General features: G+C 39.8%; 1 protein-coding gene across 2 annotated transcripts; it reads right to left on the reverse strand.

The window, feature by feature from the left end:
• Positions 1 to 1,627: 1,627 nt before the first annotated feature.
• ZFC3H1 (zinc finger C3H1-type containing) lies at positions 1,628 to 49,018 on the reverse strand. 2 transcript variants are annotated; one of them, XM_020804680.3, is made up of 35 exons: positions 48,274 to 49,018; positions 43,648 to 44,067; positions 42,802 to 42,857; positions 42,320 to 42,518; positions 41,957 to 42,183; positions 40,239 to 40,362; positions 38,957 to 39,054; positions 37,123 to 37,317; positions 36,414 to 36,578; positions 35,793 to 35,930; positions 30,925 to 31,043; positions 30,456 to 30,602; positions 29,346 to 29,520; positions 29,042 to 29,173; positions 27,431 to 27,979; positions 27,025 to 27,134; positions 25,102 to 25,233; positions 24,287 to 24,408; positions 23,906 to 24,007; positions 23,666 to 23,785; positions 22,794 to 22,977; positions 21,936 to 22,122; positions 20,787 to 20,978; positions 19,780 to 20,017; positions 16,965 to 17,070; positions 16,507 to 16,705; positions 15,317 to 15,411; positions 13,391 to 13,501; positions 8,743 to 8,847; positions 8,438 to 8,603; positions 7,737 to 7,837; positions 4,832 to 4,933; positions 4,188 to 4,227; positions 2,708 to 2,770; positions 1,628 to 2,579 (listed from the first exon to the last, which is right to left on the reverse strand). In XM_020804680.3, exons 1-35 carry the CDS (start codon positions 48,878 to 48,880, stop codon positions 2,445 to 2,447), a joined length of 5,961 nt encoding a protein of 1,986 aa, XP_020660339.3. In that variant the 5' UTR covers positions 48,881 to 49,018; the 3' UTR covers positions 1,628 to 2,444. The 2 variants fall into 2 exon arrangements, with proteins under 2 accessions (XP_020660339.3, XP_020660331.3); XM_020804672.3 differs by having other exon boundaries at positions 1,628 to 2,582.
• Positions 49,019 to 62,852: the final 13,834 nt, after the last annotated feature.

Here is a 62,852-nt window from a genome sequence, read left to right on the forward strand (position 1 = left end):
ACGTTAGGTTATGAAATTCATTGGCATCTGGCCAGCTGCTCTACTCACAAGCAGCCTCGCACCATCTGGATTGTTCTCCTTTGATGGCTGCCCAGTCCAGGAAGGTATCTGGACTTTCCTTTCTCATCTCCTCCAGCACCTGATCACTCGCCAGCTGCACAGGGAGAATCTCATTCCACCTCCTTGTCTGAGTGAGATTCTGCTGGAGACAGTAGGGGGAAGGGAAGCCCATGCTCCCTCCTGGACTGGGCAGTTGGCGAAGGACGACCTGGGTGCTACGCAGAGGCTTCAGAGTAGGGCAGCCAGCCAGGAGGTGGGGAGAGGGAATGTGTGGCACCTGTGATGCAACACTGACAAATTTCATCACCCCAGATTGAAGCAAGTCATGCCCATCTCTAGACAGGACATTTTGGAGATCACCAATTCATACGTCACAACATAAATTGGAAGCAACCTAACAGCACATAACAGATCAACACTTGGACAAATCCCACTGAATCAACAGGTCTGTGTTTCAAAGCACGTACAGTATCACCCATGAAGGAAATATTAATGGGGAAAAGATCTCAGCTTCAAAAATTCTGCAAGATTCGCTGCAATGCTAGACACACGCTTAAATCCCAGTGACACACTTAAATCGCAGTGACACTGATTAACTGTGTTTTGAGAATACATGGAGAACTGTACTGTGCATTTATACTTTTTGAACTGAGAAATAAATGCAGATGTCTGTAGCTGGTACACACCATGTTCGTAAGTGGTGTTTCCTAGTTATCACTGAAAATCTAGTTGGGCACAACATGAAGATCCCCTGAATCCATTTCTCTTCTTCCATGTTATTTGCTGGTCTCTTCCTGTGAATACGGATTTTTAACCACACATTGAGTACATGTGACCTTAAGCAAGTTACTTAGTCCCACTTTTCTATCTTTGTGTGGGAATAAAAATTCCCTAAACAAACAGAAAAGCTAAAATTGGAATGTACTTGAAGAACTGCTTAATTTGTGATTAAACTGATGATGATGGATAGCTCACTGGCAGGGGAGATACCATTTCCCCAACAGATAACTAAGGCTTAAGATTCATTTTGCCTCTCCTGTCATCCCATTGTTGGGTTCCAGGATATAACTGTTACAATTTAGATCTAAAAGCCCTTCTCCAATTCTATTTTTAAAGTTAAAGCTCCCACCAATGCAAAAACAAAACAAAACCCCTGGGATAGTACCCAGTAGCCTGGAGTAATAGATGAATATATGTGTGCTTTTTAAATATTAATATTGTCTCACTGAAAACAAGGAGTGCTATGAAACAGCCTTGTGGTGCAGTAGTTAAACTGCAGTACTGCAGTGAAGACTCTATGACCCAAGTTTGATTGTGGGTTCAGATAGCTGGCTCAAGGTTGACTCAGCTTTCCAGTCTTCCAAGATTGGTAAATTGAATACCCAGCTGGGGGGGGGGGAGGGTGTAGCCTGCTTAATCAAAATGTGAACTGCTCAGAGTGTGCTTTAAGTACTATGGGGTGATAATAAATAAGCAGCACTCTCTGCTTTTTGTTTTTTATATAAAAAAGCAGAGGACAAAACCAAAACCAAATTCAAACCATATTAAAGACAATGAAGACAGCAAATCTTTGAGGAATTGTATTTAAAATATCTTTATATAAACAATTGCAATACTACAGAGTAGTATTTTAATACAAATCAGTTCAATATTATTAACTGTTAAACTTTTATTATAAATTAAAATTTCTTTACAAAAAATTGCACATAATAAATTGACCACTCTTTAGGTTCTGATGCACTGACATTTGCAAGAGTAACTTTAATCTTCAAGTCTCTGCCACAAGTCCAGAATGCAGAAAGGGCATGAAAGCACCTCAGAGCCTTCAAGTGCAAAAAGCATACTTGTGGCCATGGCAGTTACTTTTTTTAAGAGCAGCTGCTTTTGTTTTATATCCTGCAATAAAAACAAATTTCCAAAACAAAAACAAAACGATGTGGGAGGGTGGGAGGGAGGCGGACTGCTTGTTTTTAATGTAAACACAGACCCCCTCTTAATCCCAAACACAGATCTCTCAGGCATCAGTGCAAGCGTCATGTGAAATCAGGAATAGCCCAAAAGAAAAAGAAAAAAAACGAAACATGGAAAATAAACATAAAAAGAATTAACACATTTTAAGTCTTGTCATTGGGATGAACTATACTTACGTACATGATGTTATGAGAGTCTGGCAGGGCCCAGAAGCAGGCCATACAGGGAATTCATTTATCCAAGGAGGCGACCATGTTAATTGTTTCCAGGTTCAAGGAAAGCAGATCAGAGAGACCTGACAGGCTCAGCACTGCTCATCTGCTTTGTGCAGGCCTAAAGCCAGAGATCAGCCTGGAGAATCATTCAAATGATTTTGGCATTTAATAGGATTTAGCACTGACTGCACCCAGTGTTCAATGATTCGTGCTTTCTGTTCTGTAAGTGCTTAAATTTAAAAGCTCATCTAGGCTGACTCCAACCTCTTGGCACTTGGAAACTAGTTTTCTCAGGTTATCAGTTTTACCTCCTCCTGAGGCTTCAAACAGGAGCTGCTGTAAGAGATGGGGAAGCAGACATAAGATTTAGCCAGAGCCTGAATATCACCACATCAATGGACATGGGATATACAGAAAATTGAAATGAAACCTTAAACTGAAACATAAGGAGAAAACATTACATCTTTCCACAGGGTTGCACAAAGAGGTAACTTCTGAAAGGCTCTCTGATATAAGTGATGGACCTGTAAAGGAGAGACAAGAACCAATTCAACATGAAATTTTACAGCATTAACACACACTTTCTCCATTGTATCCACCTCGAATATTGATTAAGTGTAGGCAAGCTGTAGTATGCAACAATTACGGAACTACTCTGTTTAAGAAACTTTCATTCTTCAGAAAGTGTGCATCTTTTAAAATTAACATTAACAGAGAAATCTGATGTCTTGAATACTCAAACATGTATTACTGGCCCTAATTTATCCATGTATGACACTGATTATATTATTGTATTACATCATTAACCCCATATATACACATTTTAGCAATCCATAAAATGTCATGCTAATCAACTTTTTCAAGCATTTCTGAAGGTTTTCTCCATAAAATTTCAACCTGTTTTTTTAAAAATAAAAATTATCATCTGTGCATTTATATTGCATTCCTTTTCCAATTTGTGTGGAAATAGCAACCTGAATTAAAACAGACCTATTTCCAAACATACATGGATAGATAGAATTCCATTGTAAATGATATATGCCTCAAGAAAGAGTAAGGGAAAATAAATTTTCAAACAGGCTTTGTGTTAGCTTAGGACAGAAAGGTTCTGAAGCTTCACTGGGGCAACATTTATCTGGTACCACAGCTAAATACAATTGCCCATCAATCCCATGAAAGAACTGTGCACCTAAGAAGAAAGAGCTACAGCCAACGGAGCCATTCGTAAATGGTTCCCTGCAAAAGGCAGGGAGAAAAGGCTGGAAATTCAAATTTCCCACCTTTCTCCCTGCCTTTTTAGCTTCGGAGGTCTCAAAGGGCTTTCTCTGATGTCAGGAGAAAAGACCTTTGAGACCTCCAAAGCCAAAAAGGCAAGGACAAAGGGTGGGAAATTCGAATGTCCACCCCTTTCTCTGCCTTTTTGCCTTCAGAGCTCTCAAAGGGCTTTCCGCCCGACATCGGGTAGAAAGCCCTTTGAGAGCTCCAAAGGTACCGATCGCGGCGGCAGGGACCCCCAGGGAGGTCTCCCATGGTAGCAGGCAAGCCCTGGGAGAGCTCCCTGGGGGACCCTGCCTTTTGAAATGGTGGAACAGATTAATTCCATTCCCATGCATTTCAATGGGAAATGGCACTTCGACTTACAAACTTTTCAATGTACAAACGTTGTTCCAAAACGGATTAACTTTGTAAGTCGAGGTACCACTGTATTCTCAACAGTGTTTCCTTTTAAAGAAAACAAAAATATCACATGGACCACAGATAGGTCAACATGTGACTATCCAGATGTTGCTGTACTGCAACTCCTACGATCCCTTACTACTGACTAGGCTGGCTAGAACACAGGGAGTTGCACTGCAAGAATATCTGCAAGCTTCCCAACTTTATATAACTTATGAACATGGCAAATTAAAAATCTTGCCAATTAGCCATTTCCTTACCTACCTCTCTCTGTCCCTTTAGAAAGCACTCGGCAGCAATGGCTCTGAAGAGAAGAAATAAAAATGACTTATTTTTACAGAACAATTCAGTATATTTACGGGAAGAACACTGAGTATGAGATGGAACTATAAAAGTCCTGGAAAGTAACAGACTAACTCCCAATGATGGTACTCTATAGTGAAGAGACAAAGAAAAAAATCCATTTCATAAACAATCTTACATGAGCAAGACATTTCAGTTGTTCCCTTTATGTACAAATACTGCAGACAATGATCAGTTCATCATCACTGGATATTGCTATTCTGATATATAAAGGGGGAGGGTAAAAAGGAGGAGGAAACAGAAGTCAATTCAAATAACAAAACACTCCAATGTAGCAACAAGAAAATTCATCACAACATTTTCCTTACTTATACACACAAGGCATACTTACTTCTGAAATATTTGGAATGGTGAAGCAACAGTCCTCATTTTACGACATTAGAGCCAGGTATATTTCTAAATCAAAGTTGAAAGACTGCAATAATTGAAAACCTGTCTAGCATAAAACCAATTTAAAGGCTATTTTAGATTTATTTTTATAAAGCAGACCTTATTCTTTTTAAAAATTATCATCTATGATAACAGGTGTATGACTGTTGAATTACATTTTCCAGATGGCCAGGCATGTTGGGATATTATGTGTAAACATCTTGGCTTGCAGTTTCAGAATCTGAACATTGCTCTCTTCCCAATATTGTTGAAGCAGCCTACAATGCAAATTAAGACAGAGAAACTTGCTGTTAACTCTTGAAAAAAAGTGTTATTGACTACAAAACAATTCTAAAAGTTCCAGCAGGAAAACAAAAGGGGTTTGCATATATGTATTGGGATAAATAACAATCGTGCCATCAAGTCACTGGTGACCCTTTCCAGGTTTTTCTTGAAAAACAGTATTCAAAAGTTGTTTCCTGTTCTCTTCTTCTGTCTGCGACTCCCCAGCATGTCCAAGGCTACACAGGCTGGCTCTTCTCCCAGGAGGCACAGTGGGGGATTAAACGCCCAATCTCTGGCTCCACAGATAGCTCACAGTTATGCACCTGGCTGTGGACTACTTGTGATTTCTGCATTTCATTTTTTCCCATTTGTCTGAAGAAGTGGACGTGATCCACAAAAGCTCACATTAAAATATAACAGTCTTTAAGGTGCCATAAGTTTTTGTCCTTTTTTTGTCTCTTTGGGTTTTGCCTGATATGTTTGCACAGACTAACACAGCTACCTCTTCTAAAACTGTAACCACTCAATTATACATGACATTTCTCTATATACGCAGCATTCTCATAAACACATTATGACAGAACACTTCCTGAATACATATTACAAAAGATTTCTTTTTTCCATTGGAAAAGTTGCCATGAAAACCCAATCAAAAGAAATGTACCTATCAAAAGCATTTACCCAATGGATGTAATAAAGTTATGGTATGCTTTTCGAAATCAATAAGGCAAAACTAAGTCAATCAAGTGACACAGGACCCTGCTTTTTAACCTTATGACTTAAAATTGTCATTAATTCTTTCAAGACTAACTAAATTGTCAATATTCCAAAATCCAATTACTTATTTAGTGCTGAATTCACTCCCCATTATAAAAATAGATAAATAGCTGCAGATACATCAGAGGACTTCATCGCTAGCAAATAACAGCAACACTAATATTTCTCATGAAGAGACTAGAATGCTGCTGACTTGCACTTTGGGATAGCAGGTAATTATCCTACTGAACAAGCTCCTTTACGCTAAACTGTGCCTACTGCTAACACAATGAATCTGCAGAAGTCTGAGTAAAAGCACCTAGCTTGTGTACTCCTCCTTCTCCCTCAGAGCAGGGAAGATGACTTTAATTAGTTTAATGACCAGACTCTGAACTGAAAGTTTGAAATTGGCTTGTTTTTGCAACTGACTGACATTCATTCCGGTTTAAATAAAATGCTTTAAAAGTGAAAAAGATGTCTGAGGACATCTTCTAAGCCAGGGGTGGGCAATTAATTTCTATAGGGGGCCCCATGAAAAATCTGAACTGTGTTCGGGGGCCAAACCAACTTTACCTAAAATTAAAATGAAACAGTGATGTTATGATTGTTTTTATTTTAAACTTGTTAATCTTCACAAATACTAAAAAGGTTTTTTGCAGTATGCTAAAGATAAGCAACTGATCAACTTTAGACAAAAAGCTATAAATAGTTTTGATGTTCAAAACTGTTCGCGGGCCAGAAAGGAGTGGCTCGCAGGCCGTATGTGGCCATTGGCCCGCACTTTGCCCAGGTCTGTTCTAAGCCATGCAGGAAGAAGAAAGAACAATGATGCCATTTTGCTTGGTTTAGTGTTGTATTTTCTTATAACTGCTGCTGAGTAAAAAAATTCTGGTCAGGCAAATGGAACAGCAACAGAGATAAACGTTTGCCTTTATGACAACAAGCCATCGAAGCCTGTACATGCTACCCTAGAGAAAGTCCTACTGCATCCAACAGAACTCCTAAGATTACATGCCCAGGCTCAGATAAAGAAGGAACAAAAAACATCTAAGGGGAGGTCCACAGAGCTACAATATATATTTTATTATGATATGTGTTATCTTTTGAAGGCAAAACACACCCTTTTTATTTGCATCCCATTAAATTTCCTCTACAATGGCTCTGTAAATACTGATAAGAATTCTATTTCTATGCATTCCAGCAAACTGAAAAAAAAAATACTAATTACCGTATTTTTTGCTCCATAAGACGCACTGTTTCCCCCAAAAAAGTGGGGGGGGGGGAAGTCCGTGCTTCTTATGGAGAGAAGCTGGCGATTTCGCCCCCACTGGCCCCGTGGGGGGAGCCTCGCAAGGGTCCGAGGGAGCCTTCCAGGACCCTTGTGATGCTCCCCCCACCCCCATGGGGCCAGCGGGGGCGAAACTGGCAGCTTCTAGGACCTTTTCTGAGCCTTTCAAGCCTCAGAAAAGGTCCTAGAAGCTGGCGACTTTGCCCCCCTGCTGGCCCCGTGGGGGGTGGGGGGGAGCCTCGCAAGGGTCCTGGAACAGACCCTCGGACCCTTTGGAGGCTCACCCTGCCCCTCCTGCTGGACCAGAGGGGGCAAAATCGCCACCTTCTGGGACTCTTTTGAGACTTGGGAAGCTTCAGAAGAGTCCCTGAAGGTGGCGATTTCTGGCCCCCGAGGGGGCAGGGTGAGCCTCCAAAGGGTCCTAGGGTGTGTTCCATGAGACGGACCTCTCCATAAGGCTTACCAAATTTTTAGGAGAAGAAAACAGATTTTTATTTTCCTGTTTTCTTCTCCTAAAAATCTGGTGCATCTTATGGAGAGGTGTGTCTTATGGAGCAAAAAATACGGTACACATCTGCTCACTTTGCTTTGAACTATTTACTTCAACATTATATTTTTTAAAATCTCTTATCTACCATTTAGAGAATGCCAAGAAAAAAACACAAAGTGAAACAATGAATGAAAAATGCAAGTAAAAAAAGGGGGGGGCAGAGAGAAACACTCTGATATGCTTCCAACTAGTATTCTCTTACCTGAATGCAAGTCCAGGATTAGAGGGCATGGTAGAGCAAAATCGTTCCAAGGCTTTGGAATGCAGAGACTTCGGAATACAACTCAAGTAAAAGGAAATTACCTGTGAAGTATCAATTTTTCAAGCAGTTAGGTAATTCCAATTAATTGCATATTGCAGTAATAGCTCAGACAGCAATATATATTATTTCAAATGCAGTCATATAGCAAAGAGCACTGCAAAGAGACTCACTCATCTGGACAGCTCTTCCAATGACATTTTTGAAATCTCATGCACCACTTAAACAGAGTATCAGGTATTGTTAGTATGAAAACTAATATGTCTGTTTTTAGTTTCATTCTCTTACAAAATACTTTGTGAATACTGCAAAAGATTAGAGACAAATCTGACTGAATTCTGTATTTTCCAAAATGGGGAAATATCCACTGCATGCTTTATTTGTCCCATCAGTCCAAAGTACAACATGAATGACAGCTACTACAGCCTAATCTATTTGGGTCTGTACCTTTCTATCCAATCTATCTTAAGATTCTGAACACAAGGACCTTATGGCTTCAGTCTTTTATTATACTCCTCTCCCCAAAACTGTTCCTCATAGTATCTTACCTGAAGAGATATGAAGATCTTGATGCTTGTCCCTAACTTTGTATATAATTTGTTGGTGCAAATACATGTCTATCCTAGTTGCAAATTTGAAAATACCTTGTTATGGAATTCATAGTTGGTCCAGTAATCAGCAGTGCTGAATGGAATAGGGTATCGGGTGGGGACCGTAACAAGACATCTGTTGACAAGATCTGTAAAAAGCTTGAATTCTTGAACTTGATTGTTGGATCTGGCAACTTTGCCATTCATGAAAACAAGGTATCTGTAAAACAGAAGTGTAAGCTAGATGTTAACAATTCTGAATGCATTACCATCATTGTATTAAAAACATTTTTACCCCACCTTTCTCCTTAAAAAGGACATTTACTCTAGTGAAACAATATATTGTCATTTAAACTTACTCCATCCAAATTTGCTGAACTATTTCCTCTTGCATAACTGCTCCCAGAGCGGCTTCATAAGCATCTGTTGCTTCTCCAGAACTTCCATGAAGAGACTGGTATAAACTACAAGAAGCAAGCCACAGTATTAAATTTGTAAAAACTAGTTTCAAAGAAAAGAGCACCAAGGAAGATTCACATTACGTAAATAAAAAATTGCCAGGAGTACAAAATGTACCATGCATAATAGCAAACCCTGCTTTAGCACTATGTGCCAAAGCTGCAATGAGTCTAACTCAAGTCTTGCCTTCATGTACTTCCTTCCTTTGCAGAATTTAGTTGCACCTCCCTCTATATGTGGCTTCTCTTAGGCAAGAACCAAAAATAATGAATTTAGATAACTCTGATTAGTTTTTAATCAACCCTAAACTTTCATTTATTAACGATCTAGGGGTTGGTTTAGGCTAGATAATCAGATAGGATTAAAGAAAAGTGAAACACTAACAAGTTCCAAACTAACAGAAGGGGAGGCACAATGATCCTTAGGCTAGCTGAGGCTACACAGAAGTTAAGAAATGTAGCTATACAGTGGGGTCTCGACTTAAGAACGACCCGACTTGCGAACAATTCGAGTTACAAACCTGCCCTATAGGGAAGGTAAGGACTCGACATGCGAACTTCCCTCGAGTTACAAACAGGGAAAAAAGTCCCCCCTCCCCTTAGAGGCTTCTGGAGGGGGGGAAAGGGTCAGAAACTTAAAAATAAATACTGTACTGTTAAATAAAGTCACTTACCAGGCCTTGGTAGCCCCCAAACCACAGGAAAAAGAGCAGGAAAGAGCTAAAAGCCGACACCCAGAAAGAGCCTGGCAGCCATTTTGTGGTTTTCCCCGCTCCTCTCCCTGCCTAACAGCTGATCGGCTGGCTCTGGGCAGGCTTCCGGAGGCTTGCTCAGCACCTAAAAAGCCTGCCTGAGTGCCTTTGTGCTGAAAAAATCAGCACAACATGCTTTAAAACATTGTTTAAAATTGGCTTCGTTTTAAAAAAAAAGAGTTCTAAAGTGCTGCCTTTAGTGTTCCCTGCCTTCCCTGAACCTAAGGGGAAAAAAGAAAGAAAATATCCCCCTCTAGTGGCAGAAGGCAGAATAGCAGCTTCCCATTAGTTTCTATGGACAGAAAAGAGCAGATACGGATTAAATGGTTTTCAATGCATTCCTATGGGAAATGCAGATTCGACTTAAGAACTTTTCGACTTGAGAACCACCTTCCAATACGGATTAAGTTCTTAAGTCGAGACCCCACTGTACTAACTCTAAATGCATTTTTGCAGTGACTAAGTGCAGCTTGTGGAAAAAATTCTGCACTCAACAATGTAGATGCTCTAGTGTAGCCAATATGGAGATGCCCAAGGTGGCAGACTATTCATTACATTGTACGGCAATTTTCCTACCACTGGCTGTATCTGAAATTTTTTAGGATTAGGCATCCTTCAGTCTCAAGAGACTAGTGGTGCCTCACACAACGATGAATTCACACAACGATGCCTTTTTCTGTTAAATTTGCCGCCTCACACAACGATGTTTCCTATGGGGAATTTTCACACAGCGATGCCTCTTTTTCGCTCCTGTAAAAGTGTCTTACAATGTTTGGAACCAGTTTAAGACACTTTTACAGGAGCGAAAAGGGGCATCGGAAAGAGCTCTTTGATCTCCGTTTCCCTTTTAAAGCTCTTTCCGATGTCTCTTTTCACTCATTTAAAAGTGCCTTAAACTGTTTGAAGCCTGTTTTAAATGCTTGCAATGGTTAGCTCACCTCCTGAACCCTATGCAAACCTATTTTGGTGTTGTTCTGACACTTCTTTAATTTGTGGTGATTTTTTGTTTTTCCCCTCATTGAACTCCATGCATTTCAATGAGGGGAAAAACAAAAAATCACCACAAATTAAAGAAGTGTCAGAACAACACCAAAATAGGTTTGCATAGGTTTCAGGAGGTGGGCTAACCATTGCAAGCTTTTAAAACAGGTTCCAAACATTGTAAGACACTTTTACAGGAGCGAAAAAGGACTTCGCAAAGCCATTGAAATGCATTGAGTCGGCTTCAATGCATTTCAATTGGGGAACCGGGTTTCACTCAACGATGTTTCCTATGGGGATTTTCGCTCAAGGACGGCAATCCGTTCCAATTGGAACGGATTAACCGGTTTTCAATGCATTCCTATGGGAAATGGTGTTTCACAGAACGATGTTTCACACAACGTTGTTTTTTTGGAACCAATTAACATTGTTGTGCAAGGCACCACTGTATGGTAACATGCTCTGTATGGAGGACTTGGAACAGCATCTAGTGTGGCTGAGAAGGCTAATTTGAGAGTGACAATTCCTTCCACATTAAAGACAAATACAATCTGTCCCCTGTCCAGCTCTCTGGTTTTGCTGCTTTTGTGACTTCCTCTTTGCCTCGGCCTGCTGGGCAAGGGTCTCTTCAAATTGGGAGAGGCCATGATGCACTGCCTGCCTCTACGCAGAACGCTCAGATGTCAGGGTTTCCCATCTGTTGAGATCCATTCCTAAGGCCTTCAGACCCTGCTTGCAGATATCCTTGTATCGCAGCTGTGGTCTCCCTCTGGGGCGATTTCCCTGCATTAATTCTCCATACAGGAGATCTTTTGGAATCCGACCATCAGCCATTCTCACAACATGCCCAAGCCAGTGTAGACATCGCTGTTTCACTAATGTATACATGCTAAACATTCCAGCTCAATCTAGGACTACTCTATTTGGAACTTTCTCCTGCCAGGTGATACGAAGAATGCGTTGGAGACAACGCATATGAAAAATGTTCACTTCCTCTCCTGCCATGCACAAAGAGTCCAGGACTCGCTGCAGTACAGGAGTGTGTTCTGGACACAGGCTCTATAGACCTGGATCTTGGTGTATGCCATCAGCTTCTTATTGAGCCATACTCTCTTTGTGAGTCTTGAGAACATGGTAGCTGCTTTGCCCGTATGTTTATCCAGCTCCACATCTAGGGAGAGAGTGTCGTTGAGCCAAGGTACACAAATTCATGAACAATCGCCAATTCTTGCGTGGAAATGGAGGGATGTGAGCCCACGCCCTGGCCCATGACTTGTGTTTTCTTCGGGCTGATTGTTAGTTTAAAATTTAGGCAGGCCTTGGTAAAACAATTCATGAGTTGTTGGAGGTCTTCAGCAGAGTGGGCAACAATGGCTGCATCATCGGCAAAGAGGAAGTCCCACATGTATTTCAGCTGGACTTTGGTCTTCGCTCTCAATCTAGAGAGATTAAAGAGCTTTCCATCTGATCTAGTCCAGAGATAGACACCTTCTGTTGCAGTTCCAAAGGTGTGCTTCAGCATGACAACAAAAAAAAAGATCCCAAACAGGGTTGGCGCGAGGACACAGCTCTCTTTCACTCCGTTTTGGATGTCAAAGGGATTTGATGTTGAGCCATCAAACACTACAGTGCCCTTCATTCCCTCATGAAAGGACCTGATAATAAGGAGTCGAGGTGGACATTCCAATCTTGGGAAGTATTTTTAAAAGGCCATCCCTGCTAACCAAATCAAAGGCCTTTATGAGGTCTATGAAGGCCACAAAGAGTGGCTGTTGTTGTTCTCTGCATTTCTCCTACAACTGTCTAAGGGAAAAATACCATGTCAGTGGTGGATCTATTAGCTCAAAATCCACACTGTGATTCTGGATAGACTCTGTCTGCAAGAACCTGGAGTCTCTTGGCAAGCAGCTTCCCTACATGGGCAAGCAGCTTCCCTACAACACTGAGAAGAGAAATGCCACAGTAGTTATGGCAGTTGCCCGTTTCCTTTATTCTTATACAATGATGTTTGCATCCTTCATGTCCTGTGGTACTCCACCTTCCCTCCAGCAAAGACAAAAGGCTTCATACAGTTCGGTGATGATGATCTCTTTACAGCACTTCAGCACCTCAACAGGGATGTTATCCTTTCCAGGTGCCTTGCCAGAGACAAGGTAATCCAAGGCTGCTTTTATTTCTGCTAAAGTTGGTTCGCTGCTCAACTCTTCCAAGACAGGCAGGCACTCAGTGCTATTTAATGCCTCTTCAGTTACTACATTCTCTCTAGAATATAGCTCAGAGTAGTGCTGCACCCAGCGTTCCATCTGCTGTGCTCAGTCCTGGATGATCACAACTGTTGCAGTCTTCAAAGGAGTAGATTTCTTCTGTATTGGACCTAAAGACTGCTTGACACCATCATACATTCCCTTAATGTTACCTGTATCTGCTGCTATCTGTATCTGGGAGCAGAGCTAAAGTCAGTAATTGTTGGAACATCTACTGGCAGCCTGTTGGACTTGTTTTAACAAACTTCCAACCTAAGGAGCTGAAAACCTAAACAGCAGAGGGAACTGTGGGCTACATATGTGACAAGAGGACAGATGTTGGGTACCAGATGTGTCTGTTCACAACATAACTCTGCAGAACAAAATCCTAAGGACACAGCTAAGTAGCAGAAACTAGGAACTTCTAAGAATGTTGTCAGTGTAATAATTCCTACAGTCCTAAAATTTACTTTACTCAAAGCAAAGGTTAAATACCCCTTCTGAAATCAATCTAAGACTCGAAATGGAATACTATGTAGTATTAAAAAATTTTCAACTTCTGGAAAAACTCACCAGTATATTTGCCACAAGTAAGGAATCTGCTGGTTTAAAAGCTCTTCTGTAAAAGTTGCCTTATACGAAGGTGGTGTGAATTCAATTGGCATGGGAAAATTCAAAAAGTATCTAGAACAAAGAGTCTTTTTTCAGTGTGAAAATATTCACTACACAAAAACAGTATCAATCTTTTTCAGGCAACAAAAATAAACAATCTGAGCAAAAATTAGTGTGCCTATTGCACCACTCTTAAGAAAATCCTAAAGAAAACTTGCACAGCAGAGGTACTCTGTATAATCCAATTTTTTTTTTCTCAATCGATCCCTCCAGTGGACCTTTGAATCACATACGACTACTTGTATGGTAGCAAGTTGCCCCAGAACACCGCCCAAAAAGATAGTTGTTGTTAGAGTTTATTTTGCATGCCCTGGGTGTCACAAAGAAGCATTTAGTGCCTACAGCATCACTTTAGCAATTCTACATGCCTCCACCTTACAGCCATGTCAACATTATGAAATATATTTACAATTATGAAGGTAAGTATTATGAGAGAAGCAGCTTAAGAAATAATGTTCTCATACTAGGAATACAGACAATAACATTGTTCTGCCAGCAGCTGTGAAGAAGCAGAGCAGTAGTGGCTCCAGATGGTAGACTACAACTCCCATAAGCCCCAGTTGGCATGTACAGGAATGAAGAGGGCATAGACCAATATATTGAGAGCTACATAACAAAACCTTACATATCTGTGCAATTAGCCTGCAAAAACTGAATCAGAGCAGTGAATTTAAGAACTGTGCATGGAAGAGGACTGGGTACTTTGGCTGACAGAATGAGCTTTGTAAAACAGTAGCCCCTTCATGGATTGCTGCCTTGTCATAACAAAGGGGCTTGAGTAATTCAGAGAAGGATTGGGCTATGCCGTGCAGGGACACCCAAGACGGACAGGTCATAGTGGAGAGTTCTGACTAAACACGATCGACCTGGAGAAGGAACTGGCAAGCCACTCCAGTATCTTTGCCAAGAAAACTCCATGGACAGAAACAAAAAGCCTAAAACATATGACGCTGGAAGATGAGACCCTCAGGTCGGAAGATATCCAACATGTAACTGAGGAAGAGCGGAGGACAAGTACAAGTAGCTCCAGAGCTAATGACGTGCAGACATGGTCTAGAGGGGCGGGGTATAAATTTAATAAATAAATAAATAAACATGGAAGTGAGAGTTGGACTATAAAGAAGGCTGACCGCAAAAAAATTGATGCTTTTGAATTGTGGTACTGGAGGAGACTCTTGAGAATCCCCCGGACTGCAAGGAGAACAAACCTATCCATTCTGAAGGAAATCAACCCTGAGTGCTCACTGGAAGGACAGATCCTGAAGCTGAGGCTCCAATACTTTGGCCATCTCATGAGAAAACTCCTTGGAAAAGACCCTGATTTTGGGAAAGTGTGAAGGCAAGAGGAGAAGAGGAAGACAGAGGACGAGATGGTTGAACAGTGTCATCGAAGCTACCAACATGAATTCAACCAAACTCCGGGAAGCAGTGGAAGACTGGAGGGCCTAGCGTGTTCTGGTCCGTGTGGTCACAAAGAGTCACCACATGACTTAAGAACAATAATGAGCTTTGTACTAGCAGAATGAAATGACTGAATAAAACTCAATCCACTTTGGCTTACTTTTAGCTAGTTGTGTTACACCCATATACAAACCACCTTCACTAAGTATTTCAGAACTGTGAACTGCCTTTCACTGTAGTCAATTCTGAAGGCATAACCATCTTTATGAACAAATTCACAAACATCTAAGAAATCTGCAAAATAATATGTCACATAAAGATCTGGAGAAGCATTTCTACAGTAGAACCCTTAAATTAACACAAGCAGAATTCTGTCTTAATTATGTCATGGCATCAAGGAATGCAAAGGTTATGTGGCAGACTTACCGTAACAGATCCACAGGACTGCTTCCTTGAGGTACAGACTCAAAAAATGCTGCAACAAAGGCTTGCAACAGTGGAGGAATACTATCTGATCTATTCTGTTATAAAAGAATAAATGTGGCATTAGACCTTATTAAAATAAAATGAGTACGACCCAAGATTATGTGAAATACATTTCAATGTCTCCTTGAAACCAAGACAATTCAACAGGTTTTTATACAGTGACACAGAAAAAGGAAACTTCAGTCAGCTATTGTACAACAAATGAAACATGAACGGCAGTGCTTTTAGTATTTACCATGCAACTCTCACTTCTCTACAATGTTCTAGATTAGACTCATTATTTCACCTTTCACATGCTACTTAAGAAAGGCTACGAAATGTATGAATTACATGGACTGCTGTTGTTTCTTTGTAATGTTTGTGATTTTGTGAACCACAGTGTTCAGATCCACATTTCAGATCTGTAGCCTCACAAACAGTATTGCATTTGGAAAGAACACACAATCAACTCCTAATCCAAGTTCTTATCTTGTAACTTTGAATGAGTTTGTTACAGTGGTGTCCCACATGACAATGATAATCCATTCCGTAAAAATCGCTGTAAAGCGAAATCATCGTCATGCGAAAATAAAAAACCCATTGGAATGCACTGAACACCAGTTAATGCGTTCCAATGGAGGAAATACCTGCTTGTTTTGCGAAGATCCTCCATAGGGGAAGCCATTTTTGATCGCTGTCTTCCGGAAATAGGTCCAGAAAACAGTGGGGAGCTATTTTGAGAACCGCCAATCAGCTGTTTCTAATCGTCGTCCAGCGAAAAAAACGGTTCCCAAAGCAGAGAACTAGTAATCGTTAAGCGGAATACCCCATAGGAATTATCGTTTTGGGATCGCAAAAAACTCATCGTTAAGTGATTTCGTCGTGAAGCGGGGTCATCATCAAGTGGGGCACCACTGTATTTGGTATTGAACAAAATCTTGAAAACCGAGGAAAATCTGGTTTCCGATGTTCAAAACTTCGAACCCCCAAAATGCCTAGCTAGCATGGCTAGTAATACAGGATTCTGGAGAGTGCTAGTTGTCTAAGACCTTGGAGACCCAAAAGAAATGTTAGTCTTCAACACCTGCAATATCAAATATCCCTGACTTAATGTGTTACAAAATACTTGAAGCAAATTGCTGATGTTTTACCTGCATCATGAAGAATTTGCACATATAGTAGAAAACCTGAGCATTTTTAGGGTTCTTCTCAAAAGCTGTAAGCCATACATCACAAGCCCTTTCAATCTGACCTGTCCGCAAGAATAAACCAACCAAAGTTTCCAAAAGCTGACAGTCAAGAGGATTAAATTTCATGAGTGATTTGCAAAGTTCAATAGCAGCTTCCCACCTTGAAAAGAAGAGTAAAGAACACTTCCTTCAACAATTTCACAGATGAAGTTGACTACTTTAAGATAAACAGCCTAAGAAAAACGTAAAAGTGTGTATGGACTACTTTATTCTTTAAATATTATCTCTGACTATTCCTTATTTCAATACAAAGGTTCAAGAAACTACGGCATATAACACAGTATTACTATGCATTCTGAATATCAAAGTTTAAGAGCACAGGGGAAAACACGAACTCTGTACCACCAACCAAGCCTTACCGTTCCAACAGCTTCTGCAAAACTATCATGTTTCTGTATAATGGAAGACAATGAACCATACTTTCATCCACTGAAATGTCTCCACTGGTACATGACTGAATGGCATCTAAAAAAGACAAACATGGAAGCAAGAGGTCACAAACACAAACCTCTGCTGTAAAGTAAGTTTACATGGTAGTTGCCACTGAAGAGTCTAGCCTTGGAAGTTGTGTGTGAATTAGCTATGAGCTAATTTCACAACTTTTCAAAAGCAGCAGCATGTTGATAATCCATCAAACTATTCTGAACGATCATTTCACCATATGCAATCTTCACAAAAGCAAAACTAAAATTGGACATTAGGGCCATTTCCTCTCTTAATTAAGCTTATTGCTAAATCAATGCATTCACCAACCTAGATAAAAATCAAGTATTTACTATAAAACAATGGTTTTAAAAAGTGAAAATCACACCTCCAGTGTGCAAACTGAGAGATCAATGGTGCAATATCCTCACACAAGGCATGTGATGTTTGACTTTTATGTCCTGAAAGCCAGATGTGCCTCATTTAAAAAAAAAACCTACCAATATTGAACAGTTTTAATACTGTTAAATATTATACTGTTAATATTAGGGCCAATACACTTTGGCCCTAATAACTGAAAGAACACACCAAACTTGTAAGTTACAGGAAAAGGTTCCACCTCACTAAACATCCATATAATTCCAAAAATCTTGGTGTTCTGAATATTTTGGCCAAAATTGTGCTCTCTCATGTGACTGCAGAAGGGTGACTGTGCAAGCACTTCCTCTCCTTCACCGAAGACCATATTTTAATCTGTTCCCATTAGCTAGTAAAAACTTTTCATTACAATTCAATGACCACATTTCTGTTGCTTAATAGTAAATTGCCCTAAAGTAGGCACATCAATAAAAGGAAAGGAAAAACCTGAGATCTGTTCAAGAAAATTGGAGATGCTAAAGGAACATTTTGTGCAAAGATGGACATGATAAAGGACAAAAATGGTAGGGACCTAACACAAGCAGAAGACATTAAGAAGAGGTGGCAAGAATACACAGAGGAATTACACCAGAAAGATCTGGATGTCCCGGACAACCCAGATAGTGTGGTTGCTAACTTTGAGCCAATAATCCTGGAGAGTGAAGTCAAGTAGGATTTAGAAAGCATGGCTAACAACAAGGCCAGTGAAACTGATGGCATTCCAGATGAACTATTTAAAATCTTAAAAGATGACGCTGTTAAGGTGCTACACTCAATATGCCAGCAAGTTTGGAAAACTCAACAGTGGCCAGAAGATTGGAAAAAATCAGTCTACGTCCCAATCCCAAAGAAGGGCAGTGCCAAAGAATGATCCAACTACCATACAATTGCACTCATTTCTCATGCTTGCAAGCTTATGCTCAAAATCATACAAGGTAGGCATCAGCAGTACGTGGGTCAAGAACTTCCAGAAGTACAAGCTGTATTTGGAAGGGGCAGAGGAACTAGAGACCAACTGCTAACATGCGCTGGATTATGGAGAAAGCCAGAGTGTTCCAGAAAAACATCAGCTCCATGATCACTGCAGATGGTGACAGCAGCCACAAAATTAAAAGATCCCTGCTTTTGGGGAGGAAAGCTGGACAGCATCTTAAAAAGCAGAGACATTACCTTGCCAACAAAGGTACGCATAGTCAAAACTATGTTTTTTCCAGCAGCGATGTAAGCTGCCCCGAGCAGACATGGTCTAGAGGGGCGGGGTATAAATTTAATAAATAAATAAATATGGAAGTGAGAGTTGGACTATAAAGAAGGCTGACCGCCAAAAAATTGATGCTTTTGAATTGTGGTGCTGGAGGAGACTCTTGAGAATCCCCCAGACTGCAAGGAGAACAAACCTATCCATTCTGAAGGAAATCAACCCCGAATGCTCACTCGAAGGACATATCTTGAAGCTGAGCCTCCAATACTTTGTCCATTTCATGAAAACAGAAGACTCCATGGAAAAGACCCTGATGTTGGGAAAGTGTGAAGGTAAGAGGAGAAGGAGACTATAGAGGACGAGATGGTTGGACAGTGTCATCGAAGGTACCAACATGAATTAGACCCAACTCCAGGAGGCAATGGAAACAGGAGGGCCAGTTGTGCTCTGGTCCACGGGGTCACGAAGAGTCGGACAACTTAACGACTAAACAACAACAACAAGAAGGCACACCAAATCACTGGGGTTGACTGTATTGTTGACAAAATACTACCAGAAAGTTAAAAATACTTAGACACATATTTAAAACAATAGGTCAAAATCCTGTTCAGAAAGCTCCTAAGTGGAAGACAATGGCAGAGTAGATTTTCCAAAATATTACATTTAGGGATTTCTTCCACACACACACACACACAACGTGAATTGTTTTAAGAATTAATGGTAATATACATAGGCGTTAGTATCCAATTATGGTCTATTATGGCCTCATGTCCATATACCTGACATCTAAGCTTCGGTGTATGTTGCATGACTGAAACACAGGCCTGCAACATTTTTAAATGAAAGAGTGAATGCACTCTTCTGTACTTTGGAATGGCAAAGGATAGGGCTCAAAATGCAATCTTTTCCAGTCACTATACAGAACAGATTCAATTAATAAAACCTACAGTGATTAAACTACCTTACAATAGAATGCTGGGCATGACTACTTAGTAAGTTTCACTTTCAGTGGGACTAACTCCCTAGGTGAAAGCACATATGATTATTACCTTAGATCCTCCTATATCCCTATCTCTTTTCAAAAAATAGCAAAAGCCATTAAATACTCTATGGATTTACACTGGTAGAATTACCTTCAAACAAGGCTAACAATGTATCAGGATTAGCCTTCACATCTTCCACTGTTTCCCAGGGTATTAAAAATGGTTCCTTCTTCATTATTTTGGAAGGGTTGCTATTAGCAGGATCATAGAACTTGACTGGGAGGTTACCAAATTCAATCAGATGTATGTAGGATAGCCAAGCTAAGCAGCGATCACGTATGATGAGGTGTTGAACTATAACACTGTCACTTGCTGATTTCAAAGCATTCTGTGGAACGGAAAGTATAGAGTGTCTACACTTGAAAACTTAAGGCTAGTGCTGCAGTATTAATGCTTTATCATAAAAATGATCTAGAGATACAACACCAGACAAATAAGGTATCATACAAAATAGATTCTCTGTTTCTGTAATCTACTGTGAATCTACCTGAAACACAATTCAAAAGCAGCTAAGGAATACATTGCAAAAATAAAAAAATATATAATAAACCATAAAGACAACAAATAGCCATCTTTTCAATTAAACAAAATAAAAGTTTTCAGAATGTCATACCACAAGTTGATAATTTTTTTTATCCACCTAGAATATGCCAATCTCCCTTTGCCCAACTCTATTCCAACCCTCTCCCAAGTTAAGTCTCTCCCTGTCGTCAATGAACCAGGTAGCAAGTACTGGAAAAGATAATCCTAGGTGGAGTAACCATCTCTCAATAAATAAGCCTTACAAATTTCCCAGTTGCAAAAACAGCAAAAAGGTACCCATTTCATTTTGTCACTTATTGTGTAACTAAGTGCAATCAATACAGCCAATAAAAAAACATTTTATCTATGAAATGAGTGTCCATTATTACATTTTCTTCTTGAAATAAACAAGGTCATGCTTACAAATCAATACTGTGGGTAAAAGCACATACCTTTTATCAAAGAATGGCAGCACTATAAGCTATAAAAATATATCACAACGATTTCAAAATTCTCAAAAACATAACAATGAAAATACAATTGTCATTAATATAGTATTGAACATATGTCAGTACCTGGAATAATGCAACTGCATTTTGATACTTCCCAGCAAAGAGGCTTAGGTGAACTCTGTACAGCAACATCTCCAGCAAATGAAAGGACCAAAGATCTGAATTCTCTTCACGTTCTGGAGTTTCTGTTAGGAACTGCAGCATCCTCCCACAAACATAATCCTTCCCATCAAAGGACTTTTCCAGATTTAGGAACTAGATAACAGTTAAGTGACAATACAGCATTGTAACCTAACCCTTTTCTGTTCACATAATAAGCACATAATGAATGCAATTAAATGTATGCAACTAAAGCAACCATATTATTTCTCTTAAGAGTGATATGAGAAATATAAAATCGTGTCTACAACAAAATTTGAAAAACTGAAGATGGACATCTGATATAGAACTAAGGACAAATCTCAAAAAGTGCACCAGAAATGCTTTACATGATCCAAGAGATTTCAAATCAAAGTTCTTCTGAGAAAATACAAAGCACTGTAGCAACACCTTCAAAGAAATACAATGAGTTAAAGAACTTATTTCCAGTGCAATTTTGGGCTTCACCTCTTTTAGGGTTCAGAGAAACCCAGTTGTGTCTGAAGTACACCTATGCATTCACAGAGATATTTCAGATTTTTGTTTTCGATTGGCTGCTTGCATTGTAGATTAGCTGTTATTACAGATGCCTGCAGCATTTTAAGAGGCATACGACAATGGGAAGGAGACTCAAATAGGTTCTATTGTATTTGAATTTGGTATATTCCTGAAGGTTCTTCAGCCCCCAAATACTAGGGTGTGGGTGAGTGTGGGTAAACATGTTGAACTATTTGGTCTGAAGACTTTTGAGTAAAACAACATATACATTTGATTTGCACTTCGTAAGCCAGAGTCCTGGGAGAACCCCGGTTTGTTGCTCATGAGCTTTCTGGGAGCAGTGTGGCAACTTCCTCCCAGGAAGCACTGTAGCAAAAATGGAGGCCTCAATGCCATCCAACCTCCGAGGGCTAGGCCTTGCCCAGGTCAGCAAAATATGTCTGCAGGTATGGCTCGCTGGCCTGGAACTCCCAGAATTCTGCCCTGAGGAATTCTAAGAATTCTAGGAGTTGCAGTCCAAAAACAAAACAGAACAGGCAATGGTGACTGTGAACGTGTTCTAGAATTCATACTTACAGTCCACCAGATCTTATATGTAGGGGCATATGCCACTGCTGTTTCACACATTTCTTGCACCTCTTCTTTTGTTCCTCTTTTTGAAAATAACTTGAGGTAATGACACCAGATCTCAGAATTGTCTTTGTTATTTTCTAGTGCTCGGGCCAGAACATTCAAAGCAGAATCCAAGCATTCTGAGGATGATCTTCAATAAGAAAAGATTGCACATTCATTTTCATATACTCAGTTCAATAGTACAAACCTAGCTTTCACACAGATAGGATTTGCTTTCAAAAACTGGTGCATCTCCTCCAATCTATTCTTACATTTATAATAAGTGAATGAGTTTGAAGTTGGTAAAGTCCTGAATAAAGGACTCAGAAAGTAATTCTATGGCACTTGTGGATAATGTGCTGCAACTATGGCATGCTGCCAATATTTTCAGAATACCTGATAGTTTCCTAAGGTGACAAGACTTCTTGTGAAAAACTGTTTCTGAACTGTCATCTTTGTTAAGACAGACATTTCCTGCTTTACAGTAAAAATATTTTTAAGAACAGGAAAGACTTCAGCTCCTCTCATTGGTTAGAAATCTACTGAATTGTATCCATCACTCTTTTTAGCAGATGAATCCTCTTCCTACATCCATGCTGAAATCAAGCACACCCTGACTTAAAAGTATCAGATAATTTTATTACTCTTACTCTGTGCACACAGTAAAAGATCTAATCTCTTCTTCCCCAATTGCTTTTAAACAATAACCCACTTGTAGGTCAGCCAAAGAAACAAAGGGTCCTTTGATGGACTGGATTACAGCAGCACAGGTGAGACTTAGACAAGTCCAACTGATTTGTTTGCATACGAAGAATTACCTACCCTTCATTTTGATTCAGATATTTATAAGCCAATTTGAGCCAAAGCTGAACATTATAAGGGTTCTCAAGTACGCTTGCCTCCAGGTTTGTAATGTCATCAGTCTCATTTGTAAAATAACGAACATCATCAGGAGTCACAACAGCATCCAGAGCAGGAATGTTTATTTTACTTTCTATGGTGGGAACTGCAAATAAAAACATCTTTTTCCACAACTGCCACAATTTTCACAGGTGAAATCAAACCTACTCTTTGAGCTTACACTTTAAGCTGAGGACAGTTACTGTTCTGGCTGAACATGTAAATTAATCTAAAAGCTAAATCTATTAGTGAGAAGAATATAACTTTCATGAGAAAACAAAATGAGGAATTCTGAATTGTCAGTTAAAATCTGCATTTACCTTCGATTTACCCTAAAATGTGAGAGGTGGATTGAACCAACAGTGGGAAGCAACAATAATAAACTCTACCAGAGGTTTGACTGAACACTATAAATGTTGATTTTTCAAGTCACTGTTGAATTACTGTGCTATCAAACCAAAATATTTAGAACTCCCTCTAATATTTAACAGCTGATTGACTAAGATGCAGACCTAAGCCTTCTTGAACAGAAACGTTTTATAACCAGCTGATTATAAAACATGGCCTAAAGAAACTCTATAACCTCCACAACTGCTTCTTAGAAAAATGTTTAAACGTTTTTGCAACTGTTTTACTACAACGGGACCAATTTAAGCAGGAACTGAGATACATATAACCAATTGGGAAGGTTTTTATCCACAACAGTTGAGTTTTTGGGGATGTGTTTCTTTTCTTTTCTTTTTGTCTGACAATTGAGGCAACACTCCAAATTAGCTGTACTATGTTACTGTTACCGTATTTGATAGGACCAGAGGACTGTTCCTCTTCATTGCTGGTATCACTGTCTAAATGTGGTTTTTTCCAGTACTTAGGCCTCCACCTCCTTTTGTCTTTCCATGTTGTATATGGAGGAGCTGTTAACAAAATAAGAAAACAGAATAATACTTTTGTTAAAAATTACTGTGTATTGATACAAAGTACCTAAGAAAACCTCACAAACAAATCACATACAGACATGCTAGAATTTAACTTACTGTGACCTTTGCTCTCGTTAACATTACTAACAAGAAGAACAGCCATTTGATCCATTGCCATGCGATCTTTGTTCACACCAAAAAGTTTTTCAACATATTTTTCTGAAATGAGATGATTAAAGTATCCATGAAATTTGCTACTGTCTATATCATGCATCCATATAGCCAAAGGAAAATCTGCAGATCTAAGCTTAATCCTTTGTTAAAGGTTAAAGCTGTAAGAACTTGCACAGACTTTCAAGAAATTAAATGTGCATAACAACTTTAATGTCACTTTATTTAGTGTTCTTACACTGTAATAGTGTAGAACAAAAGCAAGTGTTAAAGTTACCATTGACCTGAGTCAAATGACAGAATTTATGAAACCGCCAAGATACATACCTGCTGCAGTGCTGATTTCTTCATCAGTGCTTTTCTCTGAACACCCTATCAAAGCTAAATTGTATGAAAGAATATCTTCAAATAGCTGACTCCGACTGAGAGTGCAGTCTTTTGTGTGCTGCCTAAAAAAGTGAAATTATTCAATCTTAAAACAGTCAAAAGAAAAAGTCTCTGCAAACAATATACTAAAAATACATGAATGTTGCTCTTTAAAAAACTAAAGGCAAGGGTACGTGATGCCTTTATTAAGCCACAAAATCTCTCTCACTCACACACATACACACTTTCAAGTCTCTTTGACTTGGAAAAGATAACCCAGCCGCCAAGGGTGGACTTTCAAACCTACTCTCCTGACTTGTTTGCAGCCTGCACTTTAGAACTCGCTTTTAAGAAAAAGACCAGGTATGAACATTTGCTCTGACTTTTTGCAACTTTCATATTTTTTCTGCACCATCCACAACACAGAGGTGTCTAGCCTGATGACAATATTTAAAACTATTCTAGTTGTCAGAAGACTACCGTTCTAAGTTGAAAGTGTTGAAAGGAGTAACCAAGTCCCATAATTAAAGAAACAGACATGCTCAACACCATTCCCTTACTCTGTTATCCACAGTTACGCTTAGGGGATTGATGTGCGTAACATTAAACAATTCTTTTCAACCCTTTCTCACTCAAAAGCTAAATGACTTAAGAAGTGGGAAAAACCTTATTAAGAAAACAAGCCTGCTGGGATTCCTGAGGTAACCACTTTGGCAGTATTCATTGCTCAAAGGAAAATTCGTATTACTTGGGTGCTGATGGAAGAAATTACTCACCAGCGACAATCATCATCATTGCATGTGCCTGTTAGATCAAAACGACAGAAACACTGTTTGGGCTCAATCATATTGCTGTAGGATACTGAACTGAGGTAAAGCTTTTCTTTTGTTCGAAAATAAGGACTAAACCTAGAAAGGGTAAGTAAAACCATAATGCATTAAATATTCAGTCAAAGATTAGCCCTTTGCACACATGGTGAAATAGCCACCTGACTTCAAAGGCCCCTACTTCTAAAAAACAATAATTGGTTATGCAGCGCCACCTGCTGTTTATGCCAAAGAGGGAAAGATTACTGTTTTTCTTTCCTTGCACAGCTCAGTGGATTGAAATGCTGGTTACAGAGCCAGGGGCAGGAGGATCTGAATCTCCACTGTGCGTACCGAGAAAGGGGTTCAACTGAGATCACCTAGAGAGTGTATGCTGATGCAGTTACATGTCCTGCCACCTGGAAGCACCATCAGAAGAAGAGACTGGTAAACTGTTTTAGAGTCCTTTATACCTAAAAACTCTGGGAAGGTTACCGTAAGTCAGAATCAACTTGATGGCACACAGTTCTTATTACTGAATCCCTAATACTATGTCAATATACACTATCACATTTGACCTTGCTTAGGTCGCACAATCTATTATTTTATCCTCACTCATCTATTTTAAACTTTAAAACAGTACTAGAACAATAACACAAAAAGTTAGGCTATTAGTACTACTATGAGTAGTACTGTACTACTGATAGTTTTACTACCTGTGGCTGCCCCATGAATAATATGGATCAACATTAAATTCATGCTTCCTACACCCAGGAACTATGTAAATGTGAATCACTGCAAGACAATTTTTTCTGTTTAATTTCATTCTGAACTATTCTGAATAGAAGTATTGTATATAAAAGTCAGTTTTGGGTTCATTTGCCACAGGGGCTTCCAATGATGACATGTTCATAAAGAAACCTTTAGCTAACCTTCCCTACCTTGGCACTCTCTTCGCATTCTGAACTACAGTAGAACTCTCACCGTCCCAAACCAATTTGCCTACTGGTTTGGGTTGATACAAGCTGCAGTTCCAAACCTTTGAAGGGCACCAGGCTGAGGAAGGGTTACTCCAAGCTTTAAGCAATGCATGTCCTATAAACAGCAAGTATTATCCAGAAGAATAATCATGCATGACTGTGGTATTTTCAGGCATGACCCACTTACATGTGTAAACAGATTAGTAGATATTTCTGATGCTTGCTCTCTCCCGTTCTATACTGACAAAGAAAGCTACATAGGGAAAAGATATCTAAAGGCTCTGCACCAAATGGTCCTTTCTACTATGTTCTGATTGCAACTCCTTAGATGTAATGTGTTCTACATAAGCTGTAGCACATATGGCCACAACATGCAGAACATGCTATTAAAAATGACACTGGATTACAATCTTTGTTTCATAAATTTTGTTTTAAATAATTGAGCATTTTAAAAAGTGAGTTCATGATCAATTTCATATTATATGTTTTTTAATATGCTATCTATGTTCTACATCCCTAAAAGTAACTACAACAGGTTTTTGTTCACTGGGGAAAAAAAATCCCCACACATTACCCCAAAAGGCACAAGGGGATTTCTTCAGCAAATAGTTTCCCCTCAAACATTCTCTAAGGGTCATATTTCTGAGGGTCACATGGAGCCCACAGATCACATGTGCCTTACAGTATTCAGTTTAAATTTAATCTTTCCACCAAAATTCTCTTTTTCTCACACGTGAGCATGAAGGAAGGATCATAAAGATACCTATGCTTCTGCAATTATATTTGCTAATACCAATTATCATTCCCTTGACTTCTCACTCCCCTTCCATGCCATGAAATTTATTTTTACAATAATCCCCACTGAAACCCAAAACAGACATGGTGTATCTTCTTTAGCAACTAAATTACATACCTGTAAGATTTAAAAACAAGAAGAGGACTATGATATGGTCCAAATGGATACGGCTTTCCCTCTGTTTGTTTATTTGGAGCTGTAAAGGGGTCTACGTCTACCTTTATTTCCTGGGGGGGAAGCATACATATTTCCTTTTTAATAACGTGCAGACTGAAGCCACAATGACACATTAAAAAAAATTACTTGGCCATATCCTATTAGTTACACCTGCCAGGACTGGCAGCAAATTACTGCACGTTAAGATGTTAGCATAAACTTCTGCTTTTGGGCACCAAGATTGACAATTTAGTGCACAACAGCAAGTGCTAACTTGTGGCAATTCATCATGTTTTATGCTGATTGTGGTATGCTCACATAAAAACACAACAGAATTAAGCCACTATAATTCAATACAAAGAATTACCTGTCCACATTTGTTTTCTTCATTAGGAGCCATAAGAGCTGTATTGTTTTCCAATACATGCTTCAACCCATCCGCTCTTGCATACAATTTTTTTAATTCATCAATATTCAGTCCCAGAAAAAGCTCTGGTTGCTCCACTGTCTTTTTAGACTGCTTATTTGTACTTTCTTGCTTGGGGGTATCTATGTGTTTAAGATTAGGCTTAGTACAAGAATTTGATTCTCTGAAAGACCTCCTTCGTTCTCTATTGGAGTGGGACAAAATTTCATCATCGCAATAATTCTCTTCAATATCTAAAGTCAGTTTGTCTTGTGTTAAATCATGAAGGGAGGGCTGAGGTAGTGCAAATTCAGTTTCTTCTTCAGGAAGAGTGAAGACATTAGATCGGCCTTTAGTTTGATGTGCCTGGGCCTCCTTTAGTTGCTGAATTTTTAGAGCATACTCATACTGTAGTTGCTGTAGTCTTTTTTTCTCCAGTGCTATCAACTCTGCTGAATGTTTTTTTGGACTCAATGAAGGAGATTTCTCCAATTTCATTATTTTGTTCGGCTGTCAAGAAACAAAAATAAATAACAGCAATACAGCCAAAATTTAAAAAATTAAGTAAAATAAATTGATGAACATGTAACATATGACTTTTTTGCTAGATACAGTGGGGTCTTGACTTAAGAACGGCTTGAGTTAAGAACATTTTGACTTAAGAACCACTCTCATAGGAAAATACTGACTTGACTTAAGTACTTAGATTTGAGTTAAGAACTGAAAAAACCCCACGTGGGAGGCAGGGAAAGTGCAAAATGTGAACTTTCAGTTAACTGTTGGCCAGTGAAAAGGGTGCCTGTCTGCTTCCTCACTCCTCCCAGCGTTTAGAGAGTGGATTGGGAGACAGTCTTCAGACTGCCTGGTACTGTCCTGCATGGACTGTATTTTCCCTGCCTTCCCTGAACCTTTCTTGACCTAAGAAAAAAAGAAACAAAATATCCCCTCTAGTGGTCGAAGGCGGAATAGCAGCTTCCCATTAGTTTCTATGGACGGAAAAGAGCAGATACGGATCAAATGGTTTTCAATGCATTCCTATGGGAAATGCAGATTTGACTTGAGAACTTTTTGACTTGAGAACCGCCTTCCAATACGGATTAAGTTCTCAAGTCAAGACCCCACTGTAATATATCTACACATGAGAAAACCACCACAACTTGCCACAAGTCTAGTAGCCTATTCACCTGTGAGTAGTGGGATTTTTGTCTTTTTCCATGTAAGAAGCAGACCCAAATGTATTAAAAACTGTTTCTGAAAATTCGTTCCAAAAATGCTTCCCCATGCAGCAAGCAGGATTACTGTTTGAGAAACAACCCTAAACCCTCCTCCTCAGTCTTCAGAAATAGCTGAATGATCCCTAGATCTTGGTCAACATTCAGAGTGTAGCAATCTTGTTTTAAAATTTCAACTGCACTTACAAATTGCTACTTTTTTTTTTACCAAACAGCTATGACCAGAAGTCTATCTTCTCTTACTACTGACCCTGCTTCCTGACCTATAACCTAAAACAGTGTAAGCCTAATTTATACAGTAACCAACTTTGTAACACTAAATTTCTAAAAACAGCCTTACCTTCAAATGGTCATATTCAAGCTTTCGCTTTCCAATTTCTTTGCTAGCCAGTGCTTTTGCTCGAGCAAGGTCTTCTCCATATTTTAGTGCCAGTGCTTTCTTTGTCATTACGCGTTGCTGTACTCTGTGGATCTAAAGCATTTCAACATTCTTCAGAAAACACCACATCTGAATCAAAGCATGTTTGTAAAGAAAATAAACTGATAAAATGAGCCCTAAATATGCTTGCTCATATGACAGAGATCTAAAAATTACTACTGCATAAACATATATACCTACACACCTATACATGAAATCAACTTACTTGTTCTTGAAGCTTCTTCAAAAAAATCTTATTGGCATTTAATATCTTTTCTGTTGCTTGCAGCTGCTCATTAAGTTTAGCAATTTTGCTTTCGGCAAGACGAACGGACTCTTTCTTCTTTGACTCTTGTTGTATAAGATGCTTCAATACAGACTCATCCTTCATTAAGAGAAGTCTAAACAAACCAAACAGAAGGCTTACAATCTTTCTAATATAAAACTGTAGACAATCACAACTATAACCAGAACTACTGGAAACTTGCAGACTTTCATAGCTTCTACTATCCTTTTATCTGAAACCATTTTAAAAATAATTTTGACTGAAATATTTCTATTAGAGGAAGAATGCCATTAGCAAGAAGTCAAGTACCTAAGAGTTGAGAAGTATTGCTCTTGGCAATTCCACCCACAAGGATCAACACATTGCAGACTATTCCCCGCCCCCATTTTGTTAAAAAACATACTTAAAACAATTACCCTTACATTTAATGTGTGCTGACACTGAACAGAAAGGCGGTTTCTTTGAAGGTAAAGAGTTCAGATATCTTTATAAGCAAGACCCTAATATTTTATACATTAAAAGAAGAACAGTGGAGAAAACTAATAAGTACTGTATCTAGTTCTGAATCACATCATGTTTAACTTCAGGCTGATTAGTTTCAGTTTAGAACTAACAATTCAAAATTATCCTTAACGTAGAATTCAGGGAGTACACGTGTACAACCAACCATAAGCTGCCATAATATCATTTGAATACTTATGATACACCAGTAAGATAGAAGTTTTAAACACTTAGCAAATGGCACATATGGATGTGAGAATAAAGCATGAAAAGCAATTTCAGCTTTTCAAGTGTTTTAATTCAAGTATGATGCTGAAAATCTGAGTATATGTCTATGTATCAAAAAAGATCTTGATGTTCCAGAAAAGAATCCAGCTACAAACTCAGAAAAGTAACAAAAAGATGAAGAAGCCAGTTAAGAAATTCAGAAGAACTAGATAAATGGAGCTTAGCTAGAAAGTAACTATAAAGAATTGGTCAATCTTCATCAAAAGGTCCTGTTGTTCCAAGCCTACCTACATAAGGCTAAGATTACAAGAGACAACTTACTTGTGTTTTTTGAGTTTTGCCTCTGCATCTGTAACTTGTTTTTTAACAATTGCTATTCGACCCAACCCATCAACTTCAATATCAGAGTTCACTGGTGATGAACTGGATTTCAGAGGTTCAGTTATTATCAAACGCTGTTTCTCCCGACTAAAGAATTCAAAACATGTTATTGTTGAACTACTAAACATTTTCAAGTCATTTATAATTAAAATATACTCAGTAAACACACACATATACAAATACACACACCTACTCAGTATATATCTCTCTCTCGTTGATTTAAAAAAAATCCTTGCCTCTGACCACGCAATTAAATGTTGGAAAATTACTCTAAACTAAACTAAACAAATTTAGAATAAATTTGATAACTGGATGAGCCCCTTCAGATGGAGTTTTAAATCACTTCTCCCCCCACATCCCCTTAACACTCAAGCAGTTTTCATGATTAGTACCATACAAGACAAGATACCTGGCAATTTCTTCTTTCAGGAGTCTGTACTCTATCTTTTTGTCTTCTGGCAAAGCCTCAGGAGTTCTCACAGGATTATTTTCTTTTTCTGATTTTAAAGGTGCCTTCGGTTTTGATGCCTGTAAACCAAAAGAGCTGATACGATTAGACACTAGGAATTTTAATGAAGTTAATGAAGAAAGAGAAGTCATATTCACAATTTGGGCAGGTCCTGGTCTCAAGACCTTTCAGAGACTCCACATTCACCCCAAACATCAAACTAACTAAATAAATAAATTAAAATTAAAAAAAAAACTGGAAGTAGCTAAAGTTACGTTCCGTGTCTACTCGCACTGGCCACGTGACCATGGAAACTGTCTTTGGACAAACGCTGGCTCTATAGCTTGGAAACGGGGATGAGCACCACACCCTAGAGTCAGACATAACTGGACTAAATGTCAAGGGGAACCTTTACCTTTACCTAGCTAAAGTTCACTTTCAGTTTTGGAGTGCTAAGCGGTGCAATGACCACCTTGACCTATTGAAGAAATGAAACATCACCTCCTGAAAAATTCCAAGAGCTACAATTCACATTTTCTTTTCCCCTTGGGGAAAAGCAAAGGCCACGGGCTAAAAATTGTACTACATGTGACCTTGCAACTGCACTTTGCCAATGTAGAAGCTAGAAGTGGCAGGCAAATCTGGGCAAATTCTTCTCAATGAAAGGAAATACCAACTACTTTGTAGGAACCCATTTGAAAGGAGATTTCCTACTCTTGCTGTGATGTGCTATGCTAAACAACAGGATTTCAGCCAGTATTTTGAAAACAGAACAAGAGTACCTACAGAATTATCAAAACTAACTAGTAGGAAGACATCTGAAACAGTATCACAATGTTTTATAAAAATGGTACCAAAATGGCTAACTGCAACTTATTTTAATGACCTGTCATACCAATATGGTTCTTAAAGCCCCAAAGTCAAACTTCCATTTACTCCTGGACAGAACAAGTCATAAAGACAAAAGCCTAGCAGGGGTTTTAAACTCAATTTACCTGGGGGCCGCTAGAGGCAGAGTCTGGGTGAGGCTGGGCCGCATCAGATTTTCCGCCAAGCGGAGCAACAGCCCGAGGAAGCCGCCCAGGAGTTTCCTTAGCTGACAGACAGGCGGGCTGGCTGGCAGGCTATAGTTCTGGATGGAGGGTGCAAGAGGTGCTGTCTTGGGAGAGAGCTGGCGAGCGAGGCAAGGCTTTTTTTTTACTCTTGACAGCAGAGGATGTGTGGGCACTTGGGGGGGGCAGGCAAGGCGAGGGCCACAAATTATCATCTGGGGGGCCGCATGTTTGAGACCCCTGGCCTAGAGTATCTACTTCAGGGGTCTCAAACTCAATTTACCTGGGGGCTGCAGGAGGCAGAGTCTGGGTGATGCTGGGCCGCATCAGATTTTTAAAAAAAAAAAAACTTATAGAATCAGCTTGCCAAAGGAGAAAAGCCCCCATCGGTACCTGTGAAATTAAACAGAACGGGGTGTCCCCCCACAGGTGCACGTGCGCACATGCACACACACACGCACACACAGGTCCGGCAACCTTCCTCTGAGCCCCCCCCTCAAAAAAAGGCGCACTCAGCAGCAGCAGCTACCCCCACCACGACAGAGGAGCAAACTTTGCGAGGTGAGCCCAGGCAGCCTCCAGAGCCGAGGCAGCTGAAGCAGGATAAACACAAGGAGGAGGAAGAGGAAGCACCGCCGAGCGCTGAGGTAGCCGCTGGCCGGACTGGTGCTGGGGGTGCCAAGAGAGAAAGAGAGCCAAGGAGCCACTTCCCTGGAAGAGGCAGCGGCAGATGCTGTTGGCGCTGTTGGAGGTGCTCTTCGAGGATGGGACAGGAGCGAGCTCCCCTCTCAGGCATTGCTCGGCGGCAGCTCGTGCGCTCATGGAAAAGGGCCGGCAGCGCACCTCACTCGCCGGCTCTCCCCCTCACTCGCTGGCTCTCCCCTCTTGCACCCTCCATCTGGAATTGCAGCCTGCCAGCCTGTCTGCTGGCTGGCAGGCTGCAGTTCCAGATGGAGGGTGCAAGACGCGCTGTCTTGGGAGAGAGCCAGTGAGTGAGGCTAGGCTTTTTTTGACTCTTGACAGCAGAGGACGTGTGGGTGCTTTGGGGGGGGGCAGGCAAGGCGGAGCCACAAACTATCATCCAGCGGGCCACAAATGGCCCCCGGGCCGCATGTTTGAGACCCCTGATCTAATTCCTTCCTTAAAGGTATGTGCACCACTTCAGATAAACATAGAAGAAGTTGATGTGGCTGCTCTATGAGTGCACTTTAGAAGAACAGTGGTTTCAAGCTGCAGTGCCCTTCAGTGTATATCCAGAATTGTTCTTGAGAAATACTTAGACTAATAGACTGAGACATCTATAACATATTGAGCTCTTAATTTTATCTAGGTGCAGCCAGTTTCCATAAGGGTTCTTTTTGGATGACAAGGCTTTGACAGGTATTTCTGCAATGCAAGCCCTGATCAAGATCACCCAGCAAAACCGCTAGTATAGTTACAAGTACGTTGTAAGTCTCTTCTTTCTACATCAGCATTTGTAGAGCCCCTGAAAAGGCTAGGGTTGTAATTAGCAGGGTTTTAGCACAACATCCTCTTGTCAACTGGTGTGACTCAATTTCCAGAAGGCTGTCTGTAAACAGGCAGCTTCCAGGTAGAAGATTAGATGCTGGGTAATTGGGCAAACCAAACTGGACTCTGGATAATCACGCAAAACAACTATTAGGTTATCTTGTATCATAGACTATCAAAGTTGTCCCAGATTCCATTCAGTTCAGGTAAACATGTTTTCTTTCTAATTAGGAACTAGGCCTCGATTAGTTCCCAAGATCTTAAGAGCCACAACCAGCCAAATGGCCAGCCTCCCAAACCCAGACAGCAAGGTCCAACCCTACCGATGAATGCTCACAACTGTTATAACATGGAACAGAACCCACTTGACACTGGTTGGATTCATTGGGATACTTTCTATTGAATCTACATTATTTCCCATTATTCTTAATGAAATGTTCACATAAATGGATACATGAGCTTTGTCAAGAATCACTTCTTATACTATGATCAGGCAACGACTCAGCCTTTCTTGTTAAAATATTAAAGAGTTTATTTTCTGCTCTTAGATCAAGGTTACCTCTACAAGTAATTCCAGTCTGTGTGACTGATACCCTGGTAAAAATTAACTAACTAGTTACCAGACACACTACAGCTGAAGACTTGTGTTTCCATTGGAGTAGCAGCTGATAGCAACAATTTGTGGCCCTGTATGACAAGTTCAGCATCTCTCATGGCCTGAAAGCAAGGGCAGTACCATCAACCAATGAAACCTTAAGATCATTCACAATGTTTCATATATACATTAAGACCTACGTGTCCATGAGAGAGCCATTCCACAATCTACCACAAATGCCTGAAACTGAGGATAGCAACAAACTTTATATACAACATACAAGAAAGTGGGACAAAGACCACAAGGCCTGCCACCCTGTATGTTGTATATAGGGCTGCAAGTAAACCACGGACATCTGAAACCATGGAGAATGACTCCTTGGATACAGGGGTCCTACTGTAAAGAATTTTCATTCTGTCAAATTTTTCTTGCTTTTAACAAGATTTTCTGGAAAACTGGCAAGTGGACAAGCACTTTCTGACAGTTAAAATAGGGAAAACTCACCATACCATATACCGTCATACTCTTATCTGGATGCTAGGTGATACAACAGTCTCACTATTTTGACTCACAGATGTTATTGCTACTGCACTGTTAGGGCCCAAAGGAAACACGTGTACACTAACAAGCCCCCACCAGGCAGGGATAGCAGAAAGTACTGATGCATTACTGCAGCTTTCTGTGTTCCATGTGGGACTTGAACAGAGTATGAAGCTACTTATTCTTCAGTAAAGGCAGAGGTAGGAAAGATGTCCCATACCCAATAAGGTCTCCTTTAACCTTCTAAGCGATGTGAAATGACAATGCTGGGGTTTCAAGCACCTCAACCATCCCTGCCCCCCCACTCCCAATTTAAAATATTGTTTTTTCATCAGAAGGCACAAAAGGGCTTTTTCAGTAAATATTGATTTTGTATGAAAAGGTTTTCGCAGTCAGGGCCACAGAAACAGGACAACAAACGCTCTAAAACCCAGGGATCAGTAGGTGCAGCCACCAGACTACCTATTTTTGCACTACGAGAATCACAAGGTAACGATGCCCACAGGCCCCTTGTACACTAAAACCCTGCTCCCAAAAGATGGGACATCTTCCAGGGAAAGTTTGGTACCTTGGTGGACTACATGGAAAAAGAAGTCCTGGACAGTAGCAGTGCTCTGGATTTACACCAATTACTAGAGCTTTTGCAAACGACCTGCTCCTTGTGCTGCATCTGAAAGGATCAAATGCAATCAACTTCTAAGTTATTGATCTCACAGTCTCCAAGTAATCAGGATGTTGGCAACTGAGGGTGAAATTAGTGCATATTTAAAATAATTTTTAAAAAAGCTAGCATTGGCTCTCACTTCAATCAAGCAGAGTCAAACGCCCCTACTTCTTCTTGCGGCTAAGCAGAAGGACCAGAATTCTTCTTCTTAAAGAGGATACAAAAATTACTTGCCCTGCCTTCTGAGCAAGAGGGCAGCTAACTCTTTCTTTCCTGCTGTCTTAGTTTTAGCCTAGTTATTTATCATTCATGGAAAGCAAAAAGAGAGAGAAATAAAAATTAAGATTCAAACAAAAATACTATGTGTCACGAAATATATTCAAACAAAAATACTGTGTGTCATGAAATATATTCAAACAAAAATACTGTGTGTCATTAAATACGTGCATTGCCCACAAACAACACTTACCTCTACAGTTCTTCTAGCTTCTTTGATCATAGATTCTAGGCCACCAAACACACTAGGAGTGGAATTAGACTGTTCTACATCTGATTCACTGTCATCTGAATCATTCAGTGTAACCACAACTGATTTGTGCTTCGGAAGCTTAAAAAAAGAAAAAGATTAATAATTATTACTAGGAAAAAAAAGTAAAGCCTGCTACTGTATCGTATTTTAACTGATCATCCAGTCTTAGTCAAGGTCTGGCACTGCTATTTTTATCATTATGCACATTCAACTTAATTATTTTTTCACAATTATACTAATTTCCCAATATTCTGCTCCTGAAACCAGTGTTTTTCAGAAATCACTGTAGTCTGAAATAACTATGTTAGCAGGAAAACAAGCCATACAAAATGTTTCAAATTCCTAGAACTACAATGGTGCCATAAAATCTCTGTTTTTAAGAGCAGCGGGTGTTATGAAAACAGAACACAAGAACAGTCCAACTGAGTTTCAATATACCTCCAGTCAAAATACTGAATCAGCCTGAATACAGCAAGTGGGATTTTACACTTTTCTTTCCGAGTTTAACATCAAGTATAAAACAAATTTACGTATTAAACTAATTGAAGAACATTTTATTACCGTGATTACTGTTCGAGGTGGCCTTGGTACTCTAATAATCTTTGTGTTCTTTACACGAGGTTGACACACTGTGTTAATACTGACTGCTGAAAGATTACTTCTTGGCACAGAATGTGAATTACTGGGAAAAGGTGGTGATGGTGGTCCACTATTACTTGAATTATCCTAGTTAGAAAAAATAAGAATTAAGTAGTGGATTTCAAAACCAACCTACCATTATATTAAACCATTCTCAAGGTTATACATGCTGCAAATAAATGCACGTTTTATACAAACATAGCTTTCTCAATGTGACTGATGGATCACTAAGCTACTGTGAAATTAGGAAAGTTGCAAAATTTTTAATGACTGCAGATCCCATCAAACTTAGAAATGGCCACTATTTTAACTAGAACCCACTACTCAAATTCAGCAACTTGAACTATTATATTATACTCAAATTCAGCAACTTGAACTATACTACTTCTAATTATCTGTCAAAGGCAGGTGAGAAAATACCAAAACACAGCTGAGACAATTTGTACAGTTCACAACAATCTGGGAAGCTGTAAGCTTATTTTAAAAGGAAAAAAACCCACATTACTTGAGGACTTGGAAGTTTTCCCATTTTGAATCCTCCTCCCCACCTCATTTTTAATTTTGGGTATTCTGCAGACCATGATATGCCATTACTGCCATCTAGTGGTTACATCCAGAGGTTACTAAATACCTCTAGTTTAAACGCTCGCTTGTTTGCTAGAGATTTTAGTAGCTCTTCTCGTAGTAACATTTCTTCCTCTTCTTCTTCATCTGCAAATGGAGGCTTTGGTGGCTGTTCAGGTTCTTCAGGTGGAAGAGGAGGAAGGGGTGGTAGTGGCTCTGTAGAAACACCTTCCACATACACTTGGCTAACCGGTGGCGGTGCCTGAAATATATTCAAAAGATGGAAGATTTCACTATTTGGTTGTTCCAAGCAGCGTACCAAATATGGAAGATCATCTGAAGCTACAGTTTAAAACAGAGAAGCATTATCCCCAAAACCAAAATATATCAGTGGAGAACTACAATTTTCTAAAGAAGAGCTGATGACAGTACTTATCGCACACATATCTACATTTGTGACCTATTCCCAGGTAAATGTATAGGATTTCAGCTTAAGTTCTTCCCATAGACAGGAAAGCAACATGTTAAGAAAACCAAATTACAAAACTATTACTATTTAATAGTAGCCAGACATGTAACTACTGAGAAGCAACATTTTTTAAATGCAATATTAAGCAATACCTTTATAGATCACTAAAAAAATAATCATAAAATAAATGAGCTTTTGTGGAATAAAATACCACTTCATCAGGTTTCTACCAGTGTGAAGAACTTAAAGTCCAAAACGTAAAGTCTAAACATACATGGCAAGATGGATTTAGCCAGGAAAGTTGCTCTTTGTTTGGAGAACTGGGTTGTTACTCATTCCACAGCTGCCTAAGCCACAACAACCATTAGATCCCGGCCGTGAAAGCCTTCGCGAATATATTGTTAACCATAAACTGGACTCCTGACTTCCATCTAAAAGACAAGCCTGACAAAACTAATCTTGTCAAGAACTGCTGGACTTAACATCTAACAGCAACTTTACTGTATGATGATTTTTTAGTGGTCTATAAAAGTATCGCCTATTTTTGTATTTAGATTTTATTTTGTTTGGAATACACAGCTAACCTTTACTTCAATATTTTTTAAAAAATTCATCAGGAGAACAGAAGATATCAAATATATAAAAGCCACCTGTTTTTAAGTGAATATTAATATTAGAAAACCTAGTGAGTAAAATGTAATTTCCTTTTAGCGCAAGTACAGTGGTGCCTCGCTTAACAATGATAATTGGTTCCCAAAAAATCGCTGTTAAGCGATTTCATCGCTAAGCGAAACACAGTTTCCCATAGAAATGCACTGAAAACTGGATAATCCGTTCCAATGGGAACGTATTGCCGTCCTTAAGCGAAAATCACCATAGGAAATATCGCTAAGTGAAACACGGTTCCCCAATTGAAATGCATTGAAACCTCAATGGGGGGGGGGGAATTACAACAAATTTAAAAAGAGTCAGAACAAAGTCAAATTAGTTTAACAAAGGGTTTATTAAGTGCACTTATGATTTCAAGCATTCTAAACATTTTTAAACATTTAAAAAACAGCCAACATGAGGCTGTCAAAACCATCGTTAAGAGAAACAGGGGGACCCAAACTGTCATCGCTATGCAAAGCATGGTCCCAAACATCGCTATGCGAAAATTGCCCATAGGAACCATCGTCAAACGGAGCGCAAGATCGCTCCGAAAAAGTCATCGCTAAGCGATTTCATTGTTAAACGAAGCAATCGCTCAGCGAGGCACCACTGTATCATTCCAACAGTTATTAGAAGGGAAAGGTGCCCAGGAGGACTTCATCAATCCAAAGACACTAGCAGATAAAAATGCTTCCTAATTTAGCTACAGAATATCCATTACATTATTTCTTGTTTCAGGTATTTCTATTTCATGTCTGTTTCATCTTACAAAATTACTTACTGAAACCTGGGGTACAAGAGAGAGTGAAATTTGTGGTGCTGCAGGAGGAAAGTATCCAGCAGGACATTCAAAATATGCAGGCTGCACTGGAGAAGATGCTATGAAAGGATTATAAAAAGCATAAAGAGAGGCTGAATTACAAAACTTGGGTTTGCTTTCTACAAACATACTTTACTGCACTATAATACACTTCGATTCATAAACATCAGGACCCATGCAACAAATTACATGGATGGACAAAATGTACAGAGCAAAAACTTACTGCAGAACATTTTCTACTCATTCTTCCTTTCATTCATTCATTCATTCATTCATGTTGTAGACCAATATGGTTTATAAAATACTCCCTTTTTAAAAAAATCCACCAGACACCCTGAAACTATAAGCTAAATCTCTTATGCTACATACTAAACCTTCAAATAATACATATCAAAGAAACAGCCTTCATTACACCACAGATAGCACACAAAACACCTGACTCTTAACCAATTCCATTTTGAACGCAAGAATTCTACATGCTTGTTCTGTTCACCTTCTAAGACTAAAATTGTAAAATAGCACATTCATCTGAAATGAGTACACAGAAATAAAAGGAGAACAATGATCTTTTTCCAAGTAAAATCTCACTTATCCGTGCACAAGTGACATCCAGGTCGAACTGCTATAATGCACTCTATATGAGGCTGCTTCTGAAGATGAGCCAGGAGCCTTAGCTGGCATAGAATGCTGCCTTCTATGGATGTGAACCAGTTTGGGCATAAAACACAAACTCCAAACTTTGCTCTAGCTGCCAGTGTGTTTCCAAGCTTGACCTTTTCGTCATATCTGCTGATTTTTACTTCTGTTCTGAATATTATAACTGCTGTTTTACGTGAAGCCATCTTGAGATGGTTTATTTTGAAGAACAGCTAATAATTTTTTTAAAAATTAATATAAAGCACCAACAGTTCCATGTTCAAATCTGCCCTGAACAGTTAGTGATTTAACAGGCAAACATCTGTGACACACCACAAACTTTCTCTTTTTTTACAGTTCAGTACAGCTCAATCAAGACATCTTAGTTTGATCATTCTGTGTAATCAGTTCAAGAAACACTGAATTGTTTGTTTTCTTGGTAACATGGTAGGTATTTCAGACAACAAAAATATTTCAAATGTCTTTTGTAGGAGTCTTGTTACAAAAACAAAGAAAATGTATGCAATATACAAATTTCAGAATTGTTTTGCTAGGAAACTAACCAAGAATACTGTAACATACATATGTAAGGCAAATCAACACTTACCAGGTGAGTTAGTTTCACTTTCTGTGTCCATGGCAACTTCATCATAATTGTCATACTGATAGATCCCTCCTGCACTCTCATTAGATTGTTTATCTAATGATCGTCTCAAATCTTTATCTGAAGACTATTAACATAAAAATGGTTAGACCTACATACAGTGGTGCCTCGCATAGCGAGGTTAATCCGTTCCAGATTAACCCTCGCTATGTGAAAACATCGCTGAACGGATCAAGAAAACCCATTGGAACGTTTCCAAATGGGCCGAAAACTCACCGTTCAGCAACGTTTTCCTATGGCCGGCAGCCATTTTCACGCCCTCCCCTTGCTTATCGAGGGCGCGAAAACGCTGCGCGTGGCCATTTCTGGGCTTCCGGCGGCCATTTTGGAGCCGCCGAACAGATCCGCGGGTTGCAAAGCGAAGGTCGGTAAGCAAAACGCTTACCGACCTTCGCTATGCGAGTTTCGCCCATTGAGGCCATCGCTTTGCGATCGCAGTTGCGATCAAAAAAAACCCCTCGCTATGTGGATTCGTCGTTCTACGGTGCGCTCGTTGAGCGAGGCACCATTGTATATTTTTATTTGCCTTCTGGAATGTTCATGATACTGCAATAATTTTGCCCAAGTAGATTTCAGGAAAAAAGGTTACAGCAAGCATGTTTTCACCCATGGCTTTCAGGGAACTATTAGACTCTATCTTCTGTCTAACAGATAAAGACTTTTTTGCAATAAAAATTGAACATTTTACTATAATTATCCAATCATACAACCACAAGAGTAGCAAAACAAAAGCCATCAGCCTTTTCTCAACCTGGTTCTACCCAGATGTGTTGGACTACAACTTCCATTATTCCCAACCAGTGCATGCAGGGCCAATTTGGCTGGTGATGCTGCAGTCCAACTCTTGAGTGCACCAGCTTGAGGAAAGATGAGGTAAACTTTCTTTTCAAAGCTACTGAAATCACATTAGGATCATCTCAAGTATGCTGGAAAGATGTTCTTACCCTTCTTTACAAATACAGAACAGATGTGGCATCTTCAGCTAAACAGTTCAGAATATGCTAGAAATGCTAACTGCCAGCACACTAGCCTGAATTCTAGGTTAATATAAATGGAATGGGTTGAAATGGTGGGCCCACTATAACACAAATCCAGCATGTAGGATCATCCTGCAACCTGGGAATGAAGTAGGCATTCTCCCTGTGCTGGCTTGGGGCCTTAACACCACATCACCAAAGTCCCCTAGCAGATACTCAAGTGAAGCAGGAAAAGTCTACCTCCACTTACTACTACCAATGAATCACGGTTGCCCATGACTGAAACCAAGGAGAGACATGGCAAAACTGTGCCACCACCTGTCACAGAAAAATGAGAAATCAACCACCTTTCTATGAGGTGCTATGCTGTTCTGATGCCAAATGAACAAGCAAATGAAATTCTTTCCTACTACTGACCAGTTATTGAATACAGTCAGTTACCCAGCGAGATAAATTCTCACGATGGCAACCAGTTCAGAGGAAAGAACCTTCTGGCTAAGATAAGACTTCAACCCAAGACTCTCAATATTTAATATTATCTGATTGTGTGCTACTCTGCTGACAAAACCTCCAAGGCCTTTCATTCTAAGCAAAGATGCCGACCATCAGGTTTTCATTATGTTATGGACTGAATGCATTGATCAAACTAAAACAACTGCACATAATTAATGCCTGCCAATTTACCTTACTTCTTGATTGTGTCTTTCCCCCAACCAGCTTCATGAATCTATTATACTGCTCTTCTTGATTTGAAAGATCACGAATTTTTCTTATTTCCTCTTCTCTTTTTCTTCTTTCCTCCTCTTCCTCTTGTTTCCGTTGTTCTTCTTCTTTCTGATGCCTTTCTTGTTCTTTCTGCTGCTGCAGCTTTTTCCATACTTTTGTTTGCTGTTTCCTCAATGCTTGCTTAGCTTGAAATAAAGAATATTACTTAATAACAGTTAATTTTTTTAAAATTAAGAAACAGAATGACTCTCCAAAGAAAATAGCCTGAAACTATTAAACATTATAAAACTCCCTGCTGACCACTTTAATTACAGTATTTACCTGCAGTGCTGTTTTTTTTGGCAGAATGTGATTTTGAACCAATTTTGACCTTTTGCTGTATAGTTTTTGACTTTGTTAATTTCTCCTTGCTTTCTTTCATCACCTGCTGTTCTTTCTGCTGCCACTTTTTACTAGCAGACTGAAGTGCTAGTAATCTTAGCTGCAATTCTGACACTTCCTCCTCTTCATCCACCAGTTTCTATTGTAAGGATAAGGAGACAACACTTTAACACTTCATTCACCACTGAATTTATCAAAAAATGCTCTAGCTCTAAGAAAAGGCTGACATTACGTAGTTACAGAATCTCTTAAAAGAACTAGATTATGCCACAAAGGACAGAAAACAAAATATACTTAAAGTAAGTCCATTAAAAACAGTGGAATCTCAGACTTAACAATGTATAAGACTGTTCTGCGAAGTCTACATTTCAGGGGACTTAAATTGAAGCTCTCTGACTATACAGATCAAATCCTTTCCCTACCTTCTCTGCTGTAGCATCTGAAGGGCTAAGTTTTTGTTCCTCCTGTTCCTTTTCACCTATTGGTTTCAAAAAAGACATAAAATAATATTTTTTCCTAATTAGAACAAATTATTTTTAATTACAGTAACTTCTAAAAATGTATATCAAGCAATAATGGAAAGGCTTTTTGGTGTCAAAAACAGTACACATGCCTCAAAGCATCTTTCTTTTTCCCTCAGTGTGCTTTCAGATTACATGGCAGCTGTACATCAGACCGGGAAAGACTGAGATAACTTCCAATCCGCTCCCACTCTTCCATTAATTTTTATAAGCCAATCTCAACTGCTGAAAAAAGTAGCAGCACTATGCAAGAAAACCTCAGGAAGAAGACTTGAGATTCCTCTGCTCACCAGAATCAAGTTCAGTTCAAGAATGATATAGTGCACAGCAGATTACAGGCCACCTACTTTAACAGTCAGTTAGTCATAATGAGACCAGCTTTGTCATATCTGAATTGGGCTCCTTCATAGAAGTGGTGACAAGCATACCAACATTCACCTAGCTGTATCACACATTCTAGAAGCAGACACGTCAAAAAGTAAAACATTCCATTCAAGTAGGACAAGGAAGATATTCTCCTCCACCACTACAATGACAGCACTCTAATGTCATTCCTTCAAGCTTCCAGACAAACAACATTCAAGGAACAGAAAGAGAAAAGGACAGTGCATATCAAAGGTATTGAACAAAAGATGGCCTGATGTTAAAGATCCATTGTTAGAAAACCAGTTATATTCTTTGCTTATTCCATTTTAATGTTACTAAAAATATAGATCAAATTATGTATTATAAGTAAAATATAGTTACCTTGATGAGAATCTGAAACTTCAGATTTTTGTGATTGTTGTTTTGCTCCATCTTTCACTTTTTTCAACTTGCTCCTTTCAGCTAGTGTAGGAAGTTTTTGCCGGAGAGGCTTCAGTTCAAATGCCTGAAAGGTTGTAACTTTATTCTTCTCCTCAGGAGACACTTCACTTACAGTATCCTTTGTAATACTGACATTTTCTATCACTATTTGGTCCTCAGAACTGGCCGTTTCAGTATTATTTTGCTGAATGATGTCTTCTTTGCTACTTAGAGCCAGTTTTTCATCTTTATTTATATATTCAAGTTCCAGTTGAATCTGCTTATATTTCAACAATAAATCCTCAAAACTCTCTTCAACAGAGTTATCATTTTTAGATGAGTAGTTCTGCTTTCGAGATGGCGATCTTCCGAATGTTTTGGCTGATTCATTTGTCAAGAAAACCATCCAGAATATATTTTCCATACTTAATTCAAAGCTAGCAGCAATACATAGCAACTGAAAAGGAAGTGCTGACTTTGCTTTTGGCTCACATCAACAGTTTAACATTTAAAGCACCAATCAAATGTTCCAGGAAATGACAAGACTTCCTATTTTCATGATCACTTACATATAATTTCCTTACTTTCTGCACCAGAAAGCAGCTCTCTTTCTTTCCCCAAACATTTGCGTTACAGTAATCTCCTCTTCGGGTCTATGGAGATTTCTTAAACCAGTCTTGATTCCTCTCTTACTGGTATGCGCCTTTTCCTCAATACACCCATCATATATGATATTTTCTTCCAAGGTCTACTTCAAGAAATTCTTAAGCTCAAGTAAGTCTTAAATGCACTCACTGCATTGTTGTTACCTGTTTTTAAAAAGGAATCTGATAAAACTTCAAAAACTCATGTTGATGCTTCACCATTGGTAACGCATGTTGGGTATTAAGGGAGATCTCTCGTATTTGCAGCTGTGTATACCTATATCATTAAAAAATGATTCCAAAGTAAACCAAGTACTTCACTAAGAAAGCTCAGTTACCTGTATATTCTGCAGATCTGCATCCTTTCTTGTTCCTAATAATATATTCTACCACTGTTGGAATCTGCACGATTTATTCCAGTTTCCCTAATTCCAGAAAGGATGCAGACAGGAGCGTGAGAGTACCTGTCTGTAACTACTGGAAACTTTGTTAAGCCATTTCAAATTTTTATTTCATTTGATGTAATCTATATATTTATGAATACATCCTCCCATCTATAAGTTAGAAATGTTGTTTTCTGCAAATTGTCACATTCTTCAAGTTGTCTGTGTTCCCTTTGAGCCATAACTTCTTCAACTCAACTCAACTTATATGTCGCCCACTCTACCCAAAGGTATCTGGGCTGCTAGGAAGGTAAATCTTAATTTTTAAGTACTGGAACATTATTCTCGTTGCTGACAAGGATTTTCTTGTAAAGCTCAATAGCAGTTTTCAAACGGGCAAGAATGTTTTACACAAAACACTCTATTTTGTGCAATCGTGCCAATTATTTAAAGTGCCCTAAACTGGGATGTCTGTGCCTTTATTTAAGAGCCTGTGACAAAAGATAGGCTGTTTTCATCTGTTCTAGTAATCAGCCAGTCCTTCTGTGTTTGTCATATAAAAGAGGAAGAACAACACTTTCCACATTCATTACAAATCTTGAGAGGGGAAAAGTCTTTTTGTCTTGGCTCCAGTGTGGAATCTCAGTGATCTTCAAAATTCTTTATCTTAATATGGAAAAGTGAGAAATTTAGCTAACATTCTTTCCATCCCTACTGATAGCTACACTTACTTTCCTTTCAGTGGCTTTTCTGAGCACTAACTGGAAATCGTCCTAAAATATACAATGTAGTTGCAACGTAAATTAACTGGGAAGTTTTTATATAATACTGTATTTCTCTTACTGGCTAATGAAACTGTGATCTTAGCATTCACCAACCATATCCCTTCTGGTGACTAGTCAGCACAAGAAAGTAGCCATGTTCGGCTTAAAGTTTAAAGACATTATTTAAGTTGTGCATGACCACCATCATTTTATTATCATCACTACCACTATTACACGATTGTTACAAAGACTATGCAAGTGTGGTTGCAAAACAAAGAACACCATAAAAACATTTTTTTTTATATTTGAGTTGCAGTTGTAACACAGTCTGTTAAACCCACATCCAGCTTTGTAGGCACTCCAGGTACTTTTATGTCAGTTCAATTGCTTTTCTAGGAAAAACATTTCATATCTTTGTCTTCGTAGGAAGCATGTGAAATAAAACAAAGGATAATCTTTTATGTCTAACTCTCTAATCTTAAAGAGTTTCACCATTTTTTAAAAAATCAATTTTCCAACACAGTGAATGATTCATAGCCAGCCCATGACAATTACACAGGGAAAGTCAATGAGGGCCTAACTTTTACACCAAGCTAGTCATATCATTGCTGTTACAGCTTGAGTTCAGCCTGTACTGGAATATTCAAATGAAATTAATGGAAGCAGCACTGACTCTTTTTTTGTTGCTACATCATTTTTCTAACCACTTTCTTGAAAAAATCTCAAGGTTCACCAAGTCAACAGTTTCATCTTCTCAAGAAACCAACAAAAATAACGACTTGCCATCCAATGGCTTTGCAGCTCAATTCAGGAGTCAATGTCCCACAACCAACATTATCTACTGTAGAGCAGCAGCTGCTACAGTCTTGTTCATTATTTTGCCCATTTAAACCAACACTGCACTTTTTAATGTGGTTGACGCAATAGGAGACCCTTGTCTTCTTAATAAATATGAACATGGAAGATAGGGAAGCAGTACAGTAATAGCAACTGAGAACCCTAAGCTGTTATTTTAGTCATTATATTCTTTCAGTCAGAATACTGACAATAGATGGAAAAACTGCAACATACAACCCACACAGAACAAGCTAATTCACCATTCAAAATGTGTGCCTCTGTTTCATTTCACCAGTAAAGGCAGAACAGAAAGTGAAACTGCAACAGTTTAAATCTGTTCATAGACAAGAAAATTACTTGCTCAATATCCTAAGTATTGAGCATTCAAATAACACACACACAAATAACATAGATACTTAGGTATTAAATAACTAAGACATTAATCACTGAAGAAAGTACTGAAACAATATGTGCATCCCCTTGAACATGTCCTTACATGTAATGGCTAGTTTAAACAGCCTCCAGTTCGTACCATAAAAAACAACATATATTTGCGCATCACAATTACAGATACACATACCTGGAAGTAAAATACAAATACAATAGGAGATACCTTTATAGACCACTAAAAATCATCATACAATATGCAAACTTTTGTGGATCAAAACACCAGTTCATTGAGCTGTACTAATGTGAAGACCTAAAGTCCAAAAGTCCAAAAGTTCATGGCATGATGGATTTTGCTAAGAAAGGTATTCTCAGATGTAACTTTCAAAAGTTCTTGGCAAGATGGATTTTGCCAGGCACACCTATTGCATTTGTATTTTATTTTGCTTAGTGTTTTGAATAACATACAACATAATGCTGTACTCGTCTTTTCAAAAGTCACACTGCTGTCCTAATGAGTTGCTTCCAGGTATCCACAGGCTACTTGATATGCTGGCAAAACTACGTATTATCTATTCAGTCTGTAACATTATACTAAAGATTATTCATTTAGGCATTTATGCCCTAAATGCTTAAAAAGGAAAAGGCATACATCAGACCATTTCCAAGCATTTTGCACTAAATTAAAAATAATTCCAACACTATAAAAATTAAAATGTATCTAAATTTAGTGACTTTATATGGCTGCTAGTAAGAACATATATGACTCCCTTCCACTAGTTACAGAACTAAGGCCAAACCAAAACTGTTCTAGATGGGAACAACTAACAACTTCCTGAAATTAAGCTCTTACTGCTTCATAACTGAAAGTAAACAGGCCTCATAAAAGACAGCAAACAGTACACAGTAAATACTCTTTTTATCCTCTGAACTTTTCCAAACAATTCATGGTGTCAGTCTGTCTAGTTGGTGCTCTTTGCACAAATGCTTGTTGTCTATATAATAGTGGAAAGAAACCTAGACAAGGCTGGAGACCAATTTTCTACATCTCCCCCCCCCACACACACACCTTTCAGCAGGTACAAGGGCCACCTCCACAATCAAACTCCAGAGACAAACAAAAGAGGAAGAGAACTGTATTGTAGGTGTGAAGAGCCTCTTAGTATTAGGATTACTAACAGAGAGGGTGTCATTCCTGGGGGTGAGGCACAGCACACGTCACTTGTTTGCCTAGAAAAGGCAGGTCGAGGGACGCTGCAAAATGTGGCTGGACGTGGCTTCTGGGCCACACCTTGTTCTAAAATTAAACCCTACACAGACTCTCCCTCTGGGTGCAAACGAGGTCTTTGGCCTTTGTACTGTCATTACGGCCTCGGCCCAGCTCTGAGGAAGCGAAATAGGGCAAAATGGCTCCCCCAGGGCCACCGCTTCACTTCGGGCCAGCGAGCCTGCGGTGACCCCGTCCTGAGGGAAAGCAGGGCAATACCCACGTCACCCACCTATCCACTCACCCACCCCATCCAGCCGCTCTGCTGAAACGACGCCGGAAAACAGCTCTGGTGAAAAGGATACATTTTCGCGGCGAGGCCTCCCTCCAGCTCTGGTTGCCACTGTAGCCGCCGCCGCCACCCCCTCCTCCTCCCGGAGGCCTTCCAGGAGGGTTGCTGCCACCTCGGCTCCTGCCCCAGCGGCCGCCGCTCCGGTAGAAGCGGCCTCGAAAACGGAACCGGTCCAGAGCGTTGTGGCTGCGCTCCCAGAAGGAGAGCCTGGGGCCGGAGTCGGGGTGCGGGCCAGGCGGCAACCTGGAGCAAGACGCAGGCGGCGGCGGCGGGTGCGGCCGGAAAGGCTCCTTCAGCCGGTACCCGCCGCCGTGGCCGTGGAGGTGCCTCAGCTCTGGGGGAGGCTGGTGGCGCAAGTGGGAGAAGCGGCGGGACGAGGAGACGAGAGGGGCGCTGCGCAGGTCGGGAGGCGGCCTTCGCCGGGCGTAGGGGCCCTTCGCCGCCCCGCCGCCGCCGCCGCCATCTCTGTTGCCGCTCGGCTCTGGCGGCCCCTCGCTGTCGTGGGGGTTGTTGTTCTCGTCGTCGCTGATCTCTCCGTCCTCCAGCTCCCCTTCCTCTTTCGGGGAGAGGTCGCTCGGGGCCGCCTCCGCCGCTTTCTCCTCAGCCGCCGGAGCCGCCATCGAAAGTCATTCGTCGCTCACTGGGCCCACAGGCAGGAGGAAGCGCCTCGAGCCGCGCCGCCCACAACCGCTGAGTCGCTCTCGGCGGCCTCTCGTTTCTTGCCCAAAGTGCCGCGGCGGCCCAGCCAGACCCCAAACTTGTACGCGCAACACCACCCTGTGCATTCGTTTTCGCCACTCTCGCGAGATCTTGCTGCGTCTCCCCCCCCTCTCTCTGTCTCTCACCCACCCCACCCCCCGCACTCGCCTTGCACTCCCTCCCGTTCCTTCCTGAATTGGAGGGCAGCGACACATCACAAAGGGGAGGGGGGGCGAACAGCATGACGGGAAGTGGAGTCCCCCAACTGTCTTAGGACTCCATTCCAGAGAACGTGTGTGTCACAAGGGAAGAATAACGGTCCCCTCACGGGGTTAATGCTAATATATTGCTGTTTCTATATAGGTCTAAAGGGAAGAGCTGCTCGCTCGAAATACTGTAGGCGTATCAGTGGAAAAGATGAGTAAGTAGGTCTGGTGCAGGGAAGGACAGACCCTGGAAAAGTTACCTTTCTTGGTCTAAGAAGCACGAACTGGCTCGGGGCAGAGAAAGTGACTTGTCCAAGCTCAACCCCAAGATGTTAATGTACTTTTTTTTTCTGCCAAAACATCTGGCGATATCTGTTAACGCAATAAGGGAATTAAACAAATTCATGAGGGATGCAGCTGAATGACTTTTAAGTACAGAGATTCCATACGTCTGAGCACCCACGGAGCCAACGGAAGGAGAGGATTATTGCCTCCCACAAGCAGCTCGTCCGCTGCTATGTCACACAGTATGCTTGCCTACTCATCTTATGTTCAGATGAAAAAGTACAGTACCAGATATTGCTGTAGTTCTCTAGGGAGGCTCACAACAATTGTGTTTTCAGTACTTGAAACCACTAATTTTTAACATGAATAATAAAATCAAGTTAGGAGCATCTATCTCTCATTCTCCAAACACAGAAAAATCTTTTATCAATTTTCAGGAATTCAAAAAGGAGATGTACGGTCCATGCATACAAAATTAGGTTTGATGTGATACCCGTAGCTTTTGAAACCAGTCAGTATGGTAAGATAGAATTTTGCACGACCCACATGAGACCAAGCTGTCAAACATGCAAATCTAAATTTGGTCTCATGTTCACCTGAGGTAACAGCCATTATGGTTGTTGTAGTTTTCTTGGGATGTTTGGCCATGTTCTGGAGGTTTTTCTTCCTAAGGTTTCACCAGTCTCTGTGGCTGGCATTTTCAGAGGACAGGAGCTAGAATTCTGTCTGTGTTCTGGTGTAGCGTGTGGGATTGTTGAGCATTTCTAGCTGTGGGATCAGGATTTTTGTTCTTTTCAAGAGATTTGGTGTTTCCTGTGATCAGTGTTTGTTTTTTGTTTTTTTGGTGGGTGTTTTGTGATGGGGGTGGGAGAGATTATCTGTTACTGTGATTGATAGACAGGAACACAGACAGAATTCTATCTCCTGTTCCCTGAAGATTTTGGCCACAGAGACTGGTGAAACATTAGGAAGGAAAACCTCCAGAAGAGGGCCAAACAGCTCGAAAAACGCGCAACAGCCATTGGATCCCAGCCGTGAAAGCCTTTGAGAACACATTAAAGGCCATTACTTTGCTCAAGTTTGTTTTTTCTCTAAGCCTATAGAGGGGTATATGAGCTGCTTCTAAGACAATGAATATATCCTCAGAAATTAAATAAACAAGTAAATAAATACAAGTGTCTGAGCCAGTCTGCAGAAAGATAAGAAGCTGTAAACGAATGCCCTTGACACCTTGGTGTTACTGCTGGATAGCTCAGTGGTTTAGAGGAGGAGAGTTATTATTATTATTATTATTATTATTATTATTATTATTATTATTATTATTATTATTATTATTATTATTATTATTATTATTATTATTATTATTATTATTATTATTATTATATTTCTTTCATGAATGAGCAATGTGTAATGTATTCTCATAAGACTGCATCTCCTTTCATTTATCAGTACTGTACTGGCTTATAATGGCAAGGCTCAATGAGGATTGTATAACATTATAAGGAGGGCCATATGTTCATTTCCCCTGACATAAAGATCTAAGAGATTGCTGTTACACTCAATGGGCCCAGAAAGAATTAAGGGTAAAGAGGCTGGTGACTGTGATGTTCATGCCGTGGCCCCTGCTTGTTTCACCAAACACAGGGCTCACACGAATAGCCCAACATGCCCTTTAAGACGCTGCCACCAGTTGATCTCTTTATCAACCTATATCTCCTATGAAAGACTGAGGTCCATTCAGTACTGAACTTTTAAACAGAACCAGGTTTATTGATTACAAGTTGTTTTTGGAATAGTTCTTAAGCACATTCTTAAAGTTACGCAAATCTTCAGTAGTTTACTTTAACCTCTTCTGTCTCAATTAATACAGGTCACACTCTGGCTAATCACTCCTTAAACACACACACACTCTGCCTCAAACCCCTTCTTCTCTTTCTCTGACTGAACTAACTAGACTCTCTATATATAGGAAGACAGAGTGTTTGCTACATAGACATTATTGAGGCATAAGGTTTTCTGGCCTCTGTCCATCAAATAGAAATTGTAATAGAAAGTGACACATTTAGTTCTGTTTGACACTCTGGCTGTTGGCTTGTGGCATCCTTGAGTTTTGTCCTGTATACTATTTCATATACACATAAAACCTTTGGGAAAGATTGTCCAATGTCTTGGAATTTTATGTTACCAGTATGCAGATGACACCCAACTTTGTCTCTACTTTGAGGAAGCTGTTTCAGTTCTAAATCAGTTTAATCCAAACAACACAGAGGTACTCCTGGTCAGTTGAAAGACAGATCTGGGAATAGTGATTCAGCATGTTATAGAATCCTTAAATATTATAAATGTGAAAATGTGCATGTCTGTGTTCCCTTATTTCAGGGGTGGGCAATTAATTTCTATAGGTGGGGCACATGAAAAATCTGAACTGTGTTCGGGGGCTGAGACAAATTTACTTAAAAATAAAATGAAACAGTGATGCCATGATTGTTTTTATTTTAAACTTGTTAAACTTCACAAATACTAAAGAGTTTTTTTGTGGTATGTTAAAGATAAGCAACTGATCAACTTTAGACAAAAAGCTATCTGTGGGCTGGACAGGAGCGGCTCGCAGGCCGTATGTGAACCTCGGGCCGCACTTTGCCCACATCTGCCTTATTTATTTTATTTTTATGCCACCTTATCCCAATTATGAGACCCCCAAACAGCTCACAAATTATTAAATATTTAGGTAAAACAGTTGAAATACATTAAATATAAGTTTAAACTACATGAAAGAATAGTATGCAACACTCAAAATTAAAACTCATTGCCCAAATAATTGTTAAAAGTCTGTCTAAAAAGTACGATCTTCTTTCACCAGAAGGACAAGAGGAAGAGGGGATCAGTCCATCAGTAATAACCAGTAATATCACTTAAACCTGGAAATGGTCCAACAGGCAATGCAACTGTTGTAACAAGGCATTTTGAACAGCTGAAATTTCCAAACCATCTTCAAAGCCATCCCCACACAAAGTGTGTTGGAGACTGTGTTGTAGTAATCCAAGTGGGTTATAACTAAGGCTTGTGTCACTTAGCCAAACCAGACATCACCAGGAACAGACTCAGCCAGCACACGAATTTAACTTTCCAAATGCAGTCCTGGCCACTGTGGAGACATGAGCATCTAGGCTCAAGGATGAGTCCAGAAGCCTGAGTTGTGAGTGGGAGAGTAACCCCATTCAGCACAGGCTAGATTCCTGTTCCCTGATCTGCCTTTTCATTGACCGGGAGCATCTCCATCTTGTCTGGGTTAAGTCTTTCTTGCATCCCAAATTTGTTATGGTCTAAAAATGTGAACCTTTCAAGCAGAGATTAAATAGATTTGTGATACTTTTAGTGCAGAGATAGGAAAACAACGAAATTGGCAATGGATATATTTGTCGCGTTACAGCCCAGACAGTGATGCTATGTTTACTATGAATGAAGAACAAAAAGAAGGGAAGTAATGAGACTCCTGCTTCAATGGTTCACTCAGTTAAAGGTGTAGCACTGCTCTACAGAGGCAGAATTATCTGAATAAATCTTTTGGCAACCTTGTAATACAGTGCACACTTGTTTGAGAGTACTGTATGCTTCATTGAACTCAATTTTTGAGTAAACATGACGCAATCAATTTGCAATTTTCCTTCATTTTCTAAGAGCTATGCTTTGTAAATTAAATTATGCCAGCTGGCAAATAAAAATGTATCTATAGAACTTAATCCCACTGCACAAACAGTTCACGTGTTCATGTGTTTTATTTATTTACTTTTTGTACATAATTTTAGACTCAGGTTTAATTGTTTTTTCTTTGTAATTTTTACATTTTATTATACAGTAGTTATTTTCCAAAAACAGAAATGAGTTCGCCATTCATTTTTAGAAGACTATTTAAAAGACAAAAAGGAATATTGGAATCATGCAATTCTATATCTACAAGAAAGCTAGATATACTACAGCAGAAGTACCTTAAATACCGTATAAGACTTTTGTAATGTATGAGGTTGTCTTCATACAAAACATTTCTGTTTCTCTTTGTACTGATTAGTGTTAGTTGATCATGTAATGGTTGTTGTAGGTTTTTCAGGCTGTTTGATTGTGTTCTGAAGGTTTCTCTTCCTAATGTTTCACCAGTCTCTGTGGCTGGCATCTTCAGAGGACAGGAGTTAGAACTCTGTGTTCTGGTGTAGTGTGTGGGATATTTGAGTATTTATAGCTGTGGGATCAGTTTTTTGTCCTTTTCAGGAGACTGGGTGATTATGGTGATCAGGGTGTTTTTACTATGTGTATTGTTGTGATAAGAGGGAGGAGATGATATGTCACTGTGATTGATGGGTGTCGTTAGCTAGACTTTTGTGTGCAGTGGTCACCGGTTCTTGTGGCTGGGTAGAGTTCATTGACCTTTTTGCTGGCTTTATTTTTCACTGCTGGGAGACAGGCTTTGTTGAGTTTTAGACTTTCTTCTTTTTTGTTGAAGCTCTGTTTGTGGATTTCAATGGCTTCCTTGTGTAGTCTAACATAATGATTGCTGGTGTTGTCTAGTACATCTGTGTTTTGAAATAAAATTTCATGTTCAGATTATTTCAGGGAATGTTCAGCTACTGCCAATTTTTCTGGTTGTTTTAGTCGGCAGTGCCTCTCATGTTCTTTGATTCTGGTGTGGATGCAGCGTTTTGTGGTCCCAATATATACCTGGCCACAACTGCAAGGTATCCAGTATACTCCTGCAGTGGTGAGGGGGTCCCTTTTGTCCTTTGCTGACCGTAACATTTGTTGTATTTTTGTGGTGGGCCTGAATACTGTTTGTAGGTTGTTTTTATTTTAAACTTGGAGGACTTAGATACCATTTCATACTGTAAAATGTTAGTGAATGCTGTTCTAGTACATTTATTAGAAATATGTCTTATTAGAATCAGTGAGATTTACCTCTGAGAGAGCATTCTTACTATTATTCTGCAAGTTAACAGTTAGGAGCTATGCTTAGATTTTGCCATAACCATCAAGTTTATACCATCTTTGCTTGATAAAGAGTTCTCCAGAACTTGAAATTTCTCCTTAGTTTTTAAATTTCTTAGTTGTCCAATAAAGATGTTGTCCAATCCAGAATAAAGTTTCTAAGCGTAGATCACACAGTATCTTTTCCTGGTTGCTGTTGGAAATGTCATGATCAACCACCTGGGACACATTCTGTTGCATTAGGAGGAAACTTTTCGATGCAACTGTTGTGCAGTGAAAATTATCTTCAACTACTAGGTATGACTACCAATTTGGGTGTGATTTTTTTTTAAGCTAGTGCAGTATCTATATTAGCTGTCCTGTTTTCCCTGAGGTGAAAATTTTTACCTTGGTCCTCTTTTTCTGTTGTAAGCCTATAGAAAAGTCTCTGAGCCTTGCATAAGGCAGTGGATAAATCTCCAGAGTGCAAGATAGACTTTTGTCTGCAGAGAGAAGAGACACTGTAAAGTGGTACAGTACTGTACTTTTGACATCTGCCCATATTGAGTATGCAAACCCAATGGGATCTTGTTGACATTTTGGCTTCAAGCATAGCATATCTGGCCCAATGCTGGGACAATTGCTTTATCTCCTAATTTTATATAATACTGTATTTGCCTGATGAAAAGATGTGTAGAACTTGAAAGCTCACTTCTTTATTACTTTTTAGTGATCCAGTGAAGGCTTTATCCAATCTAGAACTTAGGGTGTGGTCACATGGGAAAGTAAACTGCATTTTGGACTGCTTGTAGAACAGTTAGGTGCAATCTGTTCCCTAGTGATCACACAAAATATGGTGAATTGTACTCCATTTTGACCCAATCCATGCCCAAACTGGTCTTTTTTGGTTCAGCTGGAGCAATTCCTTGGCAGAAAGACCACTTTTAAGGGAGATCTTTTCCACTATGATCAGGCACATGCCTTTCCAGACATTTGATCGTACCCTTAATCTTATTATACACTGTGGAGCTTATTAATTAATTATTCTATTTTTATACTGTACCATATAGTGGCCTTGCAACTACTCTGGGTGGTTTCAAGCAATAAAATGAACATAAAGAAAATCCCACCTAATCCACAAATATACAGTAAAATTAAAAAAATATAATATAAAGGGACAAAAGACCTAAAAATCTAGATGCCAAGAATGGATAAGATACTGACTACAGTACTGTATAACAACATAAGGCTAAGTGAAAAACAATTATGAAGGGCGCATATCCCGAGATGCCAAATTTTCTGACTTAGTAATGATTAGACAAGCACAGAATAGGTCTACAAAAGGATAAAGAAAAGTCCATCCTTCTTTTGTGATGCCAGTAAAAGACAGTGGGTGGATCTCTGGAGGAGAACTATACCAATTATATACATGCCTGGGTATGAGGCCCACAAGTTAGGACACACCCAGATTTTTTTCCCCTTCTCAAATGCTGTTGCATCTCATAAAATGAATCACAAGATAGTTTAGCTTCTGCTCCACATTACGGAAGGAATGCAAGCAAAACAAGCCATTTATTCATTTTATCAAGACAAATGGCGGATGGCAACTGAGTTTGTATACCATTCTTGATTTTTCCCCCCCAGGATTTTTTCCTGTGATTTTCAGATACTTGGTTTACTACTATTGCCTGGACCTCTGTTTCACAAAACTGTGCAGTGTTCTCCCAAACAGGTAAGGAATATTTACTGAAATTTTGGAAAAATGTATTCTTCGTTTCTTGATATTTCAGTTTACCTACACAGACAGACAGACAGACAGACAGACAGACAGACAGACAGACACACAAAATTCTGTAGAATCCTTCTAATTCACTTAATAACCTCATTGTTTCTTGATTATAACTAATGCAATTAATATGCTAACACTTACCTGACAGGTATCATCATCTTATATGTACTTATCAATAAATGTCACTGAATCTTTTGAATTTACTTCGGATGATAATTGCTACTTTAAAGAACTAATAGTAACATTTCACTCTGCTTGAATTTAAAATCACAATCAGCATAGTGAATGGGAGACATCTAGATTTGAAATACTTCTATTTCAAAGGCCTTTAAATAATTTTATTAAGAATTGCAGTTCCTTTCTAATATTTTATGCATGCATGTCTTTACTGAGACAAACAGACATAAACCATCTTTCTGCAAGTAGACTCAAAACTGCCAAATAATGCTTACAATCTAACAGGCATTATAAAATAGGTGGAATACTATGGGTGTGGAGAATATGTCTGCAATGCAAGTGCAGTTCTGTTCAAGTTAGTGACAAATTCAGAGTATGCAGATATCAACATATAGGACTATAAAGCTTGTATGCTGGCTTAAGAAAACCTGATAGGAAATGTTGTCATACCACCAACAGTAGTGATGAAAGACAAGCCACTCTATTAGCCTGCCTTTAGGGAAAAAGCTGTCAGAAGCGGATTGTCTTTTAGCCTGTTGTTTACTGACCGATATGCAGTCAAATTGTCACTGGGATTATTTAGAAAGCTTCATACAAAAGCCAGGTGATGCTTCTGAAGAAGTGGGTTCTGTGTTACAAGAGCATATGTTCAACAAAACGTGCAGTTTTATAGGTGCCATAAGACTTGTTTTGTTGCAACAGAGCTACCCCTCCCCTCCCCACAGAAAAACCGGTAGGGCTTATATCAGATGTTCACATCTTTTGACTAGGAGTAGGTCTTTTAAATGGAATAACCAGACAAACAACCTTCTCAGCCAAAAAGAGAACAACAAGAATATAACTGGTAAACAATTATAGTGCTATTACAGTACTTGGAAGTATTGCTATCTGCTGCCAGGAACTTAGTCATGGTTTAATTGTCTCTTGCAGTTCCTTCAAATATTTCATTGCCTGAATCTTTTCTGTTTTAGTATGTAGGCATACACCAGGCTTCCAAAGACTCTAATGCGTTCCACACTTGGTATGTCACAACTCAGATGGTGGTGTGTGTGTGTGTTTTTTTCTTCCCACAAGGCAATCGTCTTGCGAGGCACCACTGTACTTAGAAAACAATGAAGCTCTCTGAGCTATCTTTTTTAGCTAAGCTACTCTGCCTGTTTGGAAAATTGTTATTTCCCTCTGGTTAGCAGAGTTTAAAGAATAAACAACAACTGCACAGAGAAAACGTAAAAAAAAATAATAGCTGAAGTCTCAGAGCCACTCCCCTTCACAGTAACTAGCTCTTCATAAGTTAAAAGTCACTCTGGAGGCATTTTAAGTAGAAAAAGAAAAATGTATGTTTACTTACAGTTGCAATCAGTAGCTACAAACAGAATAACAAAAGAAAAGTTGCAGTCTCTCTACATGGGAGAAACTGCCCCTATGACTGCATGGTTTCAGAGTGTAAGGGGAAGAGAGACAAACAAATAAAGTATGACAAACAGAAAAAGAAGGGTCAGAAGCATGAAAATTTACCTCAAATGTTGCGAGGGAGAAAGCACTGCTAAATGGTTAGTAGCAAAAAGAGGGAATGGGCAGAGGAACTAGAGACCAAATTGCTAACATGCACTGGATTAGGGAGAAAGCCAGAGTTCCAGAAAAACATCTGCTTCATTGACTATGCAAAAGCCTTTGACTGTGTGGACCACAGCAAACTATGGCAAGTCCTTAAAGAAATGGGAGTGCCTGACCATCTTATCTAACTCCTGAGAAACCTGTATGTGGGACAGGAAGCAACATTTAGAACGGGATATGGAACAACTGATTGGTTCAAATTGGGAAAGGAGTATGACAAGGCTGTATATTGTCCCCCAGCTTATTTTACTTATATGCAGAATACATCAAGCAAAAGGCTGGACTGGAGGAATCCCAAGCCGGAATTAAGACTGCCAGAAGAAATATCAACAACTTCCGATATGCAGATGATACCGTTCTGATGGCAGAAAGTGAGGAGGAATTAAAGAACCTCCTAATGAGGGTGAAAGAGGAAAGTGCAAAAAATTGTCTGAAGCTCAATATCAAAAAAACTAAGATCATGGCTACTGGTCCCATCACCTCCTGGGAAATAGAAGGGGAAGATATGGAGGCAGTGACAGATTTTACTTTCTTGGGCTCCATAATAACTGCAGATGGTGACAGTAGCCACAAAATAAAAGACTCCTGCTTCTTGGGAGGAAGGCGATGACAAACCTAGACAGCATCTTAAAAAGCAGAGACATCACCTTGCCAACAAAAGTCCACATAGTCAAAGCTATGGTTTTTCCTGTAGTGATGTATGGAAGTGAGAGCTGGACCATAAGGAAAGCTGACCACCAAAGAATTGATGCCTTTGAATTGTGGTGCTGGAGGAGACTCTTGAGAATCCCCTGGACTGCAAGGAGAACAAACCTATCCATTCTAAAGGAAATCAACCCTGAGTGCTCACTGGAAGGACAGATCCTGAAGCTGAGGCTCCAATACTTTGGCCATCTCATGAGAAGAGAAGACTCCCCGGAAAAGACCTGATGTTAGGAAAATGTGAAGGCAAGAGGAGAAGGGGACAGAGGATGAGATAGCTGGACAGTGTCATCGAAGATACCAACATGAATTTGACCCAACTCCGGGAGGCAGTGGAAGACAGGAGGGCCTGGCATGCTCTGGTCCATGGGGTCACGAAGAGTCGAACATGACTAAACGACTAAACAACAACAACCTTAGCTTATGAAAGCTTCCTCCTATTAATACCCAGTGTTAATTGCATGCAAGGTTGTTATCCCAACATCTCTTCTCAAGCTTGCATGCAACACCTCTCAAGTCACATGTGTTGATGACAGCTGAGATGACGACTGAAATCCTGTCCCTTAATGTAGTAAAAGGAAAGCCATAATTAGTATAGTGAGCAAACTAATCAAACCATTGGGAATTTGATGAGTCAACTTCTCTATAAGTTTCATTGATTCAAATGGGCCTACTCTACCATGCAACAAGATTTCAGCCACTATATGCACAAAGAGATTGAGTTAACTGGAACATACATCTCTTTACAGCCCCTCATTTCTTGTGGTGGTCAAGGTCTTCACTCATAACCAAAACAATAGTCATTCATATAGTCATTAAATAGCACTTTCTTTGTTAAAGTTGGGAAGCTGTGGCCTTCCAGATGTTTGGGAACTACAACTCCCAACAGCTGTTGCCAGATTGACCAATGGTGAGAATTTACAGGAGTTACAGTTTAAAGAGCTGTAATGCCACAGTTGTTCCCAGCTGTCTATGCGATACATATAGCACCATCTATATGGCACTTTCATTATTTCTAAGATCCCTACCTTAAGATTCTTACAGTGAATGATACATACTCAGCTGAAGTAATAAATATCCTCTTTGACAATGATATTTGGAAACAAGGAAATTCATACTAACTCTAGGAATTCCTCTTATGAAAAGTTTTTAGTAGGTTCTGACATTCACAAGGTTAAAAACTAAAAAGCTTTAAAAGGTTTAATTTCAGAAGGTACAACATTTGTATTTCAAAATCAAGTTTATCTCCAAGTTATAGTCATTCTTTTACATCTGATTGATTCCAACAATATTTGAGTATGACTGACTGTGGCTGGACCACTGCCATTATGTGAAGCTGCCATCAGAATGAGCAAGTACTTTTTTTAAAAGGAGGAGCAGCGCCATCTTGATTCTATGTAGAATTAAGTGCAGTAAAAACTCATTTATATCATTTGGTTAAGGATGCCAGAATCTTGATAGGATCAAGCAGTTACATTGTTATCCTATATACATGATCAAATGTGCATGTCATCTTTGAATACACTAGGATTTGCTTCTGTGTAAACCATACCTAGGATCCGATTGTCTCTCTTTTGAAAGCTACTTGCATGCTTGTTGCCTTCATTAATATTCATTTCGTATTTAGTCAAAACGTGACTTCAGCTGTCAAGAACTTCTCACAATAGGTGAATAGTTACAACACACCCTTCTGCTGTGTTGATGCCACATTACTTTCTACCCATTTTGTAGCAGCTTTGAATATTTGTCTCTTTAACCACTCTGATTTTGAACTGACGTTTCCAGGGACTTATTACACTGAGTCCAAGATGTTGTTCATGCTAATTGCTAAGTGAATTGATACATGCAGTTCCCAGATGGAGTGTGTTATGTTTAGCCCTTTCCCAACCTTACATTCAAAGTGTTGAGATGAAATTGTCATTTGCCTCCATGTTCTGTAACTACAACTGTTTAGTCATGTTTGTTCTGCATTTGTCAAGAAGATAACCTAGTAGAAGTATCTGCCTTCAGGTGTGCTGGATGCAATTCCCACCTTCCCATGCTGACTGAACATGATGGAAGTTGTACTGCAGGGATGGCAGTTGTGGCTCTCCAGATGTTTTTGGCCTGCAACTTCCATCTGCCCTTGCCAGCATATCAGATTCTGAGGGATGATGGAAATGATGGTCCAAAAACTTCTGGAGGGCTGTGTGACAAACCCAGACCTACTGGGATATGCCACAGTTTCACTAAGCTGCCACCAACCATTCCCTATAAGAAGTCACACAGACCAGGGATGGATTTTTAACAAATAAAAGAACAAGGTTTATTAAATAACACACAGGGAAAAATAAAATGATCAAGTGAATAAGATACAGTAACGTGGCTTAGTCTCAATCATACATACACACAGTTTGGTTCACACAGAACACTTAACTTGAAGCACAGACCCTGAACCTATCAGTTCTGGCTAACCATACAGACACCTGAACCTATCAGGTTGGTACTGACTGACACACAGTAGTACCCTGTCTGACACACAGACTCCCACTCAAGCTTCTTCTCTCAGCTTTTCCTCCAGCTTCTAAACTTCTCCACACACGCTCCACATATATATACAGTACAGCCCCTCCTCCTGATGTCCCGCCTTCCACTCCCCATAGGATGGAACTTTCCCTCCAAACCCATGACAGACAGGTAACATCAGTGCTGTATGTAACACCTCCCCTCTTTATAAGTTGTTTTGTAGGGGGAAAGCTAAGGTGCTTTTCACCAAAAAAACAACCTGGATCCAAAACATACAAAAACAGTCATATAATAACATACAATACCATACTTACTTATACTTACACTCTATTAGGCATTTAAACATTTACCATTAACAATACATCAAGTTACCTTTATTCATACAAACCAACATGTTTAATAAACAGACACATTTGACTTTTTGTCATCAAAATATATACATAGTCCATGTTTCTTTCGCCGTCTTCATTCTTCAGGTCTTCTTGACAAGGCGTCAGCAACACAGTTCACTGACCCTCTGACCACCTTCACTTCAAAGTCATAGTCTTGCAGATTTAAAGCCCACCTCATAAGTTTACTATTGTGGGTTTTCACTGTCTTTAACCATTGCAGTGGTGAATGGTCAGTGCACAGAATAAAATGTCTTCCCCAGATGTAAGGCTTGGCCTTCTGGATCGCGTAGACTATGGCCAGGCACTCCTTTTCCACGGCTGCCAAATGTCTCTCACCTTTCTGGAGTTTCCTACTCAGGTAGGACACTGGATGCTGGTCACCATTCTCATCCTCCTGGCAAAGAACTGCTCCTACCCCGCTGTTAGACGCATCGGTGTAGATGATGAACTCCCGGTCGAAGTCTGGAGCACGCAGCACTGGATAGTTGATGAGCGCCTCCTTCAACCTCCGGAACGCCTCCTCACAGTCGCTGGTCCACGGGATGCGGTCATCAGCCTTCTTCCTTGTCAGATCGGTCAGCGGAGCCGCAATCTCGCTAAACCTCGGGATGAACTTTCTGTAGTAGCCCACCAACCCAAGAAATGATTTCACTTTTTTCTTGGTGTTGGGTCTGGGCCAATCACGAACTGCTTCTATCTTGGCCTCGAGGGGTTTTATCACTCCTCCCCCTACTATGTGACCCAAGTCTTTTATTTCTGGGCTACCCAGCTGACACTTGCTCTTTTTGCAGGGCCTAGGCCAAAGCACTCCCTCCCCTGGGTTAAAGTGCCTCTCCCTGCCTTCCTGGTCATCCCAAGTTTTCTTTCTGACCTTTTGAGCTTGCAGGGTCTCTGCTGCTAGCTCTAGGTTTCTCTTTAGGTCATTCCTTAAAGAGTCTATATATGTCACAACGTCTTGTGGGTCATCCTGGGTGATCTGCTCCCAATTTTGTTTGATCAAATCAAGGGGCCCTTTCACCCTTCACCCAAATAAAAGTTCAAACGGACTGAACCCGGTACTGGCTTGTGGCACTGATCGATAAGCAAACAAAAGGGATTGCAGCTTCTGGTCCCAATTGTTTGGATTCTCTGCCAAGTAAGCCCTAATCATGCACATTAGAGTCCCATTGAACTTCTCAGTTAACCCATTACTTTCAGGGTGATAGGCAGTGGTTTCCCTGTGCTTAATTCCACAGATTTGCCATAACCGTTTCATGAGCTTCGATGTGAA

Source organism: Pogona vitticeps, chromosome 5, assembly GCF_051106095.1.
Source record: "Pogona vitticeps strain Pit_001003342236 chromosome 5, PviZW2.1, whole genome shotgun sequence".
Classification (NCBI taxonomy): Eukaryota; Metazoa; Chordata; class Lepidosauria; order Squamata; family Agamidae; genus Pogona; species Pogona vitticeps.

What these genes read in the sequence shown, in the direction of transcription:
- ZFC3H1 (XM_020804672.3), bottom strand. Translation starts at nt 48,880, where the DNA reads ATGGCGGCTCCGGCGGCTGAGGAGAAAGCGGCGGAGGCGGCCCCGAGC. An exon ending in AGCGAGCGTTTAAACTAGAG is followed by an intron (nt 36,579 to 37,122) that starts GTATTTAGTAAC and finishes TTTTCTAACTAG; the next exon opens with GATAATTCAAGTAATAGTGG. An exon ending in AGAAATCAGCACTGCAGCAG is followed by an intron (nt 24,008 to 24,286) that starts GTATGTATCTTG and finishes ATCTCATTTCAG; the next exon opens with AAAAATATGTTGAAAAACTT.